Raw genomic sequence first — 72,089 nt, forward strand, 5'->3', positions numbered from 1 at the left:
GCTATTTTATTTGGTACATGGTATAATGATAAGTGTGGTCAGTAGATGGCAGTCACACATAAGAGATGCGTGTAGTCTGCAAGAGGACGCCAGTAAACAACACCAAAACTTAAAATGTTGCATTGAGAATACAGAACATTGCAGAGGACGCTCAAAAATATTTCAAAATGTTTTAGTACGACTAAAAAGCGAAGAAACCGCACCGCTTGAAGGATCGTCGGAGCATTACGGCTACCATAGTCAAACATACTGTGATTCAACATACAAGTATTATTATGGTGTGTGTGTATAAGGTAAGACTTATTATCTGGTGTTTTGTTTTGCAAATTTATGCAAAATCAACTTGTACCTGCTGGTCTGTATTTGGGATCTGCATAAATCCTGAAAATCAGAGCGCGTCCGCCATTGTAGTCCGTGACGACACCGTAGTCGATAAGCTTCTTCTTTTTCTCTATCTTATGTTATTGGGGCATTCATCCTTCGTTTTTGCTATTTATAACCTGCTAAGTGGCCTTGTGGTTAGAGTGTCCGCCCTGAGACTGAGACTAGAGTTACCCTCGGCGTACTTGATATAAAAATAGAGTGGGAGACATAAAACAAGAGCTAAAAATGGAAATTATGGTTAGGAAATCATGTAAATTATTTTTCTGCTGCTTTTTCTAAATTTAGTTGTATTTTTTCTTGGTTCTACACTATTAAATGTTAGAGTATCAAATTTGATTGACTGATTGAGGGGTTGTGATATTCATCACGAACTAACCAAATCTATTGACTGGCTCATTAACATGAACGAATGGTTTATTTTTATTTGAAGAATGGCAGTGATGAAACATTTAATTCAGGGGTGTCAAACTAATTTTAACTCAGGGGTCGCATGGAGGAAAATCTGTGCACACGCGGGCCGGACTATTAAAATCATGGCATTGAAACTAAAAAAATAAAGACAATTTCAGATTGTTTTTATTTGTCTTACTTTTGCCAAAAATAGAACACATTCTGAAAATATTACAATAAAAATAGAGAAAAAAAGTTTAGATCCGTGAAGGAATGTTTATAACTAAATACATTTACATATACATAAATATTTGTTCTTTTGTTTTCTTATTTTAATCTAAATATTTTATTTCACTGTGTACTTAAAAAATATACTAATCAAATGCATAGGTAATTGGATAATAATCATTAGGTGAATCCCTATACTTTTGTATTTATACATTATTTACGGTTACAAATGGCTCTCTGAATGCAGCCATAACTGCGATGATCTAGACCAGGGGTCCCCAAACTACGGCCCGCGGGCTGGATCCGGTCCCCCAGCATCCAAAGTTTTAATTGTTTTTTTTTTGTTTGTTTTTTTGTTTTTTTTAAATTGTATCTTTCCTTTCTAATCCATTTTATACCGCTTGTTACTCTCGGTGTCTCCTAGCCGCTCAGGCAAATCATATTGTCTAAAAATGAATTTTCCCATCGATAACGTGACAATGTTGATGAACATCAATGTTAATTGATGTTAAATGACAAAACGGATTAACTCGCTGGAATATAAAGTCCTCTCCAAGGTCTCTCATAGTCATTCACATCGACGTCCCACTGGGGTGAGTTTTTCCTTGCCCTTATGTGGGCTCTGTACCGAGGATGTCGTTGTGGCTTGTTCAGCCCTTTGAGACACTTGTGATTTAGGGCTATATAAATAAACATTGATTGATTGATTTACAGCATTAATAATATATACATACTATACAGATATATAAAAAGGAAAGCTTTTAGTTTTGTAATTGTTTTTTGATCTTCATTATTTACTTCAAGTTGTTACAGTATATCTCTGTATGCATATTTATTTATTTTTTTATAAATTTTGACCAAAGGGGGCACATTTCAATTTCTTACACACACTTGTTATTTCATAAGTTGACCAAAGGGGGAGCACTTTTAAAACCAACTCACAGTCAATTTGAAAAATCCCTCCTTTTTGGGTCCACCCTAGTTTTGATAGAATTACCACCAGGGGTGCAAATGAGACATTCTCTGTTAGATGCAATGGTTTTCCGTATTGGGACCATGAATTCGGTCCTAACTTGTTCACCGGTCCTCATATGGAAGGTATTTTTCCTTGTTGATGTCTCAAGAAGGGTACCAATACAAGAACACACACACACACACACATTTTTGTATTTTTTACCTTCTCGAGACCTCTGAAAAATGCTTACCTCTCCTACCACCCTTTCTAGATATATAAAGATTTGTGTTTACAACATTAATAATATATACATACTATGCAAATATAAAAAAGTTAAGCTTTTAGTTAATTTTTTTTTAAATTTTGTGTTTGCAATTGGTTTTTAATCTTCATTATTTACTTCAAGTTATGACAGTATGTCTCTGTATATATATTTTTTAAATTAATTTGGGCCAAAGGGGGCACATTTCAATTTCTTACACACACTTGTTATTTCATAAGTTGACCAGAGGGGGAGCACTTTTAAAACCAACACACAGTCAATTTGAAAAATCCCTCCTTTTTGGGTCCACCCTAGTTTTGATAGATTTACCACCAGATTGCAAATGAGACATTCTTTATTAGATGCAATGGTTTTCCGTATTGGGACCATGATTTTGGTCCTAACTTGTTCACCGGTCCTCATATGGAAGGTACTTTTCCTTGTTGATGTCTAAAGAAGGGCAAAAATACAAGAACACACAAACACGCAACATAAACCTAAGGCGGGGGTCAGCAACCCGCGGCTCTTTAGCGCCACCCTTAGTGGCTCCCTGGACCTCTTTCAGAGATGTGTGAAAATGGAAAAAGATGAAGAAAAAATGTATATATTTTTTTAATGTATTTTCTGTAGGAGAACAAACATGACAGAAACCTTCCAAATTGTTATAAATCCCACTGTTTATGTTATACATGCTTCACTGATGAGTGTTTGGCCTACTAATTTCAGTGATCCTTGAACTCATCGTAGTTTGTTTACATGTACAACTTTCTCCGACGCTGCCACGCCGTCTTTGTCTCATTTTGTCCACCAAACGTTTTCTGCTGTGCACAAAGTTGAGCTTTGTTCATTTTATTGATTTGCTGGAGTGCTTATCAGGCATATTTGGTCAATCCATGACTGCAAGCTAATCGATGCTAACATGCTATTTAGGCTAGCTGTATGTACATATTGCATTATTACGCCTCGTTTGTAGGTATATTTGAGCTCATTTAGTTTCCTTTACTTATGTCCTCTGTGTATTTAATTGATATGTGCATGTCTCATGACACATTATCTGTATGTAATATCGTCTGCATTTCTGATTGTTGTTTTTGTGCCATGTTGTTCCAGACCACAGCAAACATTACCCGGCTTGCCGTAGATTGTAATAAATCTATTAAAAGACCACAGCCTGCCGTTTCCTTTAACTTGGACACACACATCTATACCTTTGGCCATTAAAAGGCGGTCATTTCCAGGAGTTATCTCACCCTCTGAGTAGCCTCTGATTTACTAATGGTTTCCAATGTTGTAAAAATGTGTAGAATAAATATTACATTTCAACATTTCTGTCAACGAAGATTTGCTTCAGCCTGCGACACATAGTCATTTTGATAGTAGGCTATTATAGCTAATATAGACACTTACGTCATGTGTTGCCTTCATTATAACACTTATATATAACACTTATACAAGACTTTTAAAGTCACTTTGAAAGGAGGCTAATATAGACACTCACATCATGTATTGCCTTCATTATAACACTTTTATAGGACTTTTCATTTTTTGCGGCTCCATACAGATTAGTTTTTTGTATTTTTGGTCTAATATGGCTCTTTCAACATTTTGGGTTGCCCACCCCTGACCTAAGGTAACGTAGTAGAAATGATCCGGATCAACCCCTAGACCTAATCACTTGTTCTTTCCTGAAAGTTTCATCAAAGTCCGCCCATACCCTTTTTTGAATAATGTTGCCAACTAACGGACAGAAAAGGCCTTGTGAAAACAAAAAGGTGTGAGGACCATTATTTCCCCTAAAAATGTGCTTATAGGGGAACATTATCACAATTTCAGAATGGTTAAAACCATTAAAAATCAGTTCCCAGTGGCTTATTATATTTTTCGAAGTTTTTTTCAAAATTTTACCCATCACGCAATATCCCTAAAAAAAGCTTCAAAGTGCCTGATTTTAACCATCGTTATTAACACCCGTCCATTTTCCTGTGACGTCACATAGTGAAGCCAACACAAACAAACATGACGGAAAGAACAGCAAGCTATAGCGACATTAGCTCGGATTCAGACTCGGATTTCAGCGGCTTAAGCGATTCAACAGATTACGCATGTATTGAAACGGATGGTTGTAGTGTGGAGGCAGGTAGCGAAAAAAGAAATTGAAGAAGAAACTGAAGCTATTGAGCCATATCGGTTTGAACCGTATGCAAGCGAAACCGACGAAAACGACACGACAGCCAGCGACACGGGAGAAAGCGAGGACGAATTCGGCGATCGCCTTCTAACCAACGATTGGTATGTGTTTGTTTGGCATTAAAGGAAACTAACAACTATGAACTAGGTTTACAGCATATGAAATACATTTGGCAACAACATGCACTTTGAGAGTGCAGACAGCCCAATTTTCATCAATTAATATATTCTGTAGACATACCCTCAACCGCGCTCTTTTCCTGAAAGCTGATCTGTCCAGTTTTGGAGTTGATGTCAGCAGGCCAGGGAAGCTAGGGTCGATATTCTTCTCTTGATCATCTTCGGTGGCATAAGGGACGGTAGAAGCGGTGTGAGCCAAGACATCCAGGGGGTTTAGCTCGCTCGTCTGCGGGAACAAACTGCCGCCATTGCTTGCCGTGCTACCGAGGTCCTTTGTCCCTGAATTGCTCACACACTCCGGCGGATTCAATGGGGGTCTGGCGGCAGATTTCTTTGACTTTATCGTTGGAAATGCATCTGCTTTGAGTGTCGCAGGATATCCACACATTCTTGCCATCTCTGTCGTAGCATAGCTTTCATCGGTAAAGTGTGCGGAACAAACGTCCAATTTCTTGCCACTTTCCCATCTTTGGCCACTGGTGCAACTTGAATCCGTCCCTGTTCGTGTTGTTACACCCTCTGACAACACACCGACGAGGCATGATGTCTCCAAGGTACGGAAAACAGTCGAAAAAACGGAAAATAACAGCTGATTTGACTCGGTGTTTGAGAAAATGGCGGATTGTTTCCCGATGTGACGTCACAACGCTGCGAGAGCGAATATTAGAAAGGCGTTTAATTCGCCAAAATTCACCCATTTAGAGTTCGGAAATCGGTTAAAAAAATATATGGTCTTTTTTCTGCAACATCAAGGTATATATTGACGCTTACATAGGTCTGGTGATAATGTTCCCCTTTAACCCTTATGACCAACTACAAGAATTGTATGATGAAAACATTTAAAGTGGAATCCAATTCGATGTTTACAAATACAAATAAATTCAGAGGAGTGTGCAGCAAATATATTTTTATGTGGTCAAGACAAGACATGCATACAAGATTGTCTGACATATCCAGCACAAGTTCGAGCCCCTAATCATTTTTCTCTCTTTATTTTTTTTTATGGCAACAGACTGATCAATCTTTGCCACAAAGAGCAACCCTTACAACAAAAAATGACTGAATAAGTGCTGAATATGTAGTTGATGATATTGTGTTAATTCACGTCATACATGTGTTTGTGAAAGAAAAGAAAACAAATACATATCATCACATTTTGTGAAGTCACATTGCACACAAATATTAATGCCACCATTGTTTACATTATGTAAAATAAATGAACCGAAACCATCTTATAAAATATCAATGCTACAGAGTATATTTTTTGCAGAAATGCTTATTGTATGGTATATGTCATCATTCAAATATTTATTTTATTTCTGTGTTATACTTGATGGGATCTCATAACTACTTTTCATTGACAAAGATGGGCAGGATTTACTGTTGCAAAACAGAAATACTCCATTGTTTATTTTTGCAGTTTTCATTCACATCAATAAAAAGACATGGGAAAACCACTGCATCAGGTTTTTGTAAACTATTATAAAAAAAACCAACATATCTCACCGCTTTTTATATTCTGTGAATCCCTCCTACGCAACCTCCCATCTTAGCAACTTGCAGTCTAGTGGCCGAGGGGCCCGACCACCGAGCATTCTAAAAAGACCGGCTCCCGTTGGAGACCGAATAGAAAGGAAGTGAGAGTCTTAAGTTGGCAGTGTTGTGAGAGGTGAGAGAGTGAAAAGTGAGCTTTATATCATACACTGTTCATATGATACAGTGTCATTTGCAGGGACACCTTTTATTGTTTAAACATGTCAATACATAGTGGACCTGATTTGCCATCACTTTTTAAAAACAACATCAACAAAAACAACATGATTATTTTAGTTTACACCAAAATTGGTCCAAAATAGGGCCTGTTTTAAAATAAAAAAAATGGTCCCCGAATCCTTAATTTTTTCAGTATGCAGCCCACAGTGGGAAACAAGTTTGGACACATATATAAATATATACACACATTTTTACAGTACAGGCCAAAAGTTTGGACACACCATCTCATTAAATGTGTTTTCTTTATTTTCATGACTATTTACATTGTAGATTGTCACTGAAGGCATCAAAACTATGAATGAACACATGTGGAGTTATGGACTTAACAACAAAAGAAGTGAAATAACTGAAAACATGTTTTATATTCTAGTTTCTTCAAAATAGCCACCCTTTGCTCCGATTACTGCTTTGCACACTCTTGGCATTCTCTCGATGAGCTTCAAGAGGTAGTCACCTGAAATGGTTTCCCCTTCACAGGTGTGCCTTGTCAGGGTTGATTAGTGGAATTTCTTGCTTTATCAATGGGGTTGGGACCATCAGTTGTGTTGTGAATGAGAAGGTATGTCCAAACTTTTGGCCTGTACTGTGTATATATATATATATATATATATATATATATATATATATATATATATATATATATATATATATATATATATATATATATATATATATATATATGTGTGTATATGTGTACTTATGTGTGTATATATATATATATATATATATATATATATGTATATGTGTACTTATGTATATATATATATTTATATATATATATATATATATATATATGTATATGTGTACTTATGTATATATATATATATATATATATATATGTATTTATATGTATATATATATATGTATTTATATATATATGTATTTATATGTATGTATATATATATATATATATGTATTTATATGTATATATATGTGTATTTATATGTATATATGTGTATATATATATATATACATACATATATGTATATATATATGTACATACATATATGTATATATATATGTACATATATATATATATGTACATACATATATGTATATATATATATGTATATATATATATGTACATACATATATGTATATATATATGTACATATATATATGCACATACATATATGTATATATATATATGTATGTATATATATATATATATATATATATATATATATATATATATATATATATATATATATGTATATATATATATATATATATATATATATATATGCATATGTATATGTATATATATATATATATATATATATATATATATATATATATGTATTTACATATATGTTGGTCAACTACGGCATGTTAAAATAAGATAAGGACAAAAGTATTGGGACACCATGCTTGCACACAAACAAAAAATATTACTCATTTTAACCGCCAATTTGCAGCTATAACAGCTTCTATCTACAGGGAAAACATTCTACAAGAATTTGGAATTCGTGAGAATGTTTGTCCGTTCCAAAATATATTCATGCGGCCAAATCTGTGTTTTGTGGTGGTGTGTTCTTCCACACCAATCTCGCCCAAAAATGCCTTGTGTGTCTTGGAAGATCAAAAAAGGGCTTTACCCAAACTGTCTCAGTCCAAAAGTTTTTCATTGGCATATTGTAAAAAAATAAAATAAAAAAGTGACCTTCTGTGGAAAAAGTGTCTTTTGATGAGATAAATACTAGATCCAGTTGGAACGAGCCCACTGTTAAGTAAAAGATTGTCCCAAGACTTTTGTCCGTACAGTTTATTTCTGTTAGTCACTATGATATATACGGTACATGTAGCGTATAAAAGTTGATATATATGTTTTCTGCAGCAAGTAAAGACCTCTAAATATCTCTGTGTGTAATTGAGTGTTTCTGTGGTCACATTTCCCTTTAATAAATTGCAAAATTGATTTTTTTAATGTAATTTTGCCTTGCTATCATTGGTATTAATGTTGTTTAAATAAGTGAAATTATCCTTCTTTAGACACTCTTGAACAGATGCAGCGTCGTCAGATGAGCTGTTTTATCTCTTCGACATGAACCTTTTACATGAGCTTTGTCTAAATTATGACTCAACCAAAGTTGTTAGGTAGCACACGGGACACAATTTGGTGAATAATCAAATTCATTCTGAGCAGCTTGCTTTTTTTTAATGACGATTGGGAATATGTTGTGTAAGAGAGATGGATGGCCTATTTCCAATACAGACACGCCTCTACTTACAGACATTGGACATACAGTATAAACAGACTTCTGCTGTGTAAGATTACTTCGGCCTTAAGTGAGTAGATGTTTTGCTGCAACCCAGACTAAGCTCTATTTTGTCTTTCTCAGCAGCGAACATAAACAGTAGCAGTTGAAGCATAAACAGTATGCACAAAAGTTACTGGGACCTAGACTTAGCTTTTCTCTCTGAACACATTCGGTACCACTGAAGTAGGGGAGTGTCTGCATAGTGTCTTTTCTGTAGAATTTGGAAAATATTCATGTTGATAGTTCTTTTTAAGTTTCAGCTTGTTCCAGCTAAATGATTGGAAAGTGAGCAATTTCAGCGTGCAGTTGTTTTATTATTATCAATTAATATAATTTTTGTTTTCCCAGAACCTTAACTCCCGACCCAGCTGCTCAGTCTCCTGCTCAGGTTTAGTTTACCAAGAGCTCCTGGTACTGCTCAGATTTTAAAAAGCGCCCAAAGGAGTCTTTTTCCATCAGGGAGTAGATCCTCTTTTGGGCCAGGTCAAAGGTTTCAGGAGAGAGATCGACCAAATTCCTCAAAGTCACATCCTTGGTGAAGTGGTCAATGTTTACCTGTGGCAGAGAAACATATACAGTATGTTGTCACCAATGGGCAGTTTGGAGTCCTTAATCAAACTTACATGCATGTTATGTTATAAATAGCATATTAACAATTTGTTCTCATACACTAATACACTAACAAGATATTACAGTAAGGGACTACAAAGGTCAGCAGTGAAAGTGGACCCCCGTTTGTAAACACACAAAAGAGTTTCAGCAGTTTGATACCTAGCTGTATTATGTTGTCCTCCAACTTCAGAGTTTTGGTCCAATAGAGAATAGTTTCAGTGTATCCCCTACGTTTAGAGCTGCCAGCTTATTGGCTATTTCTGTTCTAACAAACACTTTTGGTGCAACTTAGACACATCATCAGTGTCACATTCTGGGTTCATTAGGTGTTTCAGGTCTCAAAACAGACCTCAAACCTTGTGTCTACAAACCCCGTTTCCATATGAGTTGGGAAATTGTGTTAGATGTAAATAAAAACGGAATACAATGATTTGCAAATAATTTTCAACCCATATTCAGTTGAATATGCTACAAAGACAACATATTTGATGTTCAAACTGATAAACATATTTTTTTTTTTTTTGCAAATAATCATTAACTTTAGAATTTGATGCCAGCAACACGTGACAAAGAAGTTGGGAAAGGTGATAATAAATACTGATAAAGTTGAGGAATGCTCATCAATCACTTATTTGGAACATCCCACAGGTGAACAGGCAAATTGGGAACAGGTGGGTGCCATGATTGGGTATAAAAGTAGATTCCATGAAATGCTCAGTCATTCACAAACAAGGATGTCAACAAATACATGAGCAAATTGTTGAACAGTTTAAGAAAAACATTTCTCAAACCAGCTATTGCAAGGAATTTAGGGATTTCACCATCTACAGTCCGTAATATCATCAAAGGGTTCAGAATCTGGAGAAATCACTGCACGTAAGCAGCTAAGCCCGTGACCTTCGATCCCTCAGGCTGTACTGCATCAAAAAGCGACATCAGTGTGTAAAGGATATCACCACATGGGCTCAGGAACACTTCAGAAACCCACTGTCAGTAACTACAGTTAGTCGCTACATCTGTAAGTGCAAGTTAAAACTCTCCTATGCAAGGCGAAAACCGTTTTATCAACAACACCCAGAAACACTGTCGGCTTCGCTGGGCCGGAGCTCATCTAAGATGGACTGATACAAAGTGGAAAAGGGTTCTGTGGTCTGACGAGTCCACATTTCAAACTGTTTTTGGAAACTGTGGACGTCGTGTCCTCCGGACCAAAGAGGAAAAGAACCATCCGGATTGTTATAGGCGCAAAGTTGAAAAGCGAGCATCTGTGATGGTATGGGGGTGTATTAGTGGCCAAGACATGGGTAACTTACACATCTGTGAAGGCGCCATTAATGCTGAAAGGTACATACAGGTTTTGGAGCAACATATGTTGCCATCTAAGCAACGTTACCATGGAAGCCCCTGCTTATTTCAGCAAGACAATGCCAAGCCTCGTGTTACATCAACGTGGCTTCATAGTAAAAGAGTGCGGGTACTAGACTGGCCCGCCTGTAGTCCAGACTTGTCTCCCACTGAAAATGTGTGGCGCATTATGAAGCCTAAAATACCACAACGGAGACCCCCGGACTGTTGAACAACTTAAGCTGTACATCAAGCAAGAATGGGAAAGAATTCCACCTGAGAAGCTTAAAAAAATGTGTCTCCTCAGTTCCCAAATGTTTACTGAGTGTTGTTAAAAGGAAAGGCCATGTAACACAGTGGTGAACATGCCCTTTCCCAAATACTTTGGCACGTGTTGCAGCCATGAAATTGTAAGTTAATTATTATTTGCAAAAAAAAAAAAAAGTTTATGAGTTTGAACATCAAATATCTTGTCTTTGTAGTGCAATATGGGTTGAAAAGGATTTGCAAATCATTGTATTCCGTTTATATTTACATCTAACACAATTTGCCAACTCATATGGAAACGGGATTTGTATGTAGCTTCAGTAGCCCACAGATCCCCCTGCTTGATTAGTCATCTTGATGCCTTTTCTGCTGCATCGGTGATGTCTCTGATGGCTTTCCTGTTCTGCAGTTCCCTTCACTCCCAACATCTTGAGTGCCCTGATGAGAGACTGACGACACACCCTCTACACCCAACCTTGATTGGGTTGCATCGGGTCCTCCATCCCCTGCTTCGGCATTCGCCTGCCAACTCCTCATACCTGGCCCTCTTCCTCTCGAAGGCCTCCTCCATCTGGTCTTCCCAGGGGACAGTCAGTTCCAGCAGGACCACTTGCCTCGTTGTTTTGGACACCAGGACTATGTCTGGCCTGAGTGTGGTCACCGCAATTTTTCTCTGGGAACTTGAGCTGTCTCCTTAGGTCAACCTTAAGCTGCCAGTCCCGAGCTGTTGCTGGCAGCCTCCCCCTGCTAGACTACGATGCTGTTGTGGCATCTCCCCAGCTCCAACAAAGACAATGGACTGCCTCGTTGGTTGTTGGTGTTCTTCAACAAACTCTGTCATAACAAAAAGCTGATGTTGTCCATTTTTCATAGCTTCCCTTCTTTTGCTCCATTTTCTGAATTATCGAAATAAAGTGTTGTAAAAATGAATAGAATACGTGCTGTGTGCTCTACCAACCAGCGTTCTTCAGCACACAACCCGCCTGTCAATTGTCCCTGGAGTTCTTAAAAAAACAAAACAATTACCAAAACAGTTGGTATTTTTTTAGGGAAAGTTAGAGGTTAAGCAAAACAATTCTCGCTGGGGAAAAAGGGGCATATTTCTTCTTTAAAGTTTACACAGCAGTTTGCTGTTCTACTCTGCCTGGTAAATTGTCCAGACAATTTCCGGGCCAGAGAGCACACCCAAATATAAGCCTAATTTGTGGACATTTTTTGTTGTACATTTATTGGCCGCACAAGACTATTAGTTGCTGGTGTAAATTTATAAATAATAAAGGGGAACGTTATCACAATTTCAGAAGGGTTAAAACCATTAAAAATCAGTTCCCAATGGCTTATTTTATTTTTCGAAGTTTTTTTCAAAATTTTACCTATCACGCAATATCCCTAAAAAAAGCTTCAAAGTGCCTGATTTTAACCATCGTTATATACACACCCGTCCATTTTCCTGTGACGTCACACAGTGATGCCAATACAAACAAACATGGCGCATAGAACAGCAAGCTATAGCGACATTAGCTCGGATTCAGACTCGGATTTCAGCGGCTTAAGCGATTCAACAGATTACGCATGTATTGAAACGGATGGTTGTAGTGTGGAGGCAGGTAGCGAAAACGAAATTGAAGAAGAAACTGAAGCTATTGAGCCAAATCGGTTTGAACCGTAGGCAAGCGAAACCGACGAAAACGACACGACAGCCAGCGACACGGGAGAAAGCGAGGACGAATTCGGCGATCGCCTTCTAACCAACGATTGGTATGTGTTTGTTTGGCATTAAAGGAAACTAACAACTATGAACTAGGTTTACAGCATATGAAATACATTTGGCAACAACATGCACTTTGAGAGTGCAGACAGCCCAATTTTCATCAATTAATATATTCTGTAGACATACCCTCATGTCAGCAGGCCAGGGAAGCTAGGGTCGATATTCTTCTCTTGATCACCTTCGGTGGCATAAGGGACGGTGTGAGCCAAGACATCCAGGGGGTTTAGCTCGCTCGTCTGCGGGAACAAACTGCCGCCATTGCTTGCCGTGCTACCGAGGTCCTTTGTCCCTGAATTGCTCACACACTCCGGCAGATTCAATGGGGGTCTGGCGGCAGATTTCTTTGACTTTATCGTTGGAAATGCATCTGCTTTGAGTGTCGCAGGATATCCACACATTCTTGCCATCTCTGTCGTAGCATAGCTTTCGTCGGTAAAGTGTGCGGAACAAACGTCCAATTTCTTGCCACTTTCGCATCTTTGGGCCCCTGGTGCAACTTGAATCCGTCCCTGTTCGTGTTGTTACACCCTCCGACAACACACCGACGAGGCATGATGTCTCCAAGGTACGGAAAACAGTCGAAAAAACTGCTGATTTGACTCGGTGTTTGTAATGTGTTTGAGAAAATGGCGGATTGCTTCCCGTTGTGACGTCATCGCTCCGAGAGCGAATAATAGAAAGGCGTTTAATTCCCCCAAATTCACCCATTTAGAGTTCGGAAATCGGTAAAAAAAATATATGGTCTTTTTTCTGCAACATCAAGGTATATATTGACGCTTACATAGGTCTGGTGATAATGTTCCCCTTTAACAAAAGACACTGCCTGTACAGTACCATTGAACCTGTACAGGTCATTGAACGTGGTCTTCGTCCATCTCTTTCACCTGCCGTATTTTTCGGTGTGGCCGATGTTTCCTTTTCGATCGGCAGGGTGATCGCTCTGGCTCTGGGCCTGCGTAGTTTGCATTTTGTCAGTTCTTCTCTATCTTGAAAGCAAGTCTTTAATGCGTTAATTGCTGACTGAGTAAGTGTGTTTGATTTTTGACTTTTGATTTTTTGGGGGGGCGGAGTAACTTCAGTGCCATCCACACTGGTTTAAATGTAGCTTAAAGATGTGAATAATGGATATCACTATATAAAGCGCTTTGAGTCTTTATAATAATAATAATAATAATAATACATTTAATTTCATAGTGCTTTTCAGGAAACTCAAGGTCGTTTTACAACAATAGATAATACAATAAAACCAAGGCATATAAATAAACAACACGATAGAATACAAATAGGGTAAGAGTAGTTGGTGAATTAGACGGAGTAGGCAGACCAGAACAGGGGTGTTTTGAGTTTAGATTTGAAGATGGGCAGAGAGTCGCAGTTACAGAGGTCAAGTGGTAGATTGTTCCAGAGCTAGGGAGCAGAGCGACTGAAGGCTCTGCCCCCCATAGTGATGAGGCGGGCAGGGGGCACAGAGAGGTGGATGGAGAAGGAGGATCTGAGGGAACAAGTGGGGATAGTGACGTGCAGGAGATCAGACAGGTGTGGAGGGGCAAGGTTGTGGATGGCCATCAAGGTGTACAGAAGGAGTTTGTAATTGATCCGGTACTGTACGGAGAGCCAGTGGAGTTGCTGGAGGATGGGGGTGATCTGGCAGTGAGAGGGTGTCTTCGTTATGATACGGGCAGCTGAATTCCGGACCAGTTGGATTTTATGGAGAGACGTGTTAAGGAGGCCGAAGAGGAGAGAGTTGCAGTAGTCCAGACGGGAGGTGATGAGGATGTGAACAAGGATGGCAGTGGTGTGGGGGGTGAGGGAGAGGCGGAGTCTACTGATGTTGCGGAGATGGAAACAGGCAGTGCGTGTAGTGATGTTGATGTGCGAGTTAAAGGACGGTGTGCCGTCGAGGACGACACCTAGACTCTTAACCTGAGGGGAAAGGGAAACTGAGGAGTTGTCAATGGTGAGAGAGAAACTGTTAACTTTAGAAAGGGTGGATTTGGTGCCAAGTAGGAGGATTTCAGTTTTATTGCAGTTTAATTGAGAGAATTGGGTGGCTGGAAGATTTTGGAGTTTCCTTCATTAGATAGGATGAGGCTGTGTAGTAACTAGATTTGGTGTGAGAAATTAGGTCTTTGTATTGTGAGATCTGGAACGTTTATGGATAGTAAGAACGTTTTTTTATATAATCTCTTGAGTTGGCGGTTTTTGGATTTCATGGACCGGAGTTCGAGGGTAAACCAGGGGGCAGTTGTGGAGAAGGAGACAGACCAGGTTTTTAGGGGGGCGAGAGAGGTAAGAGTGTTGGTGAGGCATTTGTTGTAATGAGCGACCAGTTCATCCAGGTTGGAGAGAGAGTCCGGGATTGGGAAACTGTCAACATTGGAGCGGAGAGTGTCAATGTTAATGTCCTTGATATTCCAGAATGAAATAAATCGGGGAGATTTGATAGTAGAGAGGCGGAGCACTGCGTTAAAAGTGAGGAGGAAGTGATCAGTTGCAGGGAAAACATCAGCAGTAGGCTTGGAGGGGGTGAGACCAGAGCACACTAAATCAAGAGTGTGTCCTTTGATGTGTGTTGGGAAATCAATTAGTTGTTGGATTCCAAAACTGTCCAGACAAGATGCAAAGTCTCTGGTGAGAGGCAGGTTTGTGCTGTCCATATGTATATTAAAGTCCCACAGCAGAATTTAATTTGGTGACAAGAGTGGATGGGCAGCACGGTGGAAGAGGGGTTAGTGCATCTGCCTCACAATACAAAGGTCCTGAGTAGTTGGGTTCAATCCCGGGCTCGGGATCTTTCTGTGTGGAGTTTGCATGTTCTCCCCGTGACTGCGTGGGTTCCCTCCGGGTACTCCGGCTTCCTCCCACCTCCAAAGACATGCACCTGGGGATAGGTTGATTGGCAACACTAAATTGGCCCTAGTGTGTGAATGTTGTCTGTCTATCTGTGTTGGCCCTGCGATGAGATAGCGACTTGTCCAGGGTGTACCCCGCCTTCCGCCCGATTGTAGCTGAGATAGGCTCCAGCGCCCCCCACGACCCCAAAGGGAATAAGCGGTAGAAAATGGATGGATGGATGGACAAGAGTGGATACATGAGTCAGTAGAGTAGACAATTCACTGATAAAATCACTGTGTGGCCTAGGGGGGTGGTAAACTGTGGCTATGATGGTTGGTGAGGATCCAGGAAGCTTAAGAACAAGGCATTATAAAAGAGCTAAATGCAGGGACTGAGATAGGGAGGACGTTCCACTTCTCGCGGTATATTGCGAGATCTCCTCCACGGCCGTTGCCACGGGGATGACAGATGTAAACAAAACCAGGAGGAGCGGAATCGTTGAGTGGTGAAAAGTTGTTAGGCTGTTGCCAAATTTCTGTTAAAAAGAGAAACTCAAATTTACATTCGGTGAGGAGATCTTGGATTAGGTGTCCTTTGCTCGTGAGTGAGCGAATGTTGACGAGACCGAAGTTGACAGCGGAGGTGTCGTGTTTGACAACAGCATTAGCCGACTTAGCTAGGCTGAAGATGGTTGACTGGACGGTCGGAGTTTCTGGGAGAGCGGCGAGAAGTGGTCCAAGTGGAATGGATTTTACTGGAGTGGTTATGCTGTATATGTCTGCGGAACCCACGGTGGATGTAGCGCAGAAGAGGCGAGCGATGTCTGATTTAGCTCCAATGGTGGAAGCTGCGGTATATTCCAGCAAATCCTGAGAAGGTCAACGACTGAGTAATGGAGTAGTCCTGCCACAGGATGATTTTCAGGATGACAGGAGTATACAGATGAGCCCAGACCAGGTGACAATGTGGTAGGTCCACATGATGAGTCTGGGACCAGGTAGCTCACAAAGCTACCGGCGTTATGTAAGCGTCAATATATACCTTGATGTTGCAGAAAAAATACCATATATTTTTTTCACCGATTTCCGAACTCTAAATGGGTGAATTTTGGCGAATTAAACGCCTTTCTATTATTCGCTCTCGGAGCGATGACGTCACAACATGACGTCACATCGGGAAGCAATCCGCCATTTTCTCAAACACATTACAAACACCAAGTCAAATCAGCTCTGTTATTTTCCGTTTTTTCGACTGTTTTCCGTATCTTGGAGACATCATGCCTCGTCGGTGTGTTGTCGGAGGGTGTAACAACACGAACAGGGACGGATTCAAGTTGCACCAGTGGCCCAAAGATGCAAAAGTGGCAAGAAATTGGACGTTTGTTCCGCACACTTTACCGACAAAAGCTATGCTACGACAGAGATGGCAAGAATGTGTGGATATCCTGCGACACTCAAAGCAGATGCATTTCCAACGATAAAGTCAAAGAAATCTTCCGCCAGACCCCCATTGAATCTGCCGGAGTGTGTGAGCAATTCAGGGACAAAGGGCCTCGGTAGCACGGCAAGCAATGGCGGCAGTTTGTTCCCGCAGACGAGCGAGCTAAACCCCCTGGATGTCTTGGCTCCCTTATGCCACCGAAGATGATCAAGAGAAGAATATCGACCCTAGCTTCCCTGGCCTGCTGACATCAACTCCAAAACTGGACAGATCAGCTTTCAGGAAAAGAGAGCGGATGAGGGTATGTCTACAGAATATATTAATTGATGAAAATTGGGCTGTCTGCACTCTCAAAGTGCATGTTGTTGCCAAATGTATTTCATATGCTGTAAACCTAGTTCATAGTTGTTAGTTTCCTTTAATGCCAAACAAACACATACCAATCGTTGGTTAGAAGGCGTCGCCGAATTCGTCCTCGCTTTCTCCCGTGTCGCTGGCTGTCGTGTCGTTTTCGTCAGTTTAACTTGCATACGGTTCAAACCGATATGGCTCAATAGCTTCAGTTTCTTCTTCAATTTCATTTTCGCTACCTGCCTCCAGACTACAACCATCCGTTTCAATACATTCGTAATCTGTTGAATCGCTTAAGCCGCTGAAATCCGAGTCTGAATCCGGGCTAATGCTGCTATAGCTTGCAGTTCTTTCCGCCATGTTTGTTTGTGTTGGCTTCACTATGTGACGTCACAGGAAAATGAACGGGTGTTTATAACGATGGTTAAAATCAGGCACTTTAAAGCTTTTTTTAGGGATATTGCGTGATGGGTAAAATTTTGAAAAAAACTTCGAAAAATATAGTAAGCCACTGGGAACTGATTTTTAATGGTTTTAACAATTCTGAAATTGTGATAATGTTCCCCTTTAATGGTTTCGTCAGGCCTATTTGGGTGATGTTCGGCAGGCCAAATGAAAAGCTTTGGTTAAAAAAAAATCCTCATGTGCGGGGTGGTTCTAATCACCTGCTTGACATGATTCCGGTCTGTAAAATGTTCTGTCCATGAAACTTAAATACAGCTGAAAACAGATGGTTTCCTGGCAATCTACAGTCTGTAACTGTGAGTAACCTTTGTTAAGGGGAATTGACAATCTGAATGATTTGACCCCAATTTGTTTACCCTTTTTCCAACCAAATGCATGGGATTTATGTTTCTATTCCATGCATTGTCATTTGTTACCACTCGCTAATATGGCTTTCACAACTAATTATAATAGTTAACATACTTTTTAAGTGTTACTTGTTGCTTAATGCAACCTGCACCTGCATTGTTTTCCATGACCTCCCATGAAAAATTTGAGACTCTGACCTCTTTGGGTCCCTCAAACTGGATGTAGTCCTCATAGATCATTTTGGCCTTGGCCGCCATTTTCACTGGGTTCTTTGTCTTCTTGAAGTCCTCACAGGCCATCCAGAACTCGATATTCTCATCGCTGAACTCAGATCGCAGAAAGCCACGGAAGGCAGCCAGACCATCTAATGGAGAGATCAAAGAGACATTAGAGATGTACGAGTCATTTCCTGCAGATCAATATCAAGTCAAGTATGACATCTTTGGGTACAATTTTCCTTTCTCATCGCCCTGTACAATGAGAACAATGTTATTTTCCATATACAAACCCCATTTCCGTATGAGTTGGGAAATTGTGTTAGATGTAAATGGAAATGGAATACAATGATTTGCAAATCATTTTCAACCCATATTCAGTTGAATATGCTACAAAGACAACATATTTGATGTTCAAACTGATAAACATTTTTTTTTTGCAAATAATCATTAACTTTAGAATTTGATGCCAGCAACACGTGCCAAAGAAGTTGGGAAAGGTGGCAATAAATACTGATAAAGTTGAGGAATGCTCATCAAACACTTATTTGGAACATCCCACAGGTAAACATGCAAATTGGGAACAGGTGGGTGCCATGATTGGGTATAAAAGTAGATTCCATGAAATGCTCAGTCATTCAAAAACAAGGATGGGGCGAGGGTCACCACTTTGTCAACAAATTTGTGAGCAAATTGTTGAACAGTTTAAGAAAAACCTTTCTCAACCAGCTATTGCAAGGAATTTAGGGATTTCACCATCTACGGTCCGTAATATCATCAAAATGTTCAGAGAATCTGGAGAAATCACTGCACGTAAGCAGCTAAGCCCGTGACCTTCGATCCCTCAGGCTGTACTGCATCAATAAGCGACATCAGTGTGTAAAGGATATCACCACATGGGCTCAGGAACACTTCAGAAACCCACTGTCAGTAACTACAGTTGGTCGCTACATCTGTAAGTGCAAGTTAAAACTCTCCTATGCAAGGCGAAAACCGTTTATCAACAACACCCAGAAACGCCGTCGGCTTCGCTGGGCCTGAGCTCATCTAAGATGGACTGTTACAAAGTGGAAAAGTGTTCTGTGGTCTGACGAGTTCGCATTTCAAATTGTTTTTGGAAACTGTGGACATCGTGTCCTCCGGACCAAAGAAGAAAAGAACTATCCGGATTGTTATAGGCACAAAGTTGAAAAGCCAGCATCTGTGATGGTATGGGGGTGTATTAGTGCCCAAGACAACTTACACATATCTGTGAAGGCGCCATTAATGCTGAAAGGTACATACAGGTTTTGGAGCAACATATGTTGCCATCCAAGCAACGTTACCATGGACGCCCCTGCTTATTTCAGCAAGACAATGCCAAGCCACGTGTTACATCAACGTGGCTTCATAGTAAAAGAGTGCACGTACTAGACTGGCCTGCCTGTCGTCCAGACCTGTCTCCCATTGAAAATGTGTGGCGCATTATGAAGCCTAAAATACCACAACAGAGACCCCCGGACTGTTGAACAACTTACGCTGTACATCAAGCAAGAATGGGGAAGAATTCCACCTGAGAAGCTTAAAAAATGTGTCTCCTCAGTTCCCAAACGTTTACTGAGTGTTGTTAAAACACGCACTACAATGGCGGAAGCGTGCCCATTTTTAGTACTTATGCAGATCCCAAATACACATCAGCAGGTACCAGAAGGTAAGAAAAGTTGCTTTTGCATAATATTGTGAAACAAAACGCCAGATAATATGTCTACTAATAGGTCCCATTTTGTGTTCCTTTTACACGCATCATGTTAAATGCGCCAACAATCCATCAAGCGGTGCGTTGTACTAAAAACATTTTGACAGATTTTTGAGCGCCGTGTGTAATGTTTTATATTCTCAACAGAACATTTAAAGTTTTGGTGTTGTTTACTGCCGTCATCTTGCAGTTTACACTTATCTCTTATGTTTGACTGCCATCTACTGGTCACACTTATCATTACACTATGTACCAAATAAAATAGCTTTGAGGTTGGTAAGCACGACCAGAATTATGCCATGCATTAGGCGCACCGAGTTATAAGGCGCACTGTTGATTTTTGAGAAAATTAAAGGATTTTAAGTGCGCCTTATAGTCCGAAAAATTCGGTACCGTAAATACAGTAGAACACTCTCAAGGCTGCTTATATTGGGGGACGGGAGTGTCTATATGGATGTTATTTTATGTTTAGAGGGCTCTAATAATGTTTACGACCTTCTAAATATATTTTTTAAACAGTCTTTTTATGCTCGAACTATTTTTTTGATTTATTATGGATAATCCTACACCATGTCTGGTACCGATTAACTGCGATAAATGAGGGACCGCTGTATTGCCCATAAAAGGTTCCATTGTCTGATCGAATTTGTGCAGTAGATAGATGATAGGCCTACTGTTATGCCCTTGGGCTTTTATCAGCTAATCTTAAATGGCTGGCTAGGGTTAAAATAGCTCGGATTTCCAACCAGACTTGAGTCCAAGGATCCACAAAGAGAAGCACATACACACATGCAATGATGACAAACTAAATAAAGGGGAAACTATTTGCTTTCTTTTCTAAAGTGCCTGGAGAAGACCTGTAGAAGATGATTTATTAATGTTAATATTAAAAGTCGCACCCCACCTTCCGCCCGAATGCAGCTGAGATAGGCTCCGGCGCCCCCCGCGGACCCCGAAAGGGACAAGCGATAGAAAATGGATGGATGGAATATTAAATATAATTATTAATAGGAAGCAGTAGAATATGGATGGATGAATTAATAGGCTTAATAACACCTACATATCGTGACTGGGGAGGGGGCGTGGCCTGCGGGCCTGCCGCGGAACGGGGTGTGCCAGGACCGGCCTCGAAGACAGGGACAGGTGAGTAGATGGCCCAGGTGGGCCTTCTTTGTCTAATCACCTGTCGCCTTTATTAGCAGCAGCCGGAATGAGACACAGAGTTGGAGTTGGAGTGGGAGTCAGAGAGAGAGAGACACGGACTCTGAAAAGAAGGACCTTCTTTGTGCAAATAAAACAGTTTTGTACCCAGAAATCCGGGCTCTCGTGGCAGTGTGTGGTGGTCCGAAGAACACACTAGACTAGAGGGCAACCTCGACAGTGACAAAGTAAAAAATATCAATACGACTATTTTAATCACTTTATTCTTTTTTTTCTCACTTCCTACCCATTTCACTCTCAGGCTCGAAACTGTCTTTTATAGAAACTCGTCCTCCTGAACTTTCAACAGTACTCGACCGCTCAGAGTTTTCTTGACTGTCCTGCTGGGTTCTACAGTGTATTTGATGGTGGATTTTTGGTTCTCATAACTAAACAATGGTGCTCTTTAAATGTATATTACAGGAGCTTTTCATGATATAGTGAAAATGTTTGACCTTGCAGGCAACATTTTGTTATAGAATACAAGCTACATAAAATCGAAAACCGTTTTTTGTTCAGAACATTATTTTATTTTGAAACACTACTTACGAGTAAAAGCACATAGATTGAGTCACTGTGTGTTTAATCATACTGAAATCGGTATGTATCAAAACAGACTTACCACTGTAAGAAATATGTTGTATGTGCGGTCGAAAAAATTGTGTAAGTGGGGCGAGAGTCCAGTCCCATTCTTGAATATTTTTTAGCTCTACGTTTTGGGTCAATGTCCAGTTGGAGGACCCATATACTGTGACTCAGCTTTCTTACATGCGCAGACACATTTGGGGCCAGAATGCTTTTACGTCAATCTGAATTTCAGAAAATTCCTGTACGTTTTCGAGAGTCACTACTTTGAAAAATGCGGTTAATAGAAACAAAAGCGGGCTCATAAATAAAAGTGCGTATACAAATGCATTTAAGCATGCAAACATAGAGGAAACATTAATCTCTCCGCTCCAGTCAGTGCAGGAGAGACTGAACATTCTTCCGCCACCCACAGAGTTCCACTGTCTGCATTTAGCCTGTTTTGATGCACAGGGAGCACTTCAGTGAAGGACTAGCAGGAGTGTTTACTGCTGCTTGCAAAACATTATCCATCATCAGGGTCATTGCTGTCAGCATTTTTTTGGGGGACGAGAAAATCCATAAGATTAAGGGGACAAAAAAGTTTAACGCTTGTGTAATGTTCATATTGTTGCTACTCAGCCAGCGTTTTTCGGTCTGATGGACCCGTTGCATTTTGTGGCTTTTAATGCCTCACAATCAAACACGTTTATGTTAAAATACTGAACAGATGTTTATTGGGATAAGGTCAACTAGGGATGTCCCGATCCAGGTTTTTGCACTTCCGATCCGATACCGATATTGTTTTTGCACTTCCGATCCGATACCGATACTGACCGATACCGATACTGACCGATAATGGCCATGTATTAAAGTTTAAAGTTATTTAGCCTACTTAGTTGTCAGAATCATGTTGAAAAGGGTTTTAGTACTCTTGATAACAACTAGCCAGCTGAATTAGGGGAGTTTGAATAATACACAATGGTTGGTAACAAGAAACTGACCTGTTTATTCAAGGATAAACACAAAATAGACAAAATTATACATGACAAACAGAAATTGCATCATTGAAACTAGGGCTGGGCGATATGGCCTTTTTTTTAATATTGCAATATTTTAAGGCCATATTGCGATACCCGATATATATCTCGATATTTTGCCTTAGCCTTGAATGAACACTTGATGCATATAATCACAGCAGTATGATGATTCTATGTGTTTTGATTGATTGATTGAGACTTTTATTAGTAGGTTGCACAGTGAAGTACATATTCCGTACAATTGACCACTAAATGGTAACACCCGAATACGTTTTTCAACTTGTTTAAGTCGGGGTCCACTTAAATTGATTCATGATACAGATATATACTATCAGATATATACTATCATCATAATACAGTCATCACACAAGATAATCACATTGAATTATTTACATTATTTATAATCCAGGGTGTGGAGGGGGGCGCCGGATGTAAGTGTCAAAAAGACAGCCAAAAGAGTTTGATATGAGAATAAATCTAAAGTTAAAATATAGGGTAGAAATGCATCCATTTGCAGGAAATGTAGTCTTGATTTTCAAAATGTTCTTTCAAGGCTTGCATGTCTACATTAAAACATTCTTCTTCATACTGCATTAATATATGCTACTTTTAAACTTTCATGCAGAGAAGGAAATCACAACTAAAAAAAATCAAAAAAATTTTCATACGGTGTTGATCTGGAAATTTTTGCCTCAGCATTTGATGGTGTGGACGTGTGGCACCGAATGGAGATAAGCGTTTCGACAGACGTTATAATATTTGAACAATGATGACGAAAACTGTTTTCTCTGTCGTGTCCGTGTGTCGAAAATTGTTATGCGCTTATTTTTTTTATTTGATTTTGTGCGTGGCATATAATTGCTATGCGCAGAGGACGTTTGAGCAGCGTGCAATTGCACAGGCGAGCACCTTAGAGAGAACGTTGGTCACACGGCTGCGCTAGCATCACAGCTAACGTTAGCCATGCTGCTACCTCTCTGCTGCGAGAGGACGTATACGTATGTGACGTATGACGTGACAGTATGTGACGTGTGTAAGAAGGTGCGCTTGCTGTCTGTGAGAGGGAGACACAGAAAAGAGTGAGAAGAGCCTGTCGTGTAATGCCAGCAGCTAAAAGCAACTGCGTGAGAATCTGTGGATGTGTTGAAGGTGTGCTGGAAAATGCGGAACGGAAATTAGGGAGCAGCGGAAAAGTGGAATGTACTATTTAAATAGGTGCGTTGGAAAACACGGAGCGGAGTTGTTGTTTTTTAACTGGATCTGGATCGGCATTTTCCCATGCCTTGCCTATACGCATTTTTTTGCAAATATCGGCGGCCGATCCGATCCAAATATTGGATCGGGACATCCCTAAGGTCAACATCTGTTCAGTATTTTAACATAAAAGTGTTTGATTGCGAGGCATTAAAAGCCACAAAATGCAACGGGTCCATCAGACCCACAAACGCTGGCTGAGTAACAACAATATGAACGTTGCACGGAAAATTTCTCTGCCAGTTTCTGCATCCCACAGGGATTCTTCTTTTGTGTTTCTGCACCTGCGGTTCCCACACAAGGTTGCAACATTGTTTGTCAACACTGTCTGCTCTCATTTTCTCGCACATTTGATCCTCTAATGTTCTGTGTACCTATACTCTGTCCTCCTCCTGTATAGGCCTGCTGTGTGTGTGTGTGTGTGTGTGTGTGTGTGTGTGTGTGTGTGTGTGTGTGTGTGTGTGTGTGTGTGTGGTACACAGAACATCAATTTCCACACTTCTATTAGCCACTGGACCCGGACATTTTATATGTAATAGAAATGTGTAGGGGGGGTGTATGGTGTGTGTTCATTAAATATGTATTCTGATATATGTTCTTTACAGAAAATGAGTCAAAGTCAGTGAGTCTCAGTTTGAAAAATTAATTAATTGTATCATTTTTCTTTTAATAAAAAATGAAAACGGGTCCCACAGACCCGAACACCACACAAGGGTTAACAACACGAGTATGAGTGGCATGAAAAAAATATATAGTATATTGTAGCGTCCCGGAACAGTTAGTGCTGCAAGGGGTGCTAGGTATTTGTTCTGTTGTGTTACGGTGCGGATGTTCTCCCGAAATGTGTTTTCACCTTGCATAGGAGAGTTTTAACTTGTACTTACAGATGTAGCGACCAAATGTAGTTACTGACAGTGGTTTTCTGAAGTGTTCCTGAGCCCATGTGGTGATATCCTTTACACACTGATGTCGCTTGTTGATGCAGTACAGCCTGAGGGACCGAAGGTCACGGGCTTAGCTGCTTACGTGCAGTGATTTCTCCAGATTCTCTGAACCCTTTGATGATATTATGGACCGTAGATGGTGGAATTCCTAAATTCCTTGCAATAGCTGGTTGAGAAAGGTTTTTCTTAAACTGTTCAACAATTTGCTCACGCATTTGTTGACAAAGTGGTGAACCTCGCTCCATCCTTGTTTGTGAATGACTGAGCATTTCATGGAATCTACTTTTATACCCAATCATGGCACCCACCTGTTCCCAATTTGCCTGTTCACCTGTGGGATGTTCCAAATAAGTGTTTGATGAGCATTCCTCAACTTTATCAGTATTTATTGCCACCTTTCCCAACTTCTTTGTCACGTGTTGCTGGTATAAAATTCTAAAGTTAATGATTATTTGCAAAAAAAATTATCAGTTTGAACATCAAATATGTTGTCTTTGTAGCATATTCAACTGAATATGGGTTGAAAATGATTTGCAAATTATTGTATTCCGTTTATATTTACATCTAACACAATTTCCCAACTCATATGGAAACGGGGTTTGTATAAGTATGTGTCAATGAAAGGGCATTTTATGATTTTTCTTAATTTGATTACATGCATACATAATTTTATTGCATGTTTTTTTTGTATCTCTTTAATTTAGGTAGCCAGGGACTGCAGATGGAAATTAGATATTTAGCTATAATCTGGTGAAGGACATATCCACTATATTGCCAAAAGTATTTGGCCACCTGCCTTTACTCACATATAAACTTGAAGTGCCATCCCATGGAATTGTCCAAAATGTTTTTGTATCCTAGAGCATTCAAAGTTCATTTCACTGGAACTAAGGGGCCAAGCCCAACTCCTGAAAAACAGCCCCACACCATAATTCCTCCTCTACCAAATTTCTCACTCGGCACAATGCAGTCCAAAATGTAGCGTTCTCCTGGCAACCTCCAAACCCAGACTGGTCCGTCAGATTGCCAGATGGAAAAGCGTGATTCATCACTCCAGAGAAGGCGTCTCCACTGCTCTAGAGTCCAGTGTGGCGTATATTTCTAACAATGTTAAAGTTGTTTATACGGCCATTCTCAGTGTAAACTGTATCGCTGTTGATGAAGTATGCTTTGCATTTACGTGTGTGTGCGTACAGGAGCCGCTCATATCTTGTGACTAGGCGGGCACGTTGTTAGAAAGGATGAAAAGCGGACGTGACGTGAACTCGTAGAGGACGTTAAAAGCAGTGCCTGTAAGGCACGCCCCCAAGACTGTGGAATACGAGATATAATGACTGATGAACAACTTTGTCCGATAATGAAGGTTTCCTCAGCCCAAAGCCTGAGCCCCGACATTAATGAACTAGCATCCAAGAAAAGATGGCAGGTATCTGGCTTGAGCACATCAGATTAGATCAGTGTGTTGCAAACAGCAGTTTAAAGTCCTGAATGGTTGGTTTATTAATTTTCAAATTTATTAGCCTGTGGAAAAAGTTAATGTTGATATTTACCTCAGAAGGCTGCAAATAGAAAAGAGGCATTCAATTTTCATTTAAATTGTATTTGATGTGCCATTGATATTTATAATTATTATTATTATTATTATTATTATTTGAAACTCGATTTTGCATGTCACTATAAAGTTATATAAGCCTTGCTTGTTCAATATTTAATGCAAAACTTGTTTGGGTCCCTATCAAAAAAGTTAATTTGTTCAACCTTAGTCCGCGGCTTTGTTCAGTTTTAAATTTTGGCCCACTCTGTATTTGAGTTTGACACCCCTGCTTTACACCATTGCATCCAACGCTTTGCATTGGACTTGGTGATGTATGGCTTAGTCACTGCTGCTCGGCCATGGAAACACATTCCATGAAGCTCTCTGCGTACTGTACGTGGGCTAATTGAAGGTCACATGAAGTTTGGAGCTCTGTAGCAACTGACTGTGCAGAAAGTGTTTGCACTACGCGCTTTAGCATCCGCTAAACCCTCTCTGTCCGTTTACGTGGCCTACCACTTGGTGGCTGAGTTGCTGTTGTTCCCAAACTCTTCACTTTTCTCATAATAAAGTTGACTTTGGAATATTTAGGAGCGAGGAAATTTCACGACTGGATTTGTTGCACAGGTGGCATCCTATGACAGTTCCACGCTGCAAATCACAGAGCGGCCCATTCTTACACAAATGTTTGTAGAAACAGTCTCCATGCCTAAGTGCTTGATTTTATACACCTGTGGCCGGACCAAGTGATTAGGACACCTGATTCTCATCATTTGGATGGGTGGCCAAATACCTTTGGCAATATAGTGTATGTCTTTGAGCTTAATGTTTCTGTGCATTGTCCCTTCAAATAAAGACTCAACTAAACTAACAAAAAAAAAAATCCATATTTAAAATGTATAATTTAAGCAAAGACAAATTGTGACTGGAATAGCAAAGGAAGTAGACCTACAGTTGTTGTTCAGGACTTGGTCAAGACCCTCACGCCACTGAGCAGCTTCTTCAGGTGAAGGCCTGTACACAAAATACGTCATGTCAAACAAACTGCAGGAAATCATCTGAATTTTGGTTTCACTGTCAAAGGTTATGCATAATTCTGTTTTCAGTTTGTGTCAAAATGTATTTCTCTGAGGGCCCAAAGACAAATCAAAGGGTGCAAGGGGTATTTTGATATTTTTAGTTAAGCAAAATAAAGGCTATGAAGTACTTTTCATGTATTGTAAGACATCACTTTTTGTTATATATATTTTTTTATTTTAATTTTTTTAGTCCTGTCCAGCTACTCAGGCAAATCATATAGTTGATGTCGATGCCCATAACGGCTGTACAGATTTACTTTACAAAAGAGAAGTGTGGGATACTTCTCTTGTTGCCTTATTTGTATTTGACTTTATTAAATGGATTTATATTATTATTTGGTGCAGCCGGGCCGGAGCAGGAGGGGATAGAAAGAGGAAAAAAAGGAAGACAGAGGGGGGAATTGTGGGGACAAGAGTTGGATTAGACAGAGAGACAACAACAACAAACACAACAATAACAATAACAACCACAACAGAACAGCATCAGCGAATACAATATGTACAAATATGATAGTAAAAGTGATAGCAAAGAAGCAGTTAGGGAAATAAATATTAATAACTTAATAAATTGACAATGAGCATTTTTACACTACAAATAGCAATATCACTATTGATAATAAATAACAATAATTACCTCTATTATCAACAATACAGTTGTTCAAATGCAACAATACATATATGTAATAATAACTTAAAATACAAAAGAAAGCAGATAAATGGAGGGGAAGAAGGAGAAGCGAACTATATTAACCTTGTAGATTGTTATAGTAAAATTAGGTTAACCTTTGTCAGTGTGCCATGTGTTACCCAGTTTCACCTAGGGCAGGGGTCGGCAACCCAAAATGTTGAAAGAGCCATATTGGACCAAAAATACAAAAACAAATCTGTCTGGAGCCGCAAAAAATTAAAAGCCGTATTACATACAGATAGTGTGTCATGAGATATAAATTGAATTAAGAGGACTTAAAGGAAACTAAATGACCTCAAATATAGCTACAAATGAGGCATTATGATGCAATATGTACATATAGCTAGCCTAAATAGCATGTTAGCATCGATTAGCTTGCAGTCATGCAGTGACCAAATATGTCTGATTAGCACTCCACACAAGTCAATAACATCAACAAAACTCACCTTTGTGCATTCATGCACAACGTTAAAAGTTTGGTGGACAAAATGAGACAGAAAAAGAAGTGGCATAAAACACGTCCTAGAAAGTCGGAGAAAGTTGTACATGTAAACAAACTACGGTGAGTTCAAGGACCGCCAAAATTAGTAGGACAAAACGGCGCTCGCCAAATACTCGAATCAGTGAGGCATGTTTAATATAAACTGTGCTTTATAACAATTAGGGAGGTTTGCGTCATGTTTGTCCTCCTACGGACACCATATTAAAACAAACAAAAAACAAATTACACTCATCTTTTTCCATTTTTCATACATGTTTGAAAAAGCTCAAGAGAGCCACTAGGGCGGCGCTAAAGAGCTAATATATTTGTATGTCTGTATGCACATGTGTTATGTGAGCAAGTTTTAATGTTGTAAAATGTATGTTTTATGTGTTGCTTACTGTGTTTAATGTAACCTTGCTGCTGCCCTCTTGGCCAGGTCTCCCTTGGAAAAGAGATATTTGATCTCAATGGGATTTTACCTGGTTAAAAAAAAGATAAATAAAAATAAACTTCGACCCCAAAGGGAATAAGCGGTAGAAAATGGATGGATGGACATTAGTTTTAGATTATACCAAAAATTTGGGTATCACTCTGATACCAAGTAGTTACAGGATCATACGTTGGTCATATTCAAAGTCCTCATGTGTCCAGGGAGTTTTTCCTGAGTTTATAAACATAATATGAACTTTAAAAAAATGAAAAAATATTTTGTGATGCTAAAAAATATCGATGTAATCATAGTAGTGTCGACTAGATACGCTCTTGTACTTGGTATCATTACAGTGGATGTGGGGTGTAGATCCACCAATGGCGTTTGTTTACATTCAGGTACAGATACCTGTAAGAAACTTACTTTATTTGCCGCCATGGAGGCGAGTATTAGTGATTTAGAAGTAGCTACAACACTGCAAACTGCGGATGGACTTTACCCGCAAGCTAGCTAGCCATGTCTTAAAGCACCTCTTCCTGAGGGCGTTTCAGTGTTATAACTTCACCTTTATCGTCAGTTTTTTAAGCCAAAATGCGCTGCCGAACATGCTCCTCTGCTCGTAAACCAACAGTGTCACGATGTGACGACGATGGGGGACCGGGGGGGGTGGTTTGGACCTGTACTTTTTAGAGGTGGTATAGTACCAAATATGATTCATTAGCATACTTGTCATCACTCCCGGATTTTCCGGGAGACTCCCGAAATTCAGCGCCTCTCCCGAAAACCTCCCGGGACAAATTTTCTCACGAAAATCTCACGAAATCCAGGCGGACCTGAGTGACGTGTCGACAGCCTGTTTTCACGTCCGCTTTCCCACAATATAAACAGCGTGCCTGCCCAATCACGTTTTAACTGTAGAATGATCGAGGGCGAGTTCTTGGTTTCTTATGTGGGTTTATTGTTAGGCAGTTTCATTAACATCCTCCCAGCACGGTAACAACACACAACAACAGCAGTCACGTTTTCGTCTACCGTAAAGCAGTTTGTCTGCTGTAAACAGCAATGTTGTGACACTCTTAAACAGGACAATACTGCCATCTACTGTACATGCATATGTGACAATAACATCTAGGGCTTTTAAAGAGTGCAGTGCACACAACTGCGCACACAACAAGGAGACGAAGCAGAATGCATCATCAGAGAGGGTGTTCAGCATGGTTAGAAAAATAGTGACAGAGAATAGAACAAGGATGGACAATTCAACCCTTAACTCAACAATGAGTAGATGAGTGTTATGTGTGTGTATATGTGTAAATAAATGAACACTGAAATTCAAGTATTTCTCTTATTTATATATATATATATATATATATATATATATATATATATATATATATATATATATATATATATATATATATATATATTTAATAAAATAAATATATATATATATATATATATATATATATATATATATATGCAATACTTGACTTGGTAAATTCTAACTGTAAATATACTCCTCCCCTCTTAACCGCGCCCCCAACCACGCCCCTGCCCCACCTCCGACCCCCCACCTCCCGAAATCAGAGGTCTCAAGGTTGGCAAGTATGTTCATTAGTATCACGGTACTATACTAATACCGGTATACCGCACAACCCTTATACATATATATATATATATACATATATATATATATATATATATATATATATATATACATATATATATATATATATATATATATATATATATATATATATATATATATATATATATATATATATATATATATCCTCTTCTTAGCTGGTTACTCTCAGCTGTAACGCATAACACAGCTTGTCTTCTCCTCCGACGTGTGTGTCCGTGCGAACCCATACCGTTAAAAGAATGTTCGCTAATCGTTCCCCCACGGTTAGTTTGAACCAAACCGAGAAACAACACAACAATTATCAGCCGAGATCGGTAGGTTGTGAGTTCAAACCCCGGCCGAGTCATACCAAAGACTGTAAAAATGGAACCCATTACCTCCCTGCTTGGCACTCAGCATCAAAGGTTGGAATTGGGGGTTAAATCACCAAAAATGATTCTCGGGCGCGGCCAACGCTGCTGCTCACTGCTCCCCTCACCTCCCAGGGGGTGATCAAGGGTGATGGGTCAAATGCAGAGAATAATTTCGCCACACCTAGTGTGTGTGTGACAATCATTGGTACTTTAACTTAATTATTGCCGCATTTTAGAAGTGTTTGTATTACTTTATTAAACATACGTAAATAATTGATGTTTGGACATTTGTACATCGATTCATGAATCGACCACGCGCTAATGGCGATTTTCCCCACCTGTAATGAAAACCCAGATATATTTTTGGTGAAAATGTTCCATTTAAAACCAAATCTTGCTAAAACCAAAGTGTATGAAAACCAATGTAATAATTAAAAGTAATATATATACATACATACCTACATACACACACATATATATATATATATATATATATATATATATATATATATATATATATATATATATATATATATATACCGTATTTTTCGGACTATAAGTCGCAGTTTCTTTCATAGTTTGGCCGGGCTCCAATGCAACTTATATATGTTTTTTTCCTTCTTTATTATGCATTTTCGTCAGGTGCGACTTATACTCAGGTGCGACTTATACTCCGAAAAATACGGTATGAGGGATGTCCGATAATGGCTTTTTTGCCGATATCCGATACTCCGATATTGTCCAACTCTTAATTACCGATACCGATATCAACCGATACCGATACATACAGTCGTGGTATTAACACATTATTAAGCCTAATTTGGACAACCAGGTATGGTGAAGATAAGGTCCTTTAAAAAAAATAAAAATAAAATAAAATAAGATAGATAAATTAAAAACATTTTCTTGATTAAAAAAGAAAGTAAAACTATATAAAAACAGTTACATAGAAACTAGTAATTAATGAAAATGAGTAAAATTAACTGTTAAAGGTTAGTACTATTAGTGGACCAGCAGCACGCACAATCATGTGTGCTTACGGACTGTATCCCTTGCAGACTGTATTGATATATATTGATATATAATGTAGGAACCAGAATATTAATAACACAAAGAAACAACCCTTTTGTGTGAATGAGTGTAAATGGGGGAGGGACGTTTTTTGGGTTGGTGTACTAATTGTAAGTGTATCTTGTGTTTTTTATGTTGATTTAATAAATAAAAAATAAATTAAAAAAACGATACCGATAATAAAAAAAACCATACCGATAATTTCCGATATTACATTTTAAAGCATTTATCGGCCGATATTATCGGACATCTCTAATATATATATATATGTATATATATATATTGCTGCAAGCTTGTGAAAAAGGTTGATTAGTCCCAACAGAGCACTGCAGTGCAGTGACGATCAATCAGAACAATCAGCAAGAAGCTCGTGTTGCTGCAAATCTCATCTTCACAGCCTTGCTAAATCAAACCTTTGAACCATTTAATCTGAGAGGCTTTTGCCTGGAAGCCAGCTGCTCACAACTGATTACATCTGCTCCTGTTCAGTCAGTGGGTTTAAACACATTCATATTATTCTTGCCTTGATGACTTCTTTGAATAGTTTTTCTACTGTGGTATTTAACTATACCACTCACATCTCACATGACTTACATGTTATATTTGGTCTTTTTCTATGTCTTATTTAGTTAATTTCCTGTTTTTTTTGTTTTTTTCCCAGGCAGCTGGCCCTGCAGCTGGCACCAGAGCAGTGAGGCAGGTGCACACAATCAGCAATTAGTGCCATTCTTAAAGCTCACCAGACACATTGCCGATTGCTTTGCTCAGTTCTGAGCCATAACGTCCCTGTCTTTGCACACTTGGTTTTCCAATGTCCATTTTTTTTTGTCCTGTCCAGCCACTCAGGCAAATCCTATTGTTGATGTAAACGGCCCATATCTGCTGTACAGATTTACTTAACAAAAGATAAAAGTGGGCTACTTCTCTTGTTGGCTTTTTGTATTTGACTTTGGATAGAAAGAAGAAAAAGACAGATAGAGTAACAACAACAACAAAAGAACATTTGCAAATACATTATTTTTCATATTTCTGCACTGCAAAAATGAAATCTAAGTAAGATTAAATATCTCAAATAAGGGTGATATTTACTTATTTTCTGTCTGATAAGATAATTCTTCTCACTAAGCCGATTTTATGTTAGAGCGTTTTACTTGTTTTAAGGGTTTTGGTCCTAAATGATCTCAGTAAGATATTACAGCTTGTTGCTGAGATTTTATGACCTATATTGAGTAAAACATGCTTGAAACTAGAATATCAACTGATGCAAAGCTGTGTCATCAACACTCATGAGTATAAAACTACTTTTTTAAAGTAATACGTTTTTACTTCAAGCATGAAAAAAAAATCATGATGCCGAGCGCATATTATGTCAAGATAATGGCACTAGCATTTACTTAATTTAAGAATATTTTTCAACATATTGAGCAAAAAGGTCTCATTTGTTTTTCTACCAAGAAAAGTGCACTTGTTATTAGTGAGAATATACTTATTTTAAGGTATTTTTGGGTTCATTGAGGTTAGCTAATTTTAGTTGTTTTGGAAAGTCTTGACAAGCCGAATTTTCTTGTTTTATTGGCAGATAATTTTGCTTAGTTCAAATAAAATACACCTAATTTTTGTATTTTTTTTTCTTGTTTTTGAACACTGACTTTTTGCAGTGTGATGACTATTCTTGCCTTCTTTTGCTCATTAATCCACGTAGGATTTCATGTTTCTTGTTTCCATGTGGTTTTTTTTTTTTGCCTTTTGGGACTGTGTGACAAGGGGTGGCACTTTCCTGACTTCTGCTGTGCTTTTTTGTGATCTGCCTCCCGGGAGTCTTTTGGCCATGGAGACCAGCCGCTGGGTCCACACCAGAGTCCGTTTGGAGAGATCTGGAGGAGATGCGGATGACGAGACAGGGCCGCGGAGCTGGCGCTGAGCGCCAGGACGGATAAGCTTCACAGTGTCTTGGCTGAATGAGCAGATATCGGACACCTCGGTCTCCTTGGACTTATCCTCGCTCATCCATGCAGACTAGAAACTGGCCGAGAGTTGGTGGGCGGCCGAGGGTGGAGTCGGCTCTCTTTGTTGCTTTGTTGGGTCTGCTCCTGTCTCTGGCCATGCTCCCCCCCACCACAGTGTATATTTTTTGTTGTTGTTGTTGTTTTACTTTTGTGGCTGGTTGCATCAGCTCTTCTCTTTTAATGTATTTAATGTCCTTTGTGTTCTTTGACGTTTCCCTCTTACACACATGTTTATGTGTGCTATGTCTATGATTTTTTTTTCTTTTTCTTTTTTTTCTTGGCCTCAGTCTGGACCCCCTCTCCAGTTGGCAGACCCGTCAGCGATCCTGTTCTGTCTCCATGTAATGTTTGTCTGATCTTGAATGGGATTGTGCTGAAAATCTTAATTTCCTCTTGGGGATTATTAAAGTATTTCTGATTCTGATTCTTTGTTATTTGTTTGGATTGCAGGCCAATTGTTTTCCCTTTTCCATTTTCCGTAGTTGCTAGTTATTTTTCCTCAGAATTTATTAAGGCTTTTTGTTTATTTTTATGTTAATTTTTTGGTGATATTTGTTAGCCATTGTTTTTTAATCTTTTTTTCCCCAACCACTCACTCTTTATGGAGCCTAAACACTGGTAGTAAGATTTGAAATGGGGAAAACATTTTTTGTTTGTTTTGGCAACAAATGAATAGCAAATATATATATATATATACATACACATGCTCGATATTTTTTGTATCATGACATATTTTCAATGCTAGTCTTCATATTTGCGTAAATTGTTTTTTTTGGTGTTTCACAGTTTTTTTTTTTCAACTTTCCCTTTTTCACAATGGCTTCTTTTTTTTCACTGGAAAACCAAGAATTGTTTATTTTCAGTCTTTCAAAATGAATTTAAAAATAATGCATGTATTTATTTAATTTTTTTGAGAAATCCCTACATATATACTTATATTATTGTTCCATCCTTGAGAGAGAACTTTAAATAAATCGTAAAGACACAACATGAATAAGATATTCACACCTATGTGTCGGAGAATGCCTCAGTCTTGGAATAAATATTGGAAAACGTTCGCCAGACCATTTTATGACAAAGAGTGTGTATTATGAGGCTTAAAGGCCTACTGAAACCCACTACTACCGACTACGCAGTCTGATAGTTTATATATCAATGATGAAATCTTAACATTGCAACACATGCCAATACGGCCGGGTTAGCTTATTAAAGTGCAATTTTAAATTGTGCGCGTAATATCCTGCTGAAAACGTCTCGGTATGATGACGTCTGCGCGTGACGTCACAGATTATAGAGGACATTTTGGGACAGCATGGTGGCCAGCTATTAAATCGTCTGTTTTCATCGCAAAATTCCACAGTATTCTGGACATCTGTGTTGGTGAATCTTTTGCAATTTGTTCAATGAACAATGGAGACAGCAAAGAAGAAAGCTGTAGGTGGGAAGCGGTGTATTGCAGCCGACTGCAGCAACACAAACACAGCCGGCCGGTGTTTCATTGTTTACATTCCCGAAAGATGACAGTCAAGCTTTACCATTGGCCTGTGGAGAAATGGGACAACAGAGACTCTTACCAGGAGGACTTTGAGTTGGATACGCAGACGCGGTACCGTGAGTACGCATGTAGCTGCGGCTTCCAAACATTTGATCGCTTGCCCGTACGTGCGTGCCGCTATGTGCATGTCACGTACGTAACTTTGGGGACTTTGAGGAAATATATGTGCTGTATGAACTTTGGGGAGGTGAACGGTACTTTGGGCTGTGGGATTGAGTGTTGTGCAGGTGTTTGAGTTGTATTGGCGGGTTATATGGACGGGAGGGGGGAGGTGTTTGTTATGCGGGATTAATTTGTGGCATATTAAATATAAGCCTGGTTGTGTTGTGGCTAATAGAGTATATATATGTCTTGTGTTTATTTACTGTTTTAGTCATTCCCAGCTGAATATCAGGTCCCACCCGCCTCTCACAGCATCTTCCCTATCTGAATCGCTCCCACTGCCCTCTCGTCCTTCACTCTCACTTTCCTCATCCACGAATCTTTCATCCTCGCTCAAATTAATGGGGAAATCGTCGCTTTCTCGGTCCGAATCGCTCTCGCAGCTGGTGGCCATGATTGTAAACAATGTGCAGATGTAAGGAGCTCCACAACCGGTGACGTCACGCGCATATCGTCTGCTACTTCCGGTACAGGCAAGGCTTTTTTATCAGCGACCAAAAGTTGCGAACTTTATCGTCGATGTTCTCTACTAAATCCTTTCAGCAAAAATATGGCAATATCGCGAAATGATCAAGTATGACACATAGAATGGACCTGCTATCCCCGTTTAAATAAGAAAATCGCATTTCAGTAGGCCTTTAAAATCAAACAGAGGAAACCAACTGAAATAATATTAAAAAGTCAACAAAATATGTATCTGATCATTATAACTTTTGTTTATCAATGAGGTTTGACTGCACTCAATAAAGCATATTAATAAAATAAAGTAAGCCTTCATAGATTTTCAGCTCTTATATCATACTCGTGTAGTTCTTATTAATGCCAAGTAAATCAAAGCAATAATAATCACTTCCCTCATTTTTATTTTATTTACATTTTTTATATGATTTAGAGCTGGAAATTTTGAACATGTTTTGATCTGTTGTTGTTGCTGGCTACCTTGCCACAAATTATCAAATTTACCACACGGTAAAACCACTGCGTTTCCTTTTCCGCCATGCAGGAGAGACTTACTTCTGCAGCTTCTCCGGCTTCTTCTCGGTTTTCTCCGGATAGGGGATGATGAGGTCGATGGCATTTTCTGGCTTTTGCAGCAAAACTCCCAATTTTGACTTGATCTCTTTTGCCCTGCAAGACACGAAGCAGAGCGGGGTGGAAGATAATAGCTTCTTCTCTCTCACAATGAAGTCCTATCAACTGTTCCTAAAGACTCCAGTCTGTTTATGTAATCTATGTTTCATGCAATAAATCTGACCTACCTGGAATATAATCTCCAAAATAGTGTCATTAAAATAGTATTTTTTCAAATCAAAGTCAATTTAATCTATTATTGCTGTCAAATGATACATTTTCTTAATCAGATAAATCGTTAATCATTAAAGTTGGAATAATCATGACTAATCTAAGGTTATTTGTCATTTGCATAATTAAAATTTCCTTTAAATTAAAAAAAAAAAAAAAATCCAATATTTGGGCTCAACTGCGAATGTCATCCAGGATTTTTTTTTTTTTTTTTTTTTTTTTTTTTTTAAACACTTTAGACTTAGATTTAGACAAACTTTATTGATCCACAAGGGAAATTGTTCCACACAGTAGCTCAGTTTCAAAGGATGGAAAGGGTAAGAATGGAAAGGATAATGCAGGTATTAAGTAGACAAAAAATGTAGTAGCAAAATAAAATATAACATATGTAATATTTACATATTATATATACAGTATATAATATATACTGATGTATTATGTTATATTTTTTATATAAAATATATAACAAATCCCAATTACCATGTGCAATATTACAGTATATGTAACAGCTGCAGCCAAAAAAAAAAAGACAGAAAAAAAAAAAAAAGGCCAGCATAAAATAGAGTAGATCCAGCAGAAAATGTACATTATAAACAAAGAGAGCTAACATAATTTAACTCGAATGCACAAACTTCACTCAAGCAAAGGTGCATGCATGCATGGTCAAAATTGCGTGTTTAATCTGCATGTATACATAACTCATGCATTACTTATTTTTTTTTTTTATAAATCACATGAGTTAACTCCTTATTTTTGACAGCCCTTAGTAATATTGGTGACTATTTCTACCTTGAACAGCCTAAAACACCATGCACTATTTGCAATAAAAAATACTAGCAGTAACATGAAATATAGCGCTTTAGTTTAGTCTGCATTTTTAGACGTCAATTATTAAAATTCAGGTGTTCTAATCTTAAAGATCTTAATCATGCCAAATATATTTCTTGAATCAGGTTCCATGTCAGATAAATATGATGAAATAACAAAATCAAGTCAGATAAAAAAAAGAAAAAAAAAAAGCAGTGGGTCTCACCTTACAAGGCAGGTTTGGGGCAGGGCAGCTAATCCTTTACACATTTTGCAGAACCTTCAGACACGGAGTTTCAAAATCGGTTTAATATTCAGCGTTTAAGTCCAATGTGAGCCTGAAAGTGGTTCTTGCTTTCTGACCCTAGCTTTCAACACACGGGGGCTTTTAAGGAGTGACTCTCTGGGCGGTGAGCCAAAAGTGAAGCCAATCAGACTGGAATGTGTGCAGCAGTCTGGACAAAGGAGAAGCAATGTTTACATGTGAACACCTCTTTATGGAAGTGAAGCTTGAGGACCGCCTAATGAAAACCTTTTTGCATTATCTTCACCCTTTAAACAAACCCTGACCTCGCCTCAAAGATGTAATATTTTTCTTTTCTTTACTTTTGTTCTGTCAAATAAATATGTGTTCCGTATATTCATTTGAGTTGAGCTCATCCCCACACTGAGCGCTTAAGTAAATATTTCTGTCTTCATGACATGAGGCAGGACCACTTTAATTTTTCACCAACATGTCATTCCAATGACATGTTGGAATGACATAGGGAGCTGAGCCGGAAGGCAAAGCTCTCAATTTACCGGTCGATCTACGTTCCCATCCTCACCTATGGTCATGAGCTTTGGGTTATGACCGAAAGGACAAGATCACGGGTACGCGGCCGAAATGAGTTTCCTCCGCCGGGTGGCGGGGCTCTCCCTTAGAGATAGGGAGAGCCCCTAGGGGGCTCAAAGTAAAGCCGCTGCTCCTCCACATCGAGAGGAGCCAGATGAGGTTGTTCGGGCATCTGGTCAGGATGCCACCCGAACGCCAGGACAGGTTGGAAAGACTATGTCTCCCGGCTGGCCTGGGAACGCCTCGGGATCCCCCGGGAAGAGCTGGATGAAGTGGCTGGGGAGAGGGAAGTCTGGGCTTCCCTGCTTAGGCTGCTGCCCCCGCGACCCGACCTCGGATAAGCGGAAGAAGATGGATGGATGGATGGATGTCATTCCAATAATAGATTTGAGAGATTCGGATTAAATGGCTAAAGGGGCGGTATACATACTTGCCAACCCTCCCGAATTTTCCGGGAGACTCCCGAAATTCAGCGCCTCTCCCGAAAACCTCCCGGGACAAATATTCTCCCGAAATTCTCCCGATTTTCAGCCGGAGCTGGAAGCCACGCCCCCTCCAGCTCCATGCGGACCTGAGTGAGGACAGCCTTTTTCCTGACGGGAGGACAACAGGGTGACAAGAACTAAATCATCCAGACTCGAGATAAATTGTATTATTATGTTTATCTTACCTAAAAATAAATATATTTATTAATTTACAAAAAAAAAAACTAAATACATGTTTACTATATTTTGCTAAAAACATCAAAATTAACTGTATTTTTATTTGTATTTTTTCCTGACTCCTTATTACATCCAGCCATAGAATTATACATTAAAATAAACATATTTGAAATAATTGATTTTAAATTATCATAATAATTCATTTAAAATGACCATATTTAATTATTAAAATAATTGCTTGTTTATCAACAACTTTAGCATTTTATTCATTACATTTTGAAACTCTCAGAAGCCAAATTATGTTATATTCCTTAATATTTATTTATGCAAGTTTGAAGTATCAATTATCTAAACACAGTTTTGTTTGCATATTTTCAGGATATATATATATATATATATATATATATATATATATATATATATATATATATATATATATACTGTATATGTATAAAATACTTGACTTGGTGAATTCTAGTTGTCAATATACTCCTCCCCTCTTAACCACGCCCCGCCCCACCCCCGACCACGCCCCCACCCCCCTCCTCCCGAAATCGGAGGTCTCAAGGTTGGCAAGTATGGCGGTATAGCTCGGTTGGTAGAGCGGCCGTGCCAGCAACTTGAGGGTTGCAGGTTCGATCCCCGCTTCCGCCATCCTAGTCACTGCCGTTGTGTCCTTGGGCAAGACACTTTACCCACCTGCTCCCAGTGCCACCCGGTTTAAATGTAACTTAGATATTGGGTTTCACAATGTAAAGCGCTTTGAGTCACTTGAGAAAAAGCGCTATATAAATGTAATTCACTAATTCACACACTAAAGCTGACATAGCATCTAAAACTCCAGCCGGTGTAAATCGAGGTTCCAAATAATGTATATAAACTAGGAGAGGGGTCCCCAAACTGCCGCCTCCGGGCCGCCAGGGTCCAAAATCCGGCCCGCGGGAAGTCCCAAGTTTAAAAAAAAAAACAACCAAAAATTTTTTTTTTTAATTTTATTGTTATTTTTTTTATAATCTGTCCTTTCTCTTTTTTTTGCTCCGTTTGTTATTCTTAGCCACTCAGGCAGATCATAGTCTAAAATGCAATTTCCCATCGATAACGAGACATCGCGCTTGCGCCGCAATGTCGGGCAAGCGCGCTGAAAGAGCGTCAATTTGTGCACGAAGAACATATATATATATATATATATATATATATATATATATATATATATATATATATATATATATACATATATATAGCCGAGGTTACTGTTAGATATGTCCGATAATGGCTTTTTTACCGATATCCGATATTCCGATATTGTCCGACTCTTAATTACCGATTCCGATATCAACCGATACCGATACATACAGTCGTGGAATTAACACATTATTATGCCTAATTTTGTTGTGATGCCCCGCTGGATGCATTGGGGGGGGTTTGGTGGTAGCGGGGGGGGGTGTATATCGTAACGTCCTGGAAGAGTTAGTGCTAAAAGGTGTTCTGGGTATTTGTTCTGTTGTGTTATGTTGCGGATGTTCTCCCGAAATGTGTTTGTCATTCTTGGTTGGTGTGGGTTCACAGTGTGGCGCATATTTGTAACAGTGTTAAAGTTGTTTATACAGCCACCTTCAGTGTGACCTGTATGGCTATTGACCAAGTATGCCTTGCATTCACTTATGTGTGTGTAAAAGCTGCATGTAATATGTGGCTGGGCGGGCATGCTGTTTGTATGGAGGAAAAGCTGACATGACGACAGTTTGTAGAGGACGCTAAAGGCAATAATGTTGTCCGGGTGGAAATCGGGAGAAATTCGGGAGAATGGTCGGGAGTCACCCGGGAATATCGGGAGGTTGAAACCGATACCGATAATTTTTTATATTACATTTTAAAGGCCGATAATATCGTCTGGCATCACACACTTAAAGTAGCATACACCTCCCACTCACTCATCAAAGGTTTGAATAAACCTGTTAAACTGACCTTCCTCGTGGTGTCGTCTCCTTCCCCTGACAAACGTAACAATATTGCTAATACACAAGGACTAGTTTTTATTTAAGCGTGACAAAATGACATTCGCAAGTCTTCCCTTCTTTCCTCACACAACCATAAACTGAGTGTAAACACTAAACAGACAACCTTTATAGCCAGAGGTGGGTAGGGTAGCCAGAAATTGTACTCAAGTAAGAGTACTGTTACTTTAGAGATTTATTACTCAAGTAAAAGTAAGGAGTAGTCACCCAAATATTTACTTGAGTAAAAGTAAAAAGTATGTTGTGAAAAAACTACTCAAGTACTGAGTAACTGATGAGTAACCTGTTCGTTTAATGATGACGGCAACAAATAATGCACAAAAACATAAAAATAGCAATGAGCAAATTCAGAGCCAGGAATATCTCTTAAGCAACTAAAACAATAATATATTTTAAATAATAATACATTAAAGTAAAAAAAATTAAGGCAAATTGAGCCACAATAATTTAACAGCACCATAGGCTCAGTAGGCATTGATTGATTGATTGATTGAAACTTGTATTAGTAGATTGCACTAAATGGTAACACCCTTATAAGGTTTTCAACGTTAATCAATTCATGGTAAACACACTGTGCACTTCTGATTGGTGTTTCTATGCATGCATGCGTGTGTGTGTGTGTGTGTGTGTGTGTGTGTGTGTGCGCGTGTGTGTGTTCTTGTATTTCTACCCTTCTTGAGACATCAACAAGGAAAAGTACAGTTTGTACCTTCTGTATGAGGACCGGTGAACAAGTTAGGACCGAAATCATGGTCCCGATACGGAAAACCATTGCATCCAATGGAGGGCCAAATACTAGAGTCCGTGAACATTTCTCCAAAGTGTGTCTGTAATATTGCAATATTTTCTCCTAAAATTCTGACTTTTTAATGCAAAATGGTGACATTCGTCATATGAAATTCTGACTTTTGTCACAATATTGTGACATTTTTTGAGTAAATTGATGACTTTTGTCATGATTTTGCCAAGTGAAATTCCAATTATTATTATGATATTGCCAAAATGTTTAAGTTTTCTTATAAAATTGTGACTTTGTCGAGTGAAATTAGGACCTTTTCATAAAATTGCCAACATTTTAAGCTTTTCTTGTAAAATTGCGACTGTTATTGAGTAAAATGCCAACTTATCATAATATTGCACAAATGTTCAGTTTTTCTTGTAACATTTTGACTTGAGTAAAATTACGACTTTTATTATAAAACTGCCAAAATTCTAAGTTTTTCTTGTGAAATTGTGACCTTTTTCTTGTGAAATTCCAACTCATTGTTCACAACACGCTTTTTTATATTTACATAGTGTGTATATATTATTCATGTTGTAAATACAAATCTTTATATATCTAGAAAGGGTGGTCCTAAAGAGGTAGGCATTATGCGGAGGTCTCAAATACACGCATGTGTGTGTGTGTGTGTGTGTGTGTGTGTGTGTGTGTGTGTGTGTGTGTCTGTGAGTCTGCAGTGCGTTAATAAATGTCCCCAAACCATGTACATTTGACAGTGATTCATAGCAGGGAAGCAAACATCAGCCTACGGTGACAGCCAAAATATCTACTAACGTTACTTACCGCGATGTGCTTCCTCAAATTTGACGTTGAGTTCATGTAAGCTTTTTCAGCAGGCGAGCTACTTTTTAAATGACCAAGTCAAGGTGATCCACCTCATATATACATATACATACACACACACACACACACACACACACACATATCATATATATATATATATATATATATATATATATATATATATATATATATATATATATATATATATACACACACAGTATATATTTGCCGTTTTTGTTCATGTTAAAGGTGTTTTAATGAATATACATGCATGTTTAACATATAGATTCCTTTCTTTCATGAAGACAAGAATATAAGTTGGTGTATTACCTGATTCTGATGCCTTGCATTGATTGTAATCAGACAGTAGTGATGATAACGTCCACGTTTTCAAATGGAGGAGAAAAAAAGTTCCTCCTTTCTGTCTAATACCACATGAAAGTGGTTGGTTTTTGGCATCTTATTTGTCCAGCTTCCATATTCGTTTTTATACACTTTACAAGAAATACATTGGCGGCAAACTCCGTAGCTTGCTAGCTTGTTTTCGCTGGCTTTTGGAGACTCTTATTTTCTTAGCGCAGGCGAGATGGAGAGGCGCTTTTATTATGAAGACAGGAACTGTGAGGTCAGTCTATAGGCTTTTGACGGGAGGTACGGTTGAAATAAAAAAGTGCCTTTTTCCTTCACACTTTTGATTGATTGATTGAAACTTTTATTAGTAGATTGCACAGTACAGTACATATAGAGAAAATGGAATAGAAAAGACAGATTTAAAAAAACATAAACAAATTAAAAAAAATATAAAATGTTTTGTTTGTTTTAAACTTGGGACTTCCCGCGGGCCGGAGTTTGGACACTGATGGGCCGTATACAACCCGCGGGCCATAGTTTGGGGACCCCTGGTGTACAAGGTTTGGTATGTAAACTCCCCTTGTCTTTCCTTGTACTCGCCACTAGTCGGCGCCTTGCCTTGCTCTGCTTCTCTCAGATCATAGATCTTAGATCACGCGCAAATTACACGCATGCTCAAATTTTACACGGCAGAAGTGTTGCAAAAGTCATGTGTAAGTAGAGAGAGCCTATCGAGGGTTCTTTCTGTCTAGGGCAGTTGTTCTTAACCTGGGTTCGATTGAACCCTAGGGGTTCGGTGAGTCGGCCTCAGGGGTTCGGCGGAGGTCAAGACACACCCGACTCATCGTGTAAATAAAAACTTCTCCCGATTGATGTATTATGAATACGGCAACAGCAGAAGTCACACTGATTTGCAGGTGTGTAATTTGTTATGAGTTTATGCACTATGTTGGTTTTGTTCTTTGAACAAGGTGATGTTCATGCATGGTTCATTCTGTGCACCAGTAAAAAAAACATAACTTTGTCTTCCATCCATCCATCCATCTTCTTCCGCTTATCCGAGGTCGGGTCGCGGGGGCAGCAGCCTAAGCAGGGAAGCCCAGACTTCCCTCTACCCAGCCACTTCGTCCAGCTCCTCCCGGGGGATCCCGAGGCGTTCCCAGGCCAGCCGGGAGACATAGTCTTCCCAACGTGTCCTGGGTCTTCCCCGTGGCCTCCTACCGGTCGGACGTGCCCTAAACACCTCCCGAGGGAGGCGATCGGGTGGCATCCTGACCAGATGCCCGAACCACCTCATCTGTCTCCTCTCGATGTGGAGGAGCAGCGGCTTTACTTTGAGCTCCCCCCGGATGACAGAGCTTCTCACCCTATCTCTAAGGGAGAGCCCTGCCACCCGGCGGAGGAAACTCATTTCGGCCGCTTGTACCCGTGATCTTGTCCTTTCGGTCATAACCCAAAGCTCATGACCATAGGTGAGGATGGGAACGTAGATCGACCGGTAAATTGAGAGCTTTGCCTTCCGGCTCAGCTCCTTCTTCACCACAACGGATCGATACAGCGTCCGCATTACTGAAGATGCCGCACCGATCCGCCTGTCGATCTCACGATCCACTCTTCCCTCACTCGTGAACAAGACTCCGAGGTACTTGAACTCCTCCAACCCGGAGATGGCACTCCACCCTTTTCCGGGCGAGATCCATGGACTCCGACTTGGAGGTGCTGATTCTCATCCCAGTCGCTTCACACTCGGCTGCGAACCGATCCAGCGAGAGCTGAAGATCCTGGCCAGATGAAGCCATCAGGACCACATCATCTGCAAAAAGCAGAGACCTAATCCTGCAGCCACCAAACCGGATCCCCTCAACACCTTGACTGCGCCTAGAAATTCTGTCCATAAAAGTTATGAACAGAATCGGTGACAAAGGGCAGCCTTGGCGGAGTCCAACCCTCATGTAGACTGGTTGGGCAAACTCCCATGCACCCTCAAGGACCCTGCCGAGAGTATAGAGCTGGTCCACAGTTCCACGACCAGGACGAAAACCACACTGTTCCTCCTGAATCCGAGGTTCGACTATCCGGCGTAGCCTCCTCTCCAGTACACCTGAATAGACCTTACCGGGAAGGCTGAGGAGTGTGATCCCACGATAGTTAGAACACACCCTCCGGTTCCCCTTCTTAAAGAGAGGAACCACCACCCCGGTCTGCCAATCCAGAGGTACCGCCCCTGATGTCCACGCGATGCTGCAGAGTCTTGTCAACCAAGACAGCCCCACAGCATCCAGAGCCTTAAGGAACTCCGGGCGGATCTCATCCACCCCCGGGGCCCTGCCACCGAGGAGCTTTTTAACTACCTCAGCAACCTCAGCCCCAGAAATGGGTTGTACTTGTATAGCGCTTTTCTACCTTTAAGGTACTCAAAGCGCTTTGACACTACTTCCATATTTACCCATTCACACACACATTCACACACTGATGGAGGGAGCTGCCATGCAAGGCGCTAACCAGCACCCATCATATTAGAAATAGAAGAGTCCACCACAGATTCCCCAGGCACTGCTTCCTCATAGGAAGACGTGTTGGTGGGATTGAGGAGGTCTTCAAAGTATTCTCTCCACCGATCCACAACATCCGCAGTCGAGGTCAGCAGAACACCATCCTCACCATACACGGTGTTGATAGTGCACTGCTTCCCCTTCCTGAGGCGGTGGATGGTGGTCCAGAATCGCTTCGAAGTAACTAATAACTTTGTCTTGAATTTGAAAAAAAAAAAAAACATTTTATTTTTCACTAAAGAAGTGTTCGGTGAATGCGCATATGAAACTGGTGGGGTTCGGTACCTCCAACAAGGTTAAGAACCACTGGACTAGGGACAGACAGACAACTTAAAAGACACGTAAGTGGATCTGAATACACACACTCAGATTGATATACAGACACACAAATTAGTACACGTGCACACAAATTGGATTACACGCGCACAGATTGAGATACACGTTTGCAAATAATGTTGCGACAATCATGCTTTCATAAATCAGTAGCTAGAAAGGCGGGCACAGAGCCAACATGGGCAGGGAGGGAAACAGAATAAGCTAATACCTATTTGATGCTTGATCGGCGGGCCGGTTTTAGCAGAGTGTGAGCAAACTGGTGACCTGGAGCTGTCCACAAAAACAGCAGAGGACATACACTATATTGCCAAAAGTATTTGGCCACTTGCCTTGACACACACATGAACTTCAAGTGCCATCCCATTCCTAACCCATAGGGTTCAATGTGATGTCGATCCACCTTTTGCAGCTATTACAGCTTCAACTCTTCTGGGAAGGCTGTCCACAAGGTTGCGGAGTGTGTTTATAGGAATTTTCGACTATTCTTCCAAAAGGGCATTGGTGAGGTCACACACTGATGTTGGTCAAGAAGGCCTGGCTCTCAGTCTCCGTTCTAATTCATCCCAAAGGTGTTCTATCGGGTTCAGGTCTGGACTCTGTTCATGTCTTTATGGATCTTGCTTTGTGCACTGGTGCACAGTCATGTTGGAAGAGGAAGGGGCCCGCTCCAAAAAGTTCCCACAAAGTTGGGAGCATGTAATTGTCCAAAATGTTTTGGTATCCTGGAGCATTCAAATTTCCTTTCAATGGAACTAAGGGGCCAAGCCAAAAAGCAACCCCACACCATAATTCCTCCTCCACCAAATTTCACACTTGGCACAAGGCAGTCCGAAATGTACCGTTCTCCTGGCAACCTCCCAGACTCGTCCATCAGAATTTACAGATGAAAAAGAGTGATTCATCACTCCAGAGAACGCATCCCCACTGCTCCAGTCCAGTGGCGACGTGCTATACACCACTGCATCCAACACTTTGCATTAAACTTGGTGATGTATGGCTTAGATTAAGCTGCTCGGCCATGGAAACCCATTCCATGAAGCTCTCTACGTACTGTACGTGGGCTAATTGGAAAGTCACATTTCCAGAATGTGCTCGTTCTATTTTTGGCCCAAGTAAGACAAAGAAAACAATCCGATGTGGTCTTTATTTTTAAGTTTTAATGCCGTGATTTTACCAGTCCAGCCAGCGTGGGAATAGATTTTCCTCTGTGGCCCCTGAGCTAAAATTATTTTGACACCCTTGCATTAAACTACAAACCCCGTTTCCATATGAGTTGGGAAACTGTGTTAGATGTAAATATAAACGGAATACAATGATTTGCAAATCCTTTTCAACCCATATTCAGTTGAATGCGCTACAAAGACAAGATATTTGATATTCAAACTCATAAACTTTATTTTTTTTTTGCAAATAATAATTAACTTAGAATTTCATGGCTGCAACACGTGCCAAAGTAGTTGGGAAAGGGCATGTTCACAACTGTGTTACATGGCCTTTCCTTTTAACAACACTCAGTAAACGTTTGGGAACTGAGGAGACACATTGTTTAAGCTTCTCAGGTGGAATTCTTTCCCATTCTTGCTTGATGTACAGCTTAAGTTGTTTAACAGTCCGGGGGTCTTCATAATGCGCCACACATTTTCAATGGGAGACAGGTCTGGACTACAGGCAGGCCATTGTAGTACCCGCACTCTTTTACTATGAAGCCACGTTGATGTAACACGTGGCTTGCTGAAATAAGCAGGGGCGTCCATGGTAATGTTGCTTGGATGGCAGCATATGTTGCTCCAAAACCTGTATGTACCTTTCAGCATTAATGGCGCCTTCACAGATGTGTAAATTACCCTTGTCTTGGGCACTAATCCACCCCCATAACATCACAGATGCTGGCTTTTCAACTTTGCGCCTATAACAATCCATATGGTTCTTTTCCTCTTTGGTCCGGAGGACACGACGTCCACAGTTTCCAAAAACAATTTGAAATGTGGACTCGTCAGACCACAGAACACTTTTCCACTTTGTATCAGTCCATCTTAGATGAGCTCAGGCCCAGCGAAGCCGACGGCGTTTCTGGGTGTTGTTGATAAACGGTTTTCGCCTTGCATAGGAGAGTTTTAACTTGCACTTACAGATGTAGCGACCAACTGTAGTTACTGACAGTGGGTTTCTGAAGTGTTCCTGAGCCCATGTGGTGATATCCTTTACACACTGATGTCGCTTGTTGATGCAGTACAGCCTGAGGGATCAAAGGTCACGGGCTTAGCTGCTTACGTGCAGTGATTTCTCCAGATTCTCTGAACCCTTTGATGATATTACAGACCGTAGATGGTGAAATCCCTAAATTTCTTGCAATAGCTGGTTGAGAAAGGTTTTTCTTAAACTGTTCAACAATTTGCTCACGCATTTGTTGACAAAGTGGTGACCCTCGCCCCATCCTTGTTTGTGAATGACTGAGCATTTCATGGAATCTACTTTTATACCCAATCATGGCACCCACCTGTTCCCAATTTGCCTGTTCACCTGTGGGATGTTCCAAATAAGTGTTTGATGAGCATTCCTCAACTTTATCAGTATTTATTGACACCTTTCCCAACTTCTTGGTCACATGTTGCTGGCATCAAATTCTAAAGTTAATGATTATTTGCAAAACATATTTTTTTTTATCAGTTTGAACATCAAATATGTTGTCTTTGTAGCATATTCAACTGGATATGGGTTCAAAATAATTTGCAAATCATTGGTTTGTATATCCAATCGTATTTACAATCCTTAAAGTATGTAAAAACACAGTTTAATCATCACAAAATTCCACAAATTCAGTCAGCTATTTTATATTCCGCTCCGAATAACTTTGGCTGTTTCCGGAGATTGACGTCACTGGAGTAACGCTTCTGCACTCTGACCATAGCATCAGATCAGTCATACTGAAAATATGCAAACATTAGACATTCACAATCCTTATATAAGACAGTAACATTTATGTTTTTCTTTTTTTATGCATTCTATGTTGTAAACAAATAAATGCATACAAAGTCTGCTAACAATGTAGTGAATGGGGGCTCTCTATTTCGCCCACAAAGCTTTAACCATCCAAAACCCGCCAACAATACTCTTTATACATATCGTGACCTGAATATTAACCATTGTTAGGGATTTTATTATAAGCGCTAACACAGACAAACTATTTTTAGCGGCGCAATTATACAAACAGCTAAGTGGCCCTCTACTGCTTTTACTGTGAGCCGGCAGCGTTGTTCCTGCTGCTCCCGCGTCATCCCGTCTCAGCTCATCAAAGTTATTCTAGATTATAAATCATGCCTCTCATCTGGATATTAGGAGGATTTAGCCTTGAATTTATAAATTGTTCATCTGTGACATTCATTTTATACACGGAGATGGAGACAAACACACACAACCAAAAATGGTGTCTGCAGGGAGACTTTTCCTTGTTAACCCTTTGTGTGCATCATGATGAATGACATCGAAACGGGAAGATATGGACATCCTCTCAGTCATCATCGAAGTAAGATGATGACTGGTTTCACTGGTTTAAATGTAACTTAGATATTGTGTTTCACTATGTAAAGTGCTTTGAGTCACTAGAGAAAAGTGCTATATAAATATAATTCACAAGAGCAGACATTGTACAGTAAGCTATCCTTTTATTATGTTTGGAGTTTGAATTTCTTGTTTAGCACTTAGCAACACTGCTACATGATGTTTAGTGTTTCACTAAATCATCCTCCTTATATTCAGAATCAACAATATAAGGTTGTGGAGATTTCTCTTCTCCCGGTTCTTCGGACCACCAAGTACTGACATGACAGCTCCTTTTCAGGATTGAACACTGTTTTATTTTTAGTCTTTCTGGTGCTTTTCAGCAAATGTCTTTTTGGTTCGTCTGTCTCGCTCTCGCTCGTGCTCCACCCCCCCCCCCCCCACAAAGGTTCTGGATTATAATTTTCCCAAAGTAATCGTTGTTGGCTCTCACAAACTCTTTCGGTGTCATACATCAGAGATAGGGATGTCCGATAATGCATACTTGCCAACCTTGAGACCTCCGATTTCGGGAGGGGGGGGGGCGTGGTCGGGGGTGGGACGGGGGCGTGGTTGAGGGCGGGGGCGTGGTTAAGAGGGGAGGAGTATATTGACAGCTAGAATTCACCAAGTCAAGTATTCATACATATATATATATATATATATATATATATATATATATATATATATATATATATATATATATATATATATATATATATATATATATATATATATATATATATATATATATATCCTGAAAATATGCAAACAAAACTGTTTAGATAATTGATACTTCAAACTTGCATAAATAAATCTTAAGGAATATAACATAACTTGGCTTCTGAGAGCTTCAAAATGTAATGAATAAAATGCTAAAGTTGTTGATAAACAAGCAATTATTTTAATAATTAAATATGGTCATTTTAAATGAATTATTATGATCATTTAAAATTAATTATTTCCAATATGTTTATTTTAATGTATAATTCTATGGCTGGATGTAATAAGGAGTCAGAAAAAATAAAAATAAATAAAAATACAATTAATTTCGATGTTTTTAGCAAAATATAGTAAAAATGTATTTAGTTTTTTTTTTAAAATTAATTAATATATTTATTTTTAGGTAAAATAAACATAATACAATGTATCTCTAGTCTGGATGATTTAGTTCTTGTCACCCTGTTGTCCTCCCGTCATAAAAAAAGGCTGTCCTCACTCAGGTCCGCATGGAACTGGAGGGGGCGTGGCCTCCAGCTCCGGCTGAAAATCGGTAGATTTTCGGGAGAATATTTGTTCCGGGAGATTTTCGGGAGAGGCACTGAATTTCGGGAGTCTCCCGGAAAATTCGGGAGGTTTGGCAAGTATGGATAATGGCTTTTTGCCGATATCCGATATTGTCCAACTCTTTAATTACCGATACCGATATCAACCGATATATACAGTCGTGGAATTAACACATTATGACTAATTTGGACAACCAGGTATGGTGAAGATAAGGTACTTTTTTTTTTTAAATTACTAAAATAAGATAAATAAATTAAAAACATTTTCTTGATTAAAAAAGAAAGTAACACAATACAAAAACAGTTACATAGTAACTAGTAATTAATGAAAATTAGTAAAATTAACTGTTAAAGGTTAGCACTATTAGTGGACCAGCAGCACGCACAATCATGTGTGCTTACGGACTGTATCCCTTGCAGACTGTATTGATATATAATGTAGGAACCAGAATATTAATGACAGTGAGTGTGAATGAGTGTAAATGGGGGAGGAAAGTTTTTTGGGTTGGTGCACTCATTGTAAGTGTATCTTGTGTTTTTTATGTTGATTTAATAAAAACAAACAAAAAAAACAAACAAAAAAAAGATACTCATAATAAAAAAAACGATACCGATAATTTCCGATATTACATTTTAACGCATTTATCGGCCAATAATATCGGCAGGACATCTCTAATCAGAGATATATGATAATAGCTTCAATATAGAGGCGAGTTGTTTTTCCACTCTACTGGTACTTTAAATTTGATTGGTAACAGAGCATGAAATGTGATAGTTCTACCTAAATAAAGTAATTTCCTGTTCTGTAACTTGTGTTGCCCGAGTTAATATTGTTCATATGGTACTGGGATAGCCATGATATCAGCCTTTTAATACTCCTCTTGAACCAACAAATTTTGACCTCTGTATTTATCAGATTCTGGGTATGGCCCCGGTCTTAAACCTATTGTTACATAGCAAATACAATTCAATTGTTGTATAAATGACAGTGTAAGATAAAACATGCTTTGGATTATTTTTTGAGCACAGCTGCAGTGAAACTGGACTCAGATTGCAGATTTCCCATTTCTGCATCCATCAGCTAATAACACACTTTATCCAGCATTTAAATAGTCCAGATACAAAAGCATCAACCCCTTAATGCGGTATTAAGGTCCTTCCCCCTGCAGCCATGACAACGGTTACTGTGACCTACACATCAATATCAGTTACAAATGTGTGTGTGCAGCTTGCAGGCCATTTAACATGTGGAATACGAGGAAGGGTAATGAACCGTCAACATGTGCTAAGTGTTTTCCGGATACGCCGCATCCACTGACGCATACAAGAATTACTAAGGCACAGTTAGGCCCAAAACTATTTATATCCTGACTTTTTTTTTTTTTTTTTTCATGTTTTTTCGGTGAATAGATATCCTTTTGCAGGAACACTTGAAAATTAAGAGACTATTATTTTTTATTAAAGACACGGACTGCGAACGATGTCTTTCCAGATTCACAGAATGACAAAACCACCGTATTTTTCCGGATTATAGAGCGCACTTAAAATCCTTTTTTTTTACCTCAAAACTCGACAGTGCGCCTTATAATCCGGTACGCCTAATGTAAGGAATAAGTTTGATTAAGCTTACCCACCTCGAAGCTATTTAATTTGGAACATGGTGTAATGATAAGTCCGACCAGTAGATGGCAGTCAAACATAAGAGATAAGTGTAGACTGCACTGAACAACACCAACATTTTAAATGTTCCATTGAAATATTACACACGGCATTAAAAAAAATCCATCAAAATGTTTTAGTACGACTTTGGTAAGCTATGAAGCCGCACCGCTTGAAGGATTGTACTGTGCTTCAACATACGAGTATTATTATGGTGTGTGTGTATAAGGTAAAACATAATCTGGGGTTTTGTTTCGCAATATTATGCTAAAGCAACTTTTCTTACCTTCTGGTACCTGCTGATCTGTATTTGGGATCTGCATAAATCCTGAAAAATTGTAGTCCATATTGTAGCTTTAGTCGATAATCTTCTTTTTCTGTATCTTTTTGTTATGGGACATTCATCTTCCTCTGTTGCCATTTCTAATATAAAGTAGTGTAAAGTTCTTACTTATATCTGTCAGTAAACTCGCCATGAAAGTGCTAAAACATACCGGTGTAGTGAGTTTACATTACCGTATTTTTTTGGAGTATAAGTCGCACCGGAGTATAAGTCGCACCTGCCGGAAATGCATAATAAAGAAGGAAAAAAACATATATACGTCGCACTTTTACGTCGCATTTTTGGGGGGAATTTATTTGATCAAATCCAACACCAAGAATAGACATTTGAAAGGCAATTTAAAATAAATAAAGAATAGTGAACAACAGGCTGAATAAGTGTACGTTATATGAGGCATAAATAACCAACTGAGAACATGCCTGGTATGTTAACGTAACATATTATGGTAAGAGTCATTCAAATAACTATAACATATAAAACATGCTATACGTTTACCAAACAATCTGTCTCTCCTAATCGCTAAATCCCATGAAATCTTATACGTCTAGTCTCTTACGTGAATGAGCTAAATAATAATATTTGATATTTTATGGTAATGTGTTAATAATTTCACACATAAGTTGCCCCTGAGTATAAGTCGCACCCCCGGCCAAACTATGAAAAAAACTGCGACCTATAGTCCGAAAAATACGGTAATCACCCAGGGATCTTTAGTTTCTGGTCGGACGGTTTTTCCCGGGACACATTTCCGGTGTCATTGTTTCCGTATGAGGAGATGCTGCTCCGTTATTGATTTAAAGGGGAACATTATCACCAGACCTATGTAAGCGTCAATATATACCTTGATGTTGCAGAAAAAAAACCATATATTTTTTTAACCGATTTCCGAACTCTAAATGGGTGAATTTTGGCGAAATAAACGCCTTTCTAATATTCGCTCTCGGAGCGATGACGTCACAATGTGACGTTGCATCGGGAAGCAATCCGCCATTTTCTCAAACACTGAGTCAAATCAGCTCTGTTATTTTTTCCGTACCTTGGAGACATCATGCCTCGTCGGTGTGTTGTCGGAGGGTGTAACAACACGAACAGGGACGGATTCAAGTTGCACCAGTGGCCCAAAGATGCGAAAGTGGCAAGAAATTGGACGTTTGTTCCGCACACTTTACCAACGAAAACTATGCTACAACAGAGATGGCAAGAATGTGTGGATATCCTGCGACACTCAAAGCAGATGCATTTCCAACGATAAAGTCAAAGAAATCTGCCGCCAGACCCCCATTGAATCTGCCGGAGTGTGTGAGCAATTCAGGGACAAAGGACCTCGCTAGCACGGCAAGGTATGGTGGCAGTTTGTTCCCGCAGACGAGCGAGCTAAACCCCCTGGATGTCTTGGCTCACACCGTCCCGAAGATGATCAAGAGAAGAATAAATAATGATAAATGGGTTGTACTTGTATAGCGCTTTTCTACCTTCAAGGTACTCAAAGCGCTTTGACACTACTTCCACATTTACCCATTCACACACACATTCACACACTGATGGAGGGAGCTGCCATGCAAGGCGCTAACCAGCACCCATCAGGAGCAAGGGTGAAGTGTCTTGCTCAGGACACAACGGACATGACGAGGTTGGTACTAGGTGGGGATTGAACCAGGGACCCTCGGGTCGCGCACGGCCATTCTTCCACTGCGCCACCACGTCCCTAGCTTCCCTGGCCTGCTGACATGAGGGTATGTCTCCAGAATATATTAATTGATGAAAATTGGGCTGTCTGCACTCTCAAAGTGCATGTTGTTGCCAAATGTATTTCATATGCTGTAAAAATAAAGTTCATAGTTGTTAGTTTCCGTTAATACCAAACAAACACATACCAATCGTTAGTTAGAAGGTGATCGCCGAATTCGTCCTCGCTTTCTCCCGTGTCGCTGGCTGTCGTGTCGTTTTCGTCGGTTTCGCTTGCATACGGTTCAAACCGATATGGCTCAATAGCTTCAGTTTCTTCTTCAATTTCGTTTTCGCTACCTGCCTCCACACTACAACCATCCGTTTCAATACATTCGTAATCTGTTGAATCGCTTAAGCCGCTGAAATCGGAGTCTGAATCCGAGCTCATGTCGCTATAGCTTGCTGTTCTTTCCGCCATGTTTGTTTGTGTTGGCATCACTATGTGACGTCACAGGAAAATGGACGTGTGGTTAAAATCAGGCACTTTGAAGCTTTTTTTAGGGATATTGCGTGATGGGTAAAATTTTGAAAAAAACTTCGAAAAATATAATAAGCCACTGGGAACTGATTTTTAATGATTTTAACAATTCTGAAATTGTGATAATGTTCCCCTTTAAGTAAAGTCTGAATCTCATTAAAACACTTCTTCCACTCCCGTCCTTGCACGCTACAACAAAGATGACGGGGATAAGACGCTGCGGAAGGTGAGCCACGTAAATAAGATCGCCCACAAAACGGCGCATCCGGAAGCGACCGTCAGAAAGCGGCTTGAAGATGATCTGTAAAACATCATCTATGCAACATTTTGACCAAAGAACCACCGTTGCATTTTATGCCCTATAATATATGAAAAAAAGATTACAAATAGACCATTCATCGGCACTGCGCCTTATAATCCGGTGCGCCCTATGGTCCGGAAAATACGGTAATGTGCGTGTCAACATGCAACACTGTAGTTTAAATGGTTTTGGATTAAATGTCTTAGATTTGCTATGTTACTTACTCAAAATTTCAAATACTACACAAGACTTCCGTTATGCTTTCTTATCAATTTGGCTTCAATGAACTGCTGACACAAGGTCGGGTGACTAAGAAGTGTCTCGTTTCTCAGCGCTTGCAGCCCACAGTAATGCAAGAGGAAATTAAATGGCTCTTCCCACAGCACCAGGAATTGTTTCCACTAAGATGTTTATTTGCAAAGGCTTTTCAGTTCTTAACACAGGGGAAAAGAAGATTTACAGGTCGTGTAATGTGCATATACTTACGGCCGATTCGTCTGTTGCAGTTTCAAGATCTAATCGGTGACAAAAGTTGTCGAAAAACATGATGTGTTCATTTGCATTCTTGCTGCCTTAGAGAAATAAATTGCATTCCATTATTTCTGAGAAGATTTTCCATCAGAAATCACTGTAAAATACAAAGAGTGAGCATTTTCTCACTGTTGTATAGGCAAGGCAAGGCAACTTTATTTCTTTAGCACTTTTCATACACAAGGCAGACTCAAAGTGCTTCACAGACAACAAAGTGAAATGAAAGAAAATAAAAGCAAAATTAAAATGCCGACAATAAAAATAAAAACAGTGCGGATGTTAAAAATTAAAAGATTAAAAGATTTAGCTGAAAGCTCAGGTGAACATAAAAGTTTTCAGTTTAGTTTTATAAGTAGTCAGAGTTGGGGAAAGTCTGACATCTTCAGGAAGTTTATTCCAGCTATTTGTTGCATAGTGACTGAATGATGCTCTCCCTTGATTTGGGAACCGCTAACAGATTGGTCTCAGAAGATCTTAGTGATCTAGAGGGCTTATATAGTGGGAGCATATCAGTGATATACTCCGGCCCTAGACCATGTAGTGATTTATATGTGAGCAGGAGAATTTTGAAATCAATTCTCTGATGTACAGGGAGCCAATGTAAGGATTTAAGAATTGGTGTAATGTGCTCACATTTTTTGGTCTTTGTTAGAACTCTAGCAGCAGCGTTCTGAACAAGCTTTAGCTGCCTGACAGTTTTTTTGGGAAGACCTGCAAGGAGACCATTACAATAGTCTAGCCTGCTGGTAATAAAGGCATGTACACGTTTTTCTAAGTCTTGAGCTGACATGAGACCTCTAAGTCTTGTTACATTTTTGAGGTGATAGTAGGCCGATTTTGTAAAACTGATTTGATGTAACTGTCGAAATGTAAATCAGAATCTAAAATAACCCCAAGATTTGTGGCTTTATTTGAGGTTTTCAGTGACAGTGATTGAAGGTGTTGGATGACTTTAAACCTTTCTTTTTTAGCACCAAAAACAATTATCTCAGTTTTATCTTCATTTAGTTGTAGGAAATGTTGGCACATCCAGTGTTTGACTTGCTCAATGCACTGGCACAGAAGATCTATGGGGCGATAGTCATTTGGTGATAGCGCTACATAGATTTGGGTGTCATCAGCATAGCAATGATGGTCAATGTTATTATTTTGCATGATTTGTCCTAGTGGGAGCATATAGATGTTAAATAAAGTCGGCCCCAAGATTGAACTTTGGGGGACGCCACACGTTACATTGGAAAGGTTATTATCAGTTATCATTAGAAGGGCCCTAAAATGATTATAATCTACATTTGAAATACTTTTTTGTGGTCTAGACAGGGCCGTGCCAGGAATTCTGGGCCCCCTGAAAAAGTATTATTATTAGTAGTTTTCATTGCCATGTCAATGTTTTTGTTTTTTAGTGTTCTTGACGATGCCTGGTGTAATACACCCAATTTGTATCCTTTTTTACAATTAACCACTTAACAAGTCAGAGTATTATAATGTAAATTATGTATTATTAGTTTTCGTTTTAACTTTTTTGTATTTAGGCTATTCATATTTTACACTAAACACATTTTACAAGACCACATTTGTCACACCATTTGTCTTGGTTTCTTCTGTCTTGTGAATTGCATGTTTTAGTTTGTTTCAGATCACTTGCCCTTCCTTTTGTGTCAACAGTCTGACGTCATCCCTGACCCCTGATTGTTTCCACCTGTTCCCCATTACCCTCATGTGTCTTGTAAGCCCACGCCTCCCTTTGTTCTGTGCCAGATTGTCTCGTTTATTCGTGCCTCTCTAGCTCCCTGTCCATGCCTTGCCTCGTCTCGTGTTTGAATACCTTGACCCTGAATTCTTTCGTTGATATTTTGAGTTTTCTTTTTCTCCTCCTCAGCAGAGTAATTTTGTGTTATTTAGTTTTACAGCCGAAGTGGTGAGTTTTCAGTTTTTCTTACATTTCTTCCTTTTCCTCAATTTTTTGAGTGACATTTTTTGTTAACCTTTATTAGATTAGAGACAGTGTAGAAGTTTCATAGCCATTGTTTCTTCTTCCTGTTGGAGCGTTTTGTGTTTATAATAAGTTTCATAGAATACACGGCGCCAAGTATAGTTCATCATTGTTTTTGTGTTTTCCTCCTTTCGGAGTGATTCTCGGTTGTTCCTTTTTTTTTGTAACCTTTTTCGCCGACTAGTTTAGTTATAGCCTATATTGAATTGCCCTGACTCTGGAGGTGAAAGGAAGCTTTCAAAATAAAAGCCTGCCAAATTATTCCCTACTCTACATCTGAGTCCTATCTTTTGACCAAGCCTGACAACATTGAACACATCATTTTAACGTAACTGACCTTTGTCAGATGCTCAAAATTATCAGAATAAGCACAAATGTTTTGCAGTGCTTGATTGTTTTGCCAAAATAAGAGTGCACATGCAGCATAATTAGTAATTATGAGCATCTGACGAAGGTCATTATTCAGTTACTCAGTAATTATTATTAATTACTGAATATAACTTGAATGTGTCTTAATACAATTCAGCCTCTGACTGCATACCCATGCTGTCACACACTGGCAACTTTTTTGTTTTAATGAACTGTTGACTTAATCCAAATAGGTATTAGGTCTTCAAATAATTATGCAATTTGTTATTCCGTACCTGATGGTTTTGGCTACAACTGTTGCCTTCCTCAGAGGTTGTCACGTGATGTTACTTTGACGTGTCTGGTAAGCTGATTTATAACAGTTCTTGGCGCTGTTTTCCATCTGCAGAATTCAGTAAATGGCAGGCATGTGATTTGACCACAATGAAAAAGACTGAAAACATTTCCGGGGGTCTGAGGGACGAAGGCCCCCAGCCAGGTCCAGTGCGGTGCCCTGGTGGGGGGACAAGGGGGGCGATGCCCCCCGAAGCTCCTGGTTTTCCACCAATTTAACATGCTAAAATGAACAAAGACAGCACCATTTGAAGAAAATATTTTAGTGTTTAAAGACATGAAAACATCATTAATAGAACATACCTTGCTTTAAGTTGTTTCATATGTTTTTGGCGTTTCGCATGTACTTCCAAAGCCTTGAAACCTCGTGATCCATAGTCAATATTATAATGACACCACGTGCACAAAACCTTTCCGGGACGATAGATTTTCCGAATAAAATCACCTTCTTCCCAACAGTATCAGTGATTTCCCTTTGCATCCAGTCCCATCGAAACTTATTTTCGGAAAAAAAACCGGAAAAACGGGAGTAATTTTATTTTTTTTCCCGAGATTAAAAAAGACAGAATTCCGACTTTAGACGGAAAAATCACATGCCTGAAATGGGTTAAATGGTATATGGGTTATACTTGTATAAGCGCTTTTCTACCTTCAAGGTACTCAAAGCGCTTTGACACTATTTCTACATTCACCCATTCACACACACATTCACACACTGATGGCGGGAGCTGCCATGCAAGGCCCTAACCACGAACCATCAGGAGCAAGGGTGAGGTGTCTTGCTCAAGGAAACAACGGACATGACGAGGTTGGTAGAAGGTGGGGATCGAACCAGGAACCCTCAGGTTGCTGGCACGGCCACTCTCCCAGCCGCGCCAAAAAAACATCCTCGGCTCAGATCCAACATCAGAGCAAGAAAAAACTCAACCCAACGGGATGACAATGAGAAACCTAAGAGGGGACCGCAGATGTGGGGACGTTGAGTGGATCTAACATAATAGCAAAGCGTGATAGCACGGGCGTTGAACTACGATCACACCCGATACAATTCCCAAGGAGGATTTCATTTTAGCCACAGAATTAGCGTGTAAGGCAATAGAACAGGGGTCCCCAAACTACGGCCCGCGGGCCAGATACTGCCCGACAGTGGGTGAGTAAAAAAATAAAAAATACAACTATTTTTAAAAATTGTATCTGTCCTTTCTAGCCCATCCATCAATCCATTTTCTATCGCTTTTTACTCTCGGGATCCCCTAGCCCAGGGGTCGGCAACCCGAAATGTTGAAAGAGCCATATTGGACCAAAAATACAAAAACAAATCTGTCTGGAGCCGCAAAAATTAAAAAAATTAAAAGCCATATTACATACAGATAGTGTGTCATGAGATATAAATTGAATTAAGAGGACTTAAAGGAAACTAAATGACCTCAAATATAGCTACAAATGAGGCATTATGATGCAATATGTACATATAGCTAGCCTGAATAGCATGTTAGCATCGCTTAGCTTGCAGTCATGCAGTGACCAAATATGTCTGATTAGCACTCCACACAAGTCAATAACATCAACAAAACTCACCTTTCATGCACAGCGTTGAAAGTTTGGTGGACAAAATGAGACAGAAAAAGAAGTGGCAAAAAACACGTCCTAGAAAGTCGGAGAAAGCTATACATGTAAACAAACTACGGTGAGTTCAAGGACCGCCAAAATTAGTAGGACAAAACGGCGCTCGCCAAAAACTCGAATCAGTGAAGCATGTTTAATATAAACCGTGTGCTTTGTAACATTTAGGGAGGCTTGTGTCATGTTCTCATATTAAAACAAAAAATAGATTTTTTTTCCCCTCATCTTTTTCCAATTTTCATACATTTTTTTAAAAAGCTCCAGAGAGCCACTAGGGCGGCGCTAAAGATGCGGCTCTAGAGCCGCGGATTGCCGACCCCTGCCCTAGCTGCTCAGGCAAATCCTATCGTCTAAAAATGAATTTTCCCATCGACAACATGACGTCATCGCGCTCTTTCAGTCAATTAGTGCACGAGGGAAAAAAATGGCGAAATCATTGGGGAAACGTAAAGTACACTCCTAATGTAGAGCTTTTAAACATCAGTGGACATGACAGTTTGTCTAATCTGCAATGAGAGAGATTATATATATGTATATACAGGTAAAAGCCAGTAAATTAGAATATTTTGAAAAACTTGATTTATTTCAGTAATTGCATTCAAAAGGTGTAACTTGTACATTATATTTATTCATTGCACACAGACTGATGCATTCAAATGTTTATTTCATTTAATTTTGATGATTTGAAGTGGCAACAAATGAAAATCCAAAATTCCGTGTGTCACAAAATTAGAATATTACTTAAGGCTAATACAAAAAAGGGATTTTTAGAAATGTTGGCCAACTGAAAAGTATGAAAATGAAAAATATGAGCATGTACAATACTCAATACTTGGTTGGAGCTCCTTTTGCCTCAATTACTGCGTTAATGCGGCGTGGCATGGAGTCGATGAGTTTCTGGCACTGCTCAGGTGTTATGAGAGCCCAGGTTGCTCTGATAGTGGCCTTCAACTCTTCTGCGTTTTTGGGTCTGGCATTCTGCATCTTCCTTTTCACAATACCCCACAGATTTTCTATGGGGCTAAGGTCAGGGGAGTTGGCGGGCCAATTTAGAACAGAAATACCATGGTCCGTAAACCAGGCACGGATAGATTTTGCGCTGTGTGCAGGCGCCAAGTCCTGTTGGAACTTGAAATCTCCATCTCCATAGAGCAGGTCAGCAGCAGGAAGCATGAAGTGCTCTAAAACTTGCTGGTAGACGGCTGCGTTGACCCTGGATCTCAGGAAACAGAGTGGACCGACACCAGCAGATGACATGGCACCCCAAACCATCACTGATAGTGGAAACTTTACACTAGACTTCAGGCAACGTGGATCCTGTGCCTCTCCTGTCTTCCTCCAGACTCTGGGACCTCGATTTCCAAAGGAAATGCAAAATTTGCATGGTTGGGTGATGGTTTGGGGTGCCATGTCATCTGCTGGTGTCAGGGTTCGGTTCTTGGCCCTGCACTCTTTAGCATTTACATGCTGCCGCTAGGCGACATCATACGCAAATATGGTGTTAGCTTTCATTGTTATGCTGATGACAGCCAACTCTACATGCCCCTAAAGCTGACCAACACGCCGGATTGCAGTCAGCTGGAGGCGTGTCTTAATGAAATTAAACAATGGATGTCCGCTAACTTCTTGCAACTCAACGCCAAGAAAACGGAAATGCTGATTATCGGTCCTGCTAAACACCGACATTTATTTAATAATACCACCTTAACATTTGACAACCAAACAATTACATAAGGCGACTCAGTAAAGAATCTGGTGGTCTGGTGGCCTGCCAGGCTTTTATTCATTTATTATTGTTATATATATTTTTTATTTTTAATGTATTTATTATTTTTATTTTTATTATTTACTTATTTTTATTTTAGAATTTTTTTTTTTTTTTTTTTAAATCTTATTATTTATTTGTGTGTGGCGTCGCGCGGGTCTCACTTCCTGTTGGGTGGGGTCCGTGCCCGTGTGGCCCGACCTTGCGCTGTGGGGTCTCTGTTGGTGACTTGATGTGGTGGCGGCGCAGCCCCAGTGTCTGGTCTGGATGCTGTGTCTCGGTTGTTTGGGCGGTGGTGTGTTTGTGCGGGTTTGGGTTGGGGTGGGGGGCCTTTTGGTTGGGGGGGGGTGTTGGTGTCTCTTGTTTGCGTGTTGGCGTTCGGGCTGACTGGCGGGCTGGCGCCGGCTGGTCTCCGTGGTCCTGGTGGCGTGTGGTTGCTGGTCGCAGTTTTTTTTTGATCGCTTTGATTTGATTGGCTGGTGCTGGCTGTCTGGGGTTATTGCGGCTGCTGTTTCTGCTGCCGTTTGTTTGTGGTGTGGGCGCCCGTGGCTGCTGGGTCTGGTGCAGGGGTGTGGCTGATGTTGTGACTGGTGGCAGCGCGCGCGCGTGATGGCTGTCGGGGCTGACGAACTGTGTATATGTATGTATATGTGTGTGTATGTATGTATGTATATATATGTGTATGTGTACATATGTGTATGTATATGTATATATGTGTATGTGTGGGTATGTATACATGTATGTGTGTATGTGTATGTATATATGTATGTATGTATGTATATTTCTGGGGGTACGCTCTGGGCCTGCCTGTCAGACGGGGGTCGACGCCTCAGGCTACTGCATCCGAACTGCGTGTCTGGAGCTCCTGGGTCCCGCTGTCCATCCCTTCCGGGTGCCCGTCTTGGTTGGGGCCTGTTGGGCCTAGTCCCTGCGTCTATTGTGGTAGCTTGGTGCTGCAAGGTATTCCGAGGTGCTGCGAGTCGGCCAGTTGCTGGGGTAGTGACCTTGTTTGTCAGCATGTCTGTGATCTTCTTTTAATTCTTTTTTTTTAAATTAATTAATTAATTAATTTATTTATTTTTTAATATATTTTATTAATATTATTTTTTAATTTTTCCCCTCCCTCAGGGGGGGGGGGCTCGGCGGGGCGCTTGCTGGTTGTTCCATCTCCATCGTTGGGGTCCCTGCGGGTGGGGTGGGTGGTTCCCGTGGCCCTGTGCCTGGGTGGTCCTGCGGCGGCCGATTTGGGTGGGGTGGCCGGGGGCTGGCCTCGCCGCGCTCTCCGGGGGTGGGGGGTGGGCTCGTGGGGGCCCGGTTGCCGGTGGGGTGGGGGCGGTCTTCCCGTCCGGTTGCGGGGAGTCTCTGGGTCCCTCGGGCGGGGCGTCTCACCTTTCTGCCCGTGTGGGGTGTGGTCTCTCGCTGGCTTGGGGTCTGGCTGTCCCCTGCTTTTCTCGTGCCCTGTCCTCTGCCGGGTGCGTCTGTCTGCGGCCTGCTGCTGGCCCTTGTGGGCGGTACGGTGGGTCGGGCTCTGGGGTTCCTGTCGCTGGCCGGCTTGGCTGCGTGGGGGCGGTGGTCCCTGGTTCCCTGGGCACCATGCCTCCTGTTTGTGGGTTGGTCTCTCGGGGGTGATGGGGCCGTGCTCTGGCTCCCACGCACTCTGGGAGTCCAATGTATTGTACATGCAAATTCACATATGCTCACATACGTACATAGGTACCTACGCTCCCACATACATACACAAATACAGTACATATTTACCTACCTAATGTTCGTACATCCACACGCACATTCAATATACAAACATACACATACACATACTGTACATATACATTCACTGTACAAACACATATACACATTCTGTACATATACATTCATTGTACAAACACATATACACATTCTGTACATATACAAGTACATATGCATACTTACACTCATGCACATAATCACGTTTCATCAAACATATATTAACGTTGTTGCCCTAGGGTAAACTGGGTGTAACACATGGCACACTGACAAAGCTTAACCTATTGTGACTATAACAATCTACAAGGTTAATGTAGGTTGCTTCTCTTTCTCCCCCTCCATTTTTCTGCATTCTTTCGTATCTCAAGTTATCATTACGTATATGTATTGTTGCATTTAAACAACTGTATTGTTGATAATAAAGGTAAATTATTGGTATTGTTCATTATCAATAGCGCTATTTCTATTGGTATTTGTATTGATCCATTTGTAGTGTAATAATGCTCATTGTCATTTCTGTATTATTTTTTATTTTTCGCTAACTGCTTATTTGCTATTACTTTTACCATCATATTTGTACATGTCATATTTGCTGATGTTGCTCTATTGTTGTTGTTGTTGTTGTTTGCTGTTGTTGTTTTTGTCTCTCTGTCTAATCCCCTTCTTGTCCCCACAATTTCCCCCTCTGTCTTCTTTTTTTTTTCTCTTTCTATCCCCTCCTGCTCCGGCCCGGCTGCACTAAATGATAATATAAATACATTTAATAAAGTCAAATACAAATAAGGCAACAAGAGAAGTATCCTACACTTCTCTTTTGTAAAGTAAATCTGAACAGCCGACATGGGCATCTACATCAACTATATGATTTGCCTGAGAAGCTGGACAGGACACAAAAAAAAAATAAAAAATCTGGGTATTATCTTCGACCCAACTCTCTCCTTTGAATCACACATTCAGAGTGTTACTAAAACGGCCTTCTTTCATCTCCGTAATATCGCTAAAATTCGTTCTATTTTATCCACTAGCGACGCTGAGATCATTATTCATGCGTTCGTTACGTCTCGTCTCGACTACTGTAACGTATTATTTTCGGGTCTCCCTATGTCTAGCATTAAAAGATTACAGTTGGTACAAAATGCGGCTGCTAGACTTTTGACAAGAACAAGAAAGTTTGATCATATTACGCCTATACTGGCTCACCTGCACTGGCTTCCTGTGCACTTAAGATGTGACTTTAAGGTTTTACTACTTACGTATAAAATACTACACGGTCTAGCTCCGTCCTATCTTGTCGATTGTATTGTACCATATGTCCCGGCAAGAAATCTGCGTTAGAGATGCTACCTCAGTAGAAGCATTTAAGTCACATCTTAAAACTCATTTGTATACTCTAGCCTTTAAATAGACCCCCCTTTTAGACCAGTTGATCTGCCGTTTCTTTTCTTCTCTGCTCCCCTCTTCCTTGTGTGTGTGTGGGGGGGGGCACAGGTCCGGTGGCCATGGATAAAGTGCTGGCTGTCCGGAGTCGGGACCCGGGGTGGATCGCTCGCCTGTGCATCGGCTGGGAACATCTCTGCGCTGCTGACCTGTCTCCGCTCGGGATGGTGTCCTGCTGGCCCCACTATGGACTGGACTCTTACTACTATGTTGGATCCACTATGGACTGGACTCTCACAATATTATGTCAGACCCACTCGACATCCATTGCATTCGGTCTCCCCTAGAGGGGGGGGGTTACCCACATATGCGGTCCTCTCCAAGGTTTCTCATAGTCATTCACATCGACGTCCCACTGGGGTGAGTTTTTCCTTGCCCTTATGTGGGCTTTGTACCGAGGATGTCGTTGTGGCTTGTGCAGCCCTTTGAGACACTTGTGATTTAGGGCTATATAATTAAACATTGATTGATTGATTGATTGATTAAAGTGCATATGCTGCTGATTACGACCTCCCTGCAATGTTGACAGCAACCCAATGGGGAATTATGGAGAAGATGATCACCCTACTGGGACCTGTTGAACAAATAACCAGAGACATCAGCCGTGCACAGGCCACTGCTGCAGATGTTGTCCCTGCTGTAGTGTCTCTGACGCGGTTGCTTGCCAAGGAGGATGACTCCGATAAAGGGGTGAAAACAGCCAAACATGTACTACTGGAAGCCGTTTGTGATCTCTTCAAAAGTGTCCAAAGTGAGCCTCTTTGTGTCATCACAACCATGGTTGATGCTCGTTTTAAAGATCCCTATTTTGGATAAGAAGGAGGCAGCACGCAGTATGCTTCTGAAAGTGGTGGAAGAAATGGCCAGCCATGAGAGTGATGATCAGCAAGGAGAGGCTGCTGGTGCCAGTATAGATGACATTGGCCAGGAGGAGTTGGACCAGGAGGACTGCCCCCCTAACAAAGCCCGAACTGGAATCTTGACACTGCAGGACATCTACCAAGAAATCCTCGAGCAGAATGATGTCACTGAACAAGCAACTGCAGGCAAGACAGCATCAGAGGAGAGTAAACAATACATGTTATTAACACATTTGATTTGCTGAGTGCTTCAAATGAAAATGTACATAAGATGAATGAAATAAACCCAGACATGTCTGTCAGTGCTTTGAAGAAAAAATGAAATATATATATATTATATGTTTTTTCTTTATTTCCACCCTTTTCTTTAGGTGTATGGATACCTGGGAGAAGCTATCCTCAAGAAAGGATGCCCTTTGGAGTACTGTATGTAACAGGTACGTTAGCTATTATAGTAGACGTTCTCAATATTTGGGCTAATCAGAAGTCTAGATTATGACTCGGAGAGAGTAGGACAGACACAATTAAATGCTTTAAATTATACTGGTGTTATTTAAATATGTACAGTGCAACAAATAGTGGACAGACATTGATAGGAATGGCCATTCAAAACAAAAGAAAAAAACAGCAAGGGTTCAGGTAATTCATAACAGGCAGAGGTGTGTAGTAACGCGCTACATTTACTCCGTTACATCTACTTGAGTAACTTTTGGGATAACTTGTACTTCTAAGAGTAGTTTTAATGCAACATACTTTTACTTTTACTTGAGTATATTTATAGAGAAGAAACGCTACTTTTACTCCGCTACTTTTATCTACATTCAGCTCGCTACTAATTTTTATCGATCTGTTAATGCACGCTTTGTTTGTTTTGGTCTGTCAGACAGACCTTCATAGTGCCTGCGTTTCAACAAATACAGTCACTGGTGACGTTCACTCCGTTCCACCAATCAGATGCAGTCACTGGTGATGTTGGACCAATCAAACAGAGCCAGGGGTCACATGACCTGACTTAAACAAGTTGAAAAACTTATTGGGGTGTTACCATTTAGTGGTCAATTGTACGGAATATGTACTGTACTGTGCAATCTACTAATACAAGTTCCAATCAATCAATCAAAAGTGTGAAGGAAAAAAGACCATTTTTTATTTCAACCGTACACCCCGTCAAAAGCCTAAAGACTGACTGCACAGTTCCTGTCTTCACAATAAAAGTGCCGCTCCATCGCGCCTGCGCTTTCAAAATAAGAGTCTCCGAAAGCCTGCGCCAGCAAGCTAGCAAGCTACGGAGTTTGCCGCCAATGTATTTCTTGTAAAGTGTATAAAAACGAATATGGAAGCTGGACATATAAGATGCCAAAAACCAACCACTTTCATGTGGTATTAGACAGAAAGGAGGAACTTTTTTTCTCCTCCATTTGAAAACGTGGACGTTTGTCATCACTACTGTCTGATTCCAATCAATGCAAGTCATCAGAATCAGGTAATACACCAACTTATATTCTTGTCTTCATGAAAGAAAGGAATCTATATGTGTTAAACATGCATGTATATTCATTAAAACACTATTAACATGTAAACAAAAACGGCAAAAAATATATATATAAATGATATACTGTATATATCAATGTACAGTGTATGTATATATATATATATATATATATATATATGTGTGTGTGTGTGTGTATATATATATATATATATATATATATATATATATATATATATGATATGTGTGTGTATGTTACTCATCAGTTACTCAGTACTTGAGTAGTTTTTTTACAACATACTTTTTACTTTTACTCAAGTAAATATTTGGGTGACTACTCCTTACTTTTACTTGAGTAATAAATCTCTAAAGTAACAGTACTCTTACTTGAGTACAATTTCTGGCTACTCTACCCACCTCTGATAACAGGTAGTATCAAAAGTTCTTAAAAGGTCATATGAGACTAATCGCAGTCCATATGCGCATTCAGAGTTCATACAGCCACACGGTTTGGGGTTGTGGGTATGGCAGTTTGTAGTGAGAGTTCAGTTTATGGGCAGGGTGTGTATGAGGTAGTGCAAAGGGCCGCAGAGCAATGAGGTGCGAGGCAAGGGGTTCGGCTATAAGCCGCCTACCGGCCGGACCAAAGCACATAGAGTTCAGGGGTTGAGAGGTGGAGATCCTTGGGCTCAGGCTCGAGGCCTATCTACAGCTCGCCATCCAAGACTTAGGGACCTGGCCTGCGTAAGCACAGGACCCGAAGTTCAATCAATGTGCGCACCTAAACATCAACATTAAGTCATCTATCGTTCGACCTTCAATAAATAAGTTACACTTATTATTATCATTATTAGCTATAATACTGCTAACATTAACAATATTTAAACAATCACATGCATGTATAAAATAAACACGACAGTACACAGTGTTGTCACTATGACGGGAGTAACATTAACAATAACCGTGACGTCACTATGACGGGTGTAACCGCACACCAGCGGCAGTATTCATTCATTGTCTTTACCATAGCATAAAAAGGCCTTAAAACGCCACAACACTCAGTTACCATATGTCCATCCATCCATCCATTTTCTACCGCTTATTCCCTTCGGGATCGCGGGGGGCGCTGGAGCCTATCTCAGCTACAATCGGGCGGAAGGCGGGGTACACCCTGGACAAGTCGCCACCTCATCGCAGGGCCAACACAGATAGACAGACAACATTCACACTCACATTCACACACTAGGGCCAATTTGGTGTTGCCAATCAACCTTTCCCCAGGTGCATGTCTTTGGAGGTGGGAGGAAGCTGGAGTACCCGGAGGGAACCCACGCAGTCACGGGGAGAACATGCAAACTCCACACAGAAAGATCCCGAGCCTGGGATTGAACCCCAGACTACTCAGCACCTTCGTGTTGTGAGGCAGACGCACTAACCCCTCTTCCACCGTGCTGCCCGTTACCATATGTAAATACCCAAAATAAAGACTCGACATAAATATAAATTCAATCAGATCAGAAACATTGGAGGAAACGGGATTAAAACCCGATGCTAACCGCCCATAGAAAATACATGGGTACGGCTAGTCGCTACTATTAGCAAACAGATTCACTTACCAACTCGGCTTAATATCTTATCGTCGACACACTCTCTCGTCGCAACACGTCCCTGATGTTCGGCACCTACAAGTTTACAATTAGTTGTAAAATGTTGGACGGTTGTTTTTACAATATGCTGGCAAACGACAACTTTAAAACATACCGGCTTCATATGTCCCCAGGCTTAGCCACCGCACCTGGCAGCCATCTCGGAATGCTGGATTTTATAGAGCGCGATTGGCTGCAGCGGGTCACGTGAGCGCGTGTGTTAAACTCGCAAGATTAAACTCGCGAGATTAAACGTGGAAACGGAAACGGCTCAGGTAATATTAGCATACCTGCCAACTACTCCGGTTTTCCCGTAATTAGTACGGTTTTCATCAACCTATTCCGGGTTACAGTTGCAGTGATAAAAAAATACGGTTTTTCATTAATTAAACAAATATAATTTTTAAAAAGTTTTATTCACGAAATCGCGTAACAACAATGACAATCGACGCTGCTTCCCGTAACTTCCTATCGAGCCATTCCGAATGCCATGCGCGAGGCTATTTATAGCACCGCTGCCAAGCACGAGGCACCAGTTGTATGGCGTCACATTAGTGCCAAAAATCCGAGCGCATAAAAACTGTTATCGCGCGCTGATTCTCCACTTTGTGCGCGTGCGCGACACCATTTTGCGCGCGCGGTGCCTTTCTGATTGGTCAGGCGAAAAACGCTGAAAAATGCTCAGAGCCAATCAGAAGTATAGCAGGGCGGGTCATCGTCAATATGTATCAAGATTTACGGAGGAAGAAGTGGATAAAAAAATGTCGCGCGCTGATGAAGGTTATTTCATACCACATAAACACAATACAGGGTAATACAAAATGTGACCCAAATAAATAATAAGACAACAAACACCATAATCACATCTTTCAGCCAGAACTGGTCCACCAGCAATAACATCCAACCATAACATTATTTTATATTTTCACTTCTTCTTGAACATATGTTTTCTAATTTATGGAATTTCTTTTGATTCAGCCATAAAATTAATGAAATAATCTTTGAATTTTGTTTTTAAAATGTCAAAAATAGCTTTTAATAATGTATTCTGAAACAGTTTAAAATAATCAGAGAACTGACTAACACTGACCCTACACAACTATGTTGCACAATTAAGTCTTTTTTTTTTTAAAGCGAAAGAGGTAATTTCAACAGGTACAGCATCCTATGTCATATCTACATGTAATAAGATTTGTAACAAGGCAAACCGTTTGTAAATTGGTCGAAAATCGAGCAAGTTATGGTAATTTAAGTAGTACATGTACCATTGACATCAATGTAATGATTGAGGCTAGATGTCCGAGGCAAGATGGCTACAACGTTGCTACACTGGAGAATGATTGGTCATATGAAAAATGCTCACAGCCAATCAGAAAGAAGGGGCCGTCTAAGCATACCCGCCCCCAAAGTGCCAAAAAGAAACATGACAGCGCGAGGAGAGATGCCAGGAGTACACAGAGAGCGCGCTAAAAGGCACCGCACGCGCGCAGAAAGGCACCAGGCGCGTGCAAAATGGTGTCGCGCACGAAGTGGAGAATCAGCGCGCGATAACAGTTTTTATGCGCTCGGATGTTTGGCACTAATGTGACGCCATACAGTTGCCATTGTTTCCAAACGAGCGAACGATCATGGAATCAGCCGGAGAAAAATCGCAAACGAGTCTTAAACCGAAAAGAAAACTGCAGTCATTCCGTGAAGAATATTCAAAAGCCTATCCGGGAATAATTATCCGTTCCAAAAAGGGTGAAAACTACGCGAATTGCACCTTGTGCAGACAAGATTTTTCGATCGGACACGGAGGAATTAGCGATGTAAAAGACCACGTTGGGACAAAAAAACACAAGTCTAATGCCGTTGCTAGCGATACAAGTGGAAAACTTTCAACGTTTTTCGTCGCCCAAACAGTGATGGTTTTAGCAACATTTTAACCTGTCTGAATGCTAATAATCATTTTGCGTCGGCCTGAACCCCCCACCAGGACTTTGTCCTGGACCTACCGGGGCCTGCGGCCCCTGGACCCTGGCTACTAGGTTTTTCTGATTTCAAAAGTTGGCAGGTATGTATTAGGACATGCCATGAGAGAAAATATGGCTTATTTCCCACCTGTGTTACATGTAGGCTCACCAAGGACCGCTTCCCTGCTGTTGCCCGTGTTGCACGCAAGTACCTCACCGCACCCTGCACCAGTGTCGACAGCGAACGTCTGATTAGTGCTGCCGCACATATCATCAACAAGAAGAGAAATCGCATACATTGTGACAATGTTGAGATGCTTGTTTTCATTCAGAAAAATCTACCTCTCACACGTGATGACAAGGAGAAAAAGAATTAGCCCACTCTTTGAGCTTCATCTGTTGCACAAATAGACTAATAGTCTGGACTGAGTGAAGCTGTTTTATTTATGTTTTGTGCCTTTTTTCCCCATGCACTTTAAAGGATGGCTGTGTTTTCTACAAGTCTAGACTGAAGCAGTTTTATTAATGATCATGCACTTTAAATGATGGCTGTGTTATCTACTGGTCTAGACTG

The 72,089-nt window shown here is 40.1% G+C and overlaps 1 protein-coding gene across 1 annotated transcript; it reads right to left on the minus strand.

Moving 5' to 3' along the window:
• Positions 1-8,302: 8,302 nt before the first annotated feature.
• rgs5a (regulator of G protein signaling 5a) lies at positions 8,303-38,502 on the minus strand. The gene is made up of 5 exons (XM_061975561.2): positions 38,351-38,502; positions 37,030-37,143; positions 27,492-27,553; positions 18,251-18,417; positions 8,303-9,175 (listed from the first exon to the last, which is right to left on the minus strand). Exons 1-5 carry the CDS (start codon positions 38,392-38,394, stop codon positions 9,011-9,013), a joined length of 552 nt encoding a protein of 183 aa, XP_061831545.1. The 5' UTR covers positions 38,395-38,502; the 3' UTR covers positions 8,303-9,010.
• Between the last annotated feature and the right edge of the window lie 33,587 nt (positions 38,503-72,089).

This window comes from Nerophis lumbriciformis, linkage group LG14 (genome assembly GCF_033978685.3).
Source record: "Nerophis lumbriciformis linkage group LG14, RoL_Nlum_v2.1, whole genome shotgun sequence".
Taxonomy (NCBI): Eukaryota; Metazoa; Chordata; class Actinopteri; order Syngnathiformes; family Syngnathidae; genus Nerophis; species Nerophis lumbriciformis.

Bases quoted from the DNA above. Each gene is read 5' to 3' on its own strand.
- rgs5a (XM_061975561.2), bottom strand. From the start codon at position 38,394: ATGTGTAAAGGATTAGCTGCCCTGCCCCAAACCTGCCTTGTAAG. The intron at 18,418-27,491 runs GTAGGTCTACTT...TCTCTCCATTAG, and splicing joins CCAAGTCCTGAACAACAACT to ATGGTCTGGCTGCCTTCCGT. The intron at 9,176-18,250 runs GTCAGAGTCTCA...TCTCTGCCACAG, and splicing joins AGTTTGAGGGACCCAAAGAG to GTAAACATTGACCACTTCAC.